General features: G+C 42.0%; 1 protein-coding gene across 1 annotated transcript; it reads right to left on the bottom strand.

Annotated features, from left to right (window-relative positions):
• Positions 1 to 24,114: 24,114 nt before the first annotated feature.
• OLFM4 (olfactomedin 4) lies at positions 24,115 to 48,187 on the bottom strand. The gene is made up of 6 exons (XM_075081918.1): positions 48,042 to 48,187; positions 45,788 to 45,865; positions 42,062 to 42,214; positions 35,780 to 35,992; positions 34,693 to 34,846; positions 24,115 to 26,268 (listed from the first exon to the last, which is right to left on the bottom strand). The coding sequence occupies exons 1-6, from the start codon at positions 48,120 to 48,122 to the stop codon at positions 25,475 to 25,477; spliced, it is 1,473 nt and encodes a 490-aa protein (XP_074938019.1). The 5' UTR covers positions 48,123 to 48,187; the 3' UTR covers positions 24,115 to 25,474.
• Positions 48,188 to 72,089: the final 23,902 nt, after the last annotated feature.

Raw genomic sequence — 72,089 nt, 5'->3', positions numbered from 1 at the left:
CATTTGGAAAATTTTTTAAAGAAACAGCCTGGCCCACTTTTTATCTGAAGATCCATTTTTGCTCCTGAACAGGGAGACAGCAGGATTTCTACTGAGTGCTGGAGCTTAACTGCAGGCCATGCAATTGCTCCCAGTGGTGTAACCTTCTTCTTGCAGAATGTTTTCTTCCCAGTCCTCCTCCAAAATGTGCCAGTAGACTAATGAATGATAAAGTCTGATTTTTGCAGATGCTAAGTGTTTCTGCCTTATGCAAGCTACTGGACCACTAAAACACAAGAGTGTACCTTCCTTGGGCAGGGAGTTGGCTCTACAAAATAAATAGATCCACACAACTGCCAGCACAGTCCAGTCAATTCAGGCTTGAATTCAGAGATTAAATGCAATGGTGTCTTTGTGATAATGTTTTTAAATAAAACTACACTTCCTCTTCAAGTCTTGACCAAAAAAAGAAAAAAAAAAAGAAGGCAAACTATTTAACTCAAGCATCTGTTTTGACTGCACAGGAATACATGACCAGATCTCCTGGGAACTTTACTTACTACACAGCAAAAAATAAATAAATGAACACAGTAATTCTCCCTTGAATTATTGAACAATTGAATTGGTTAATACCCTCAATGCCAGCTGCACAAAGAAAATAAATAAGGAAGAATGTTTAATGAAAAAAACTCCTGTCCCAACTGTGTGCCCTTCTCTTGAACAATGTAGATGCTGAACTGGAATATTGATTGATAGCTAATTAACAAAACATATCTAATTTATCTGATGATTAAAGATCTAAGTATCTCTTCCAAGTGGATTAAAAGGAATTCAAATATAAGTATTTCATTTGTATTGCTTAAGTAATTCTGTATTAATTACTTGCAAATGAGGTATTTTTGTTTCATATGTCTTAAACCTCAACAAATACCCTTAATGAATTAACTGATAATGAGTGTCTTTTTAAAGCACATCAGATACTAATTTGAAGCAGCTTAATAGGTTCTTACTGCTGATATTGTCATTATGTATTGCAAGCATCAGCAAAATAAAATGTTTTCCTTCTTTTTTGCTCTCTACTTTCTTTTACTCCTTTCTAGCAATGCAATAATGTGTAAAGAAGAGCATTTCCTTAGTCCATGTCTTCTGTAGGAAATTTTACAGGACAGCAGCAGAAGGTCTTTATGCGCTCAATAGCAATGAAAAGAAATTTTGCCATCCATTGATAAACAAACTAAAGAAAAATACTATGTTTCAGTGATTGAAGGTTGGAAAAGAGGCACTATATGATAGAGCAGCTGAGGTTGGAAGCCATCTCTGGAATCATCTCATCTGACACCCTGCTAAAAGCAGGGTCAGCTTAGTTCAGGTTGCTCAGGGCTTTATCTACTCGAGGCCTGAACATCTCTAAAGACAGACAGTCCTCAAGTTCCTATGGAGCATTGCAAGAAACTCATTGTCTCCATCTTTCTCCATGAATTCTCTCTGTCTTCTTTTGATGGCTTTCACTAGCTATACTTTACCTTCTGAAGGAGACCCAGCGCTCTTGTATTCAGTATCCAAACTTCACTGTTTGTCTCTTGATTTCTGCATCACTAATAAGTAGATACTAACTGCAATTTATTTAACTAGAAGTAATGGTTTTCTGACATCTTTCACAGCATTTAGATCAAGGTCAGAATGCATTTACTTTAACTTTCTAATGCCTCATTCAGATTTTTCATTAGAGTGCTCTTCTCGTGTTAAACTACCACGTATCTATATTAACCTCTCTTTTTCTCAAATTTGCATCATAATTTGCATTAGATCTTGCCTTAAAATGCCTGAAATGCTATGGAAAGTAAACAACCGAACCTTCTATCTAAAAAATCAAAATATTATTTTTTTTCTATCCAGAAAAGCAAATATTTTGATGAAACACAGAGATGCTGGCACACAGAAGTTAAAAATCAGATGTTTCATCCTCCAGTTCATGACCATAATCTACTTCCCATTAGCTAGGTATCTACTCTAAGGCAGTCATTTAGTCAACCTTGATAGTTAGTAGAAAGGTATAATTGCCTCAGAGATAGATTCAGCCAACTTACCATGATGCTTACCCCAAGATAGGATGAACTACCTACCTCATATGCTTCTGTCTCCCTGTCTCCAGACATGGGAATCTCCATCCTCTTTATGGCCCTACTGTCTGCCTCTGCACTTTGGATTTTATAGCCAATGACTTACAAAGAGCTTTGGAGGACACAAAATATCTTGTAACATCAAGTCCTTAGGACCATGCTATTGTTCCTAGACACAGCAAATGCAATCTGTGACACAGGTGTGGCAGAACAAATATGTGTGAATGAAGGCTGAAAATTCATGATGTGCAGTCAGTGAAACATAGAAAAGACAGAAGCAAGGCCAAGACAGGAGGGAAAGGAAAGGTGAAAATGCTGAAGGAGAAAAAGTATGCCCGATGCAAAGAAGAAGCATATTCTGAGCAAAGAAGGACGTGACAGCAAACAAGCCTGAGGTGTGCAGAACAGTTTTAGATATAGAGAATAAAACAAAATCATCCATCAATGGATGACATGAAAACTGCACATGGAGAGAAGGATGGGTAGTCAGAACAATGAAACATTTAAGCTGAATATGTCTATCAATTATTGCTAATTATCAGTATGTCACTCTTAAGGGCATCACTGTGATTACACACAAAGATGTAATAAAATGTTTAGCACAAAAAGAAAGAGACGAGGCAAAATGGTTCATAACTGATCCTATAAATATAAATTCAGCATATCTCAATCTGTGTCTGCCAACAGATTCAGCCAAAACGTGCATTCAGAGCAGATGATCTCTGAATGCAGCCAGCCAGGCAAGATGCACTGTTTGGATGTAAAAATGGGACCACCTGCCCAAGACCACTTCCTGGTATGATGTGCATCCATCCTCTTTCCACAAGAAAGTGAATATAAATCTGCTGACAATAGACTGCTTCTCTTACTCATCTTTCATAAATTCCTTTATATGCACAATATACTTTAGGGATCTGTGACTCAAAGCTACTGATAAGAGAGAACACTTCCATTAAGTGGTTCACAGGCACCCCATGGAAAGCAGTATCTAATTGCATGGTGCAAGAGAAAGAGGACAAGACGGACTACCGATTAATTTTGGAGTGTCTCTTTGCCCCCTCATTCACTCCAGCGTGATTGACAAGGACATCTCCCCACTGCCATGGGGTTCACACTCTGAAGGAGAGGACAGTACACTGCGTCCTTATACAACTCACTGAAAGCTGGTCTCCGTTGAAAGAACAGGGTAGAAGGGAAAGAGAGTATTCAGTTTTCCCCTCATTTAATAAAATCAGTTTAATGTGCATGCTCTCTCTGTTAAATGTTTACTATCTGTGACCTTCTCCTAGAGGAGAAGATTCACTTCCAGAAAACTGTCAAGATAAAAATGTGATACTTTTAAAGTGGAGATTTTAACCGCACTTCTGATAAGAACATATATAAGAATCCCTTTGAGATTGATCTTCCTATGATTTCATTGATGCCTTGAGTGTTTCATTTGAAAAGTTAGACATTCTGTAGACAGAACTATGAGGTTTGGCTTTCAGCAAGACAATCAAGTTTCATGCTTTTAATCACCATATGTTGTTCAATAAATGTCAAATTCTTCCTAATGCTATATTCTAGCATACAGGTTTCTAGTTTGATTTTGTGTTTTGTGTTCATTACTGGCAATTGAGAGCTTGTTGTATAAGATTTTCATTTCAAGGATTTTCATTTCCTATACTGTCTTGATGTCAGTCAGAAATAAATATACATTTGCAATCTTTGAGAGGTTGTGGAGGACAGGACAGGTGCCCAAGGACTGGAGGAAAGCAAATGTCAGTCTAATCTTCAAGAAGGGCAAGAAGGAGGACCTGGGAAACTATAGGCCAGTCAGCTTCATCTCTGTCCCTAGAAAGGTGATGGAAGTTATCTCCAGGCATGTAAAAGACAGGTAGGTTATCAGAAATAGTCAACATAGATTCACCAAGGGAATATCATGCTTGACCAACCTGATAGCCTTCTATGGTGGCGTGACTGGCTGGGTCGATGAAGGGAGAGCAGTGAATGTTGTCTATCTTGACTTCAGTAAGGCATTCGACACTGTCTCCCATAGCCTCCTCACAGGCAAGCTAAGGAGGTGTGGGTTGGATGAGTGGACAGTGGGGCAGACAGAGAACTGGCTCAACAACAGAACTCAGAGGGTTGTGTTCAATGGAGCAGAGTCTGGATGGAGGCCTGTCACTATTGGTGTTCCCCAGGGGTCTGTACTGGGTCCAGTTCTGTTCAATGTATTCATCAATGACCTGGATGAAGGGATAGAGTGTAACCTCAGCAAGTTTGCTGATGATACCAAGCTGGGAGGAGTGGCTGATACACCAGAAGGATGTGCTGCCATCCAGCGAGACCTGGACAGGCTGGAGAGCTGGGCCGAGGGGAACCTCATGAAATTCAAGAAAAGCAAGTGCAAGGTCCTGCCCCTGGGGAGGAACAACCCCATGAACTGGTATATGTTGGGGGATCACCTACTGGAAAGCAGCTTTGTTGAGAAGGACCTGACAGTGCTGGTGGACAGCAAGCTGACCATGAGCCAGCAATGTGCCCTTGTGGACAAGAAGGCCAACAATATCCTGGGCTGCATTCAAAGGAGTGTGGCCAGCAGGTAGAGGGAGGTTATCCTCCACCTCTACTCTGCCCTAGTGAGACCACATCTGGAGTACTGCGTCCAGTTTTGGACCCCCAGTTTAAGAAGCATGTGGAACTGCTTGAGCAAGTCCAGCAGAGAGCTGCCAAGATGATCAGGGGACTGGATCATCTCCCTTATGAGGAAAGGCTGAGAGACCTGGGTTTGTCAGCCTGAGGAAGAGAAGACTGAGGGGGGATCTCATCAGTGCTTATAAATATCTAAAGCGCAGGTGTCAGGATGATGGGACCAGACTCTTTTCAGTGGTGCCCAATGACAGGACAAGGGGCAATGGGCACAAGTTGGAACACAGGAAGTTCCACCTCAATATGAGAAAAGACTTCTTTCCTGTGAGGGTGGCAGAGCAGTGGCACAGGCTGCCCAGGGAGGTTATGGAGTTTCCTTCCCTGGAGACATTCAAAACCTGCCTGGACGCATTCCTGTGCCCCCTGCTCTGGGTGTGCTTGCTGAAGCAGGGTGGTTGGACAAGATGATCTCCAGAGGTCCCTTCCATCTCCTACCATTCTGTGGTCCTGTGTGATTCTGTAATCATACACAGACACATGAATACAAGAGATGTGCACACTTCTCAAAGCTGTAAAGGAATACAGAAAGCGGATGAAATTGTTCTTCAGTGGTCACAGTAACTGTAATCCCCACAAAGCATATAAAAAGGACCAAATAACAGATCTCAGGAAAACTGGATTGCCATACCACATCTTTCAGTCAGAAAGATCAAAAGATATTGTAATTGAAAATATCCTGTATGTAACTGTGAGTTTCAGAGTTCAAATAGGAGGACTCTGCCTGAGCCACTAAAAGAAAATAATTCAGCTGTTGACTCAGAAGGTGGTCTGGATGTCACAGCAAAGAGTCAGTACACCCTTAAACACCATGTGAATCCAGAGTGGCTGGACTGAGAGATTACATATGGGAAGGTTTTCTTCTAATCACAGCAGACAAACAGATGCAAAAATGAACTACTTTTGATGAGCTTCTGCAAATGTCAGCAGAGGAAGCAGAAATTCTATCCTGCCCTCTGATCCAGCACAACAGGTCATCTGCCAGTGATGGGTTAAATAACAGCAACATACTGCTTTCCTAAAGCATCTTACAAATACTTCAGGACTCCTTTTCTGAAGAATTTCTTTGCATCAAGGAGAGATGAAATACTTTTCAACTGTCAATGTTCTGTTAACAATCTGAGCTCGGTGTGACACATCTGATTGATTGGGTCAATTCTGAAATATTCTCCATAGCCTTAGGAAACCATATGTAAAGCTAATTGGGACAGATTAAAGATTCAAGGTTAGAAATATAGAAAACCAAGGTAGGTCACTGTAAAAAGCATCCTAACTAGTCAGGCTGACACTGTTTAGACTCTTGAGAGGTATAAACTGATGAAAACAAAACAAAACAAAATGCCTCATGAACACGCATAACAAGAGGCTAAGTGGCCACAAGCAAAATTCAGGAGTGAAGCTGGAAATCAGTATAAAGTTTAATTCCAGAATTTGAAGTCATGGGTGTAGGTCAGAATAGGAAAAACTTATTGCTGATCTACGAGGCCTGAACAGGATCTTTGGCATCACAAGTGCTGTTCAGACCAGTTCCAGCACCACAGCATGATCAACCAACCCTGTGTTATTCTTCACAGATATTTGTCCAGCCTTAAAAACCTTCAAGACACTTTAACATCCCCAGTCAGTCTCTTCCATGCTTGATTGTCCTTCCAGCTGGAAAACTTTTCCAAATCTTGATCATAGTTCTCTCTTGATGTAACTTAAGCCTGTCACCCCTTGTCCTATGTCTTGCAGACATGTAAAACTGTTCATTCCTTTCCCAACTGACACAGCCCTTTGCCTATTTACTTCTTCCCTTAGTTTTCTCAGTACCATCCATCACCAGAAAGGGAAAACCACTGATAGAATTGGAGGTTTTTCACCCACTTTCACAGTTAAGTCATGTTGAAATTGGCCAGGTGGGCCATGGTAAGTAACAGTTATGCATGGTAAAGTGGAAAGAAGCACCCAGCATAGAGCTAAGAAAATAATAACAGAGAAGTTTCTCAAAGGCAGCCGAACACCCCAGCTATTTGTTCCTTGCCAAGCATACAGCAGGTCACCAGATCAAAAGAAAAGGCAGGTCACATGTCACAAACAGTAGCTGGGTGACAATAGCTTTTGTACATGGCAAATAACATCAATAAGGTGGCAAATACATCGTACCTACAGAGCACCACAGAAACAGATACTACCAGACAAGACTTCATTCTTTTCCCTGGCTTTTTAGCTAAGCCACAGCCACGAACTAGACCAAGCTCCATTTGTATTGCTGCAAGAGACTGCCCCAAGGACCTTGTTGGTATATTCAGGACATAGCAACATCCATGTTGCCTCCCCTCTCTACAGCCACAAGCTGTTGGTGGTTCCAGTTAAAGTTGGTTGGTGGGCAGAAGCCAAGTCCCACAACGTTCCAGTAATGCTGCTGTTTGACCTGCACAGCTGCAAACTGGAAAAGTGCTTAAGGTTTTCACGAAAATTTGGTCCCAGGTTCCAACCCAGAACATCTTTTCACTGAATTTTCAGAAATCTTCCTGAGGTGGCTGAACACAATGGTGGTTTGTGAAATGATGGGAAAATAAGGGTCTAGATGGGAAATAACTGGGAGCGAGGGGTGGGGGGAAGGACCAATGTTATTATATTGTATAGGAAAAAACAGAGAGATTTTAACATGACCTGTATATTGGGATTTGAAGAGAGGATTCAGGCGAGTTAAAAAATGTTATACAATGCCCAGTGGCAGAGGAAAGGAAGAGGGTTTCAGGGGGATACTAAGAGCTCCATTTTGCCTGTGTTAAGCTTATGCTGATAGTTTCAAAAGTGAAATTGCTTCCAAAATAGTCAAATGGTGCATTATGAACACATCATCTCATGCATTTAACCTTCTTTTTCTGCTGACAAATAACTCACAAAACAATCCTGATTTCTACAAATGTATCCACTTGAAGCTCAGAAATTGGTCTAAAAACAGATCTTTACAGCACTGAGAGAAACACCTCAGCTAGTTCAGCTACATTAGTAGGTCAGATAGATTTTCCATTAGACAGCCTTTCACACACACATATATGCACACAAGTCGGTACATACTATCCAGTGTCTATATTATGGCAGCCTCCTGAACGTTTCTCAGCTTACAAGAGCAATTGCCATGGAAATGTTGTGACAATCCCTCAAGGCAAATAAGTGGTCTACACAACAGCATTTCTGAGCTCAAGAGGTCCCTTTTCAAGGCTATATTGAATTGGGTAAGTCACACCATTACTGAGGCAGTCTCAAGACTGGCAGTGCAAAACTATACAGTGATTTGCCAGCCTTAATTGCTTTTCAGCTCTATGCAGCAGCCCTCTGGAAGTCCTGAGACATGCTTTCCAACACTTGCACAGTATAACTGAAGCATCCATTGTTAAGGGGCTGTTTTCAATTTTTCTTAGCAGTCCCTTTTGTAGCAGGGTCAGCTTTTTAAGGAGGGTTAACACTCCTTCAGTGTCAAAAGGACCCCAGTTTCCAAGAAAAAGATCCCACAAAGTAAAAAGAATTAAACAGAATATTTAAATAAAGTAATACTGTATTATCACAGCTCAGATTTTTCCTGTGCTCATTCTTCAGGACAGTTAACCTCCTCTCCCATTTCATATAGCTTTCAGGTATGAGCCTTTCAGAGTTTTAGGATTCCTTTTATCCTTTCCATTCTTTACCTCTTCACGTCTTTTCTCCTCCCAGGGCTTTTATCTCTCCTATCATTTGTGTGATACATAGCTATTAAAAATTAGTGCATATCATGACCTGCTGTGTACTATCATCCTTCCACTGTACTAGAAATGGTATAACCTACCCCAATTCAAAATATTGTCCTATATGGAAGCATTTTATATAGGAGAGACTTAAGCTTTCAGTTATTGCTTCTAACCAATATTCCTAGCAGATCCAAGTTCAGGAGCATTTGAACTGAGGAAGTGGTGCTTGCTGTTTATATAGACCCAGCTGCAGCCTCTAAGTCATGTTCACTTACACGTCTGTCGACCTCCCAGAATGGGGGGTAGTCTGCATCTTGGATTTGGTTCAATGTCAGTTCTCTGTAAGAGAATTTACTGCTTGTTAGAAGTGTGAGAATGAGAATCCAGGAATTTAGGAGACTTGCTGAGGGACAGACATGACATAGCATAAGCAGGAACATGACAAGGACTTCAGTTCATGGTATGCATCAGTGCTGAATTTGAGGGAACATGCCCATAGGAATGATACACATTCATTCTGCCCTGATACCTTTGCTGATGTGACCAACAGTGCAGAGCATTATGGTAGGAACACTGATATGAGAATAACTGTTCCTCTAAGAGTCAGGATAAAAAAAAATTAATTTCCCATAAGCTGCCAAATGGCCATTTCCACAATCACAGACCATGGCAAGTACATGAAGAACTTCATATTTAAAATGTATTTACACCCTGCTCATCCCTGTTAGGAAATTACAAATAATGTCCCATTTTAAGGAGAGGAATAACAATGACAATCAATGTGAATAACTTGCCCACAAGGAATTAGTTCTCTTAATTCACTCTCAGGACATGCCTCCTACATTGTCTCTGGGGCAGTCCCTCCTCACCAAGTGGCAAATAATTCTTAAATCATGGGCCAAGAAAAAGCTGTCTTCCCTTTCCCACTCAGTACAGCTATGCTCACCCCTCCAGTGTGTACAAAGCCCATGCTTAGCCCCCTCAGATGAACAGACCTGAGACAGTCACGACAAGCCCCACAGTCCATATGCCCTCTCCACACACTCATAGAGGTGGTCTCAGCTCAGGGTGCCCACCCTGTGCTTAGCCAGCACCAAACTCCAACCATCCCCTGTTGCTCTGAGTTGTCAAATGCCTGGTCCCACTGTAGGCAGGTCCGTGAGGAAAGCAAGGGTCCATCTTAAAGCCATGACCCTGCTCAGCTGTCCCTCCCTAGAGGAACGTGTAGCTCCACTTCACGACTACAAACAACTTATAGTCAGGGGGAAGTGGAAAGCAGTTTGGACTTCTATGACCAAGCTTGGACCTGTAGTTTTATGATGTTTCAAATTTGCCTTGCCTGCCCAAATTCAATATTGTTCTTTTTTGAGAGACTTATTGCTAATATTATAATCCACACTGGCAAATAAATGTACACATCTCATTGATTTCTAGAATGACTGCAATGAAATTGCTTCCTCGCGTCTTTCCGTCGTCTTTTTTAGCTCTGCACATGTAATTTTCCACTCTATTGTACTTGCTCTGAACTCCACTTTGAAGAGCTTTTCCATTTATTGAAATACTAAAGAGTCACAACAATTTATTTTCACTTCTATTGTGCCTGCCTCCCCTCAGAGAATATCAACACAAATTACAAACATCAGTGATTTTAGCCTCTATTCATTCCAGCAATATAATCCCCAGCCTGCAGATGAGGAAACTAAAGCGTGACTTGTCCAAAGTCATATAGGAAACCCACTCCAGAAACCAGTGGTGTCTTAAGGATGCTGCAGGCCATAGGTACTGTGAGCATGTGCAGCAGAGACACTCTCTGCTGCAGTAAGACCAGATCCTGAGCAAGTTGTGTGGATTCACTCCATCTGAGTCTCCAGACTTGCAGACCCACTGCCCAGAAAGTCTGACCTATTTGGCTGCAGGGCTGCTTTTGAAGGAAGGGCCCAGAACCTGAGCCTTATGGTGCCATAATTTAAGCTGTCACTGCCAAAAATAAGAACCTAATTCCTGTGCAGGTCCCTGCCTGCAGAAGTTTTAGGCCACAGTTAAGAAAACAATGTACACGTCAACAGAAGCTTTGCACTTTGGTCTGTTTTCCTCCTGATCTCAGCCATATTATATGATGCAAACAAATCACCTGCACCCTGCAAAGCTACCAATGCTTCCCTAAAAAAGATCCCATAAATGAATGATGCACTTCTACTTGCTTTTGGGTTTTTTTAGAGCAAGGAGAAAAAGGGATTATAGGAATCATGGAAGACTCAGCTACCATTATAGAAACATGCATGTACAGACATCTGTAGTCCTTCTACCCTTAATGCTCACCAATTGGCTGGAAACAATGCCATTAGGCTATTAGAATAAAATCCAGCTTGCTGATCTTGGCCCCTAATATTTAAGCTTTAAATATTAAGCTTGTGATGAGGCAGTCCTCCTAAATTAAGTGTTTCAGTCTCTACACAGCAAATATGCAAAAGTGAAGGCTTTGGCAGGGAGATGATGTGTCCAGCTCAATGACCAAATGTAGACGGACTATATAACTTTTCAGAGTTTTTTCAGAAACACTTATCATTCCCAAATACCTACCCAGAGGGCACCCATATGAAAACTTAGGTAATTACTATAGAAGGATCATTTAACAAGCAGCTTAAAATTTAAGCTAAAGTTAAATACATAAAGTAGGAGGACTGGACCTTGTCTTATATGCCCAGTTCAGTTTATTTTTGTTTTCAATCCAAGCAAAACCATGGTCCAAATTTATTTCTTTAGAAGTCAAAATTAGTTTCCATTCATTGTCTACTCAGTAAAAATCATGATGTAGCCAAACTTTTTAACACAAATATTGTGGGAGCTGAATTTTCAGTCATTCTTTTACGATGTTGAAAGTCACAGAGAATGAATTGTCATCTTCTTCTTTTAAACGAATTCACAATGTGCTAGTTTTATATGTAAGTTGTCTGCTCACACATCAGAAGTAGAGCTATCCTGAAAGTATAGGTGAATAATAGATTTAATAAGATATGTTTTTTTCACATGATAGAAACTATATAAATTTGATTTGCCTTTATTTGACATTTCATCTGAAAAAAACAGGAGTGAAACTTTCAAAATGGCACAACATTTCAACATTTTCAAAGGGAATCTTCTGCATTTTTTATTTCGAAATGGCTTTTTCATATCAAAATTGACCTTGTTTAAAAATAAGGAGATTCAACCATAAATGGAACTTGTGGTTTTAGTTGACTACACTTTTAAGTTGGGAGCAAATCATAGTATTTTGGGGTCCCTGCATCTCCCCCATAAAAAGGAGAGATGTTCCAGTTTGACGTGAGTTGAGCTAGGTTTCTTCTTCACCAGTTTCTGTCCCAGCCTTCAAATTGTAAAATCTATTACTTGTTATTTTCTCACTAGACTCAAAGCCCTTGGGTCACATTCATCTCATCCAACTTAATTCCCCCAAAATGCAACAGTGGAATTCAGGTACTTGTATGTAGATGTCCAGGATGCAGGTCTTTACACGTGAGGTTGGCTTCCTCCAAGAGGCAAAGTGAATACAGCCAACAGAATCTAGAAAGGTACTGAGCACAACCTAGAGTAAACACGTACATCTGATCAGATAAAGAAACCTCTAGTTTCACTGACCATGGGATTCAGTTGCACACACTGCAAGCAAGTGGCCCTAGGAGGGCTATTTGAGATGACCTAGAAGAGATACATATAAACCAGGGGCTACAGGAAATGTGCCTCACTACACCAAATAGAGGCAAGGCAGTATACTCTAAGGCACTTCAAAAGGCCCTAAAAATATCAGGGTGGGCCACAGTATTAAACCCCACATGTTTAATCTAATTCACTTAACATGTGACAATACTCCAGAGTGTTATCCAGCCTACCTATTTTTATTATTTCATGGTTTTCCTTAAGGAGCAGGTGAATCACAGTTGGACAATGTCTAACTCTTTCTATAGATAGTGCCTACACAACTAGCTTAGAGTAAATACATCTTGTAGATCAATAAAGATGCATAAAATAAAGTCCATTCCATCTGATTCATGTGGTTTTGCAGTATAATAGCAAGAGTGAACTTTGAATATTCACAGCAAACTTATTGGACTGAGAGGACCAGGAATGAAACACAGCCTGTTACAACAAGTACTTCATGATCTATTCACTAACATTTTGCAAAAAGGAAAAGTGGGTTTGGTTCTATAATTAAAGCACCCATGCCAAATCATTTGCTTTGGTAAAATAAAACTTCTCGTTACAGCGTCATAGATAACACCTAGTTTCACTCGTGGAAGCCCAGGCAGTGTTCTAACCAGCACTTGGGGGATTCACATTGCCAGCTTTAGGCTTCCCAATGAAATGCCTAAATGAGGTGGCCAAATCCCCTAGGCTTCCTGCATAATCCACAGAGAAAGAACAAAAGGAACCAATCTCCCTATATGCTACCTAAATCTCAAACAGCAATCCATGCTGCAGACTTTAGAACTGTCACAGCCCTATAGATGCTTAAAATCATTAATAAATTGGTTTTGGTTGCTCTCACACAGATATTTAGGACCACACGAGGTACCCTGGGCTATCATGACTATCAGATAGGAAGCACACACCCCACTGGAATGGCTGCAGGGGCCATGCATGGCACCTCAGACGGCTCTAGACCTAAACGACATTACAGTCTAAGTGACTTCCTACTGTACCTCAAAATTCCCAGAAGTTTATCTTGAATTACCCATGTACACTGAAAAGGACCTCTGTTTTGAGGCTAAGCATTTATTGACTGCCTAAAGCTCTGTTACAATCCAGGATTAGGCGGACAGGTGACGTTCAGGAGGCTAAGTGTCTTGGAAAAGGTTAGTGTGTTCTGGTCTGGCAGAAATTCCATGGGAAGCCAAACATCCCTCTTGCTGAAAAGGCTTTTTGGTGGCAGCCGAAAAAAGGTAATGTAACAATCTAACTGTAATATTTGAAATTCACTTCACTTCACTGTGTTTGGACTTGTTCCCCCACAATTGCCTGCCCCTTGTCTGGAATGAACAATCCCCCCAATGTGACTACGGAGGTCCTTGAGATGTGCACCATATTTTGGACAAAATAATGCTATTATCATACAAATGATGCTGAAGAGCTGCCTCTGTTGTGCAGGCTACACTAAAAAATGAATGAAAAAAAGATTAGATTCTGTGAGATCCTTCCTTGCAGGAACAATGTATTGTAAAGGAGATTTGCTTCATTTCCTTCAAAATCCCTCAGATAATGCAGGACAACGCTTTTCAATGGTTCCCACTATAAGCGCTGCGTGTCTAAGTAAATGGGAACATGGTACACTTCAGAAATCATTGTAAAGAATTACTGTTTATCTGGATAAGGAAGGGTAGTCTTGAGAACTGATTATGCCTACTGATCCGAATGCATTGAAAACTCTGTTCTCATTTTCACATTCCTCAAGTAGCAAAACTTGACATCTGTGCAAAAACTGTCCCGCTGAACAAAAAATATGGGTGCTAGTGCAACTAAAAGGGCTAGAGTTTGTTGCTAATGAAACTTTCACCACATTTTTATCTGTCCTTCAGAGGAGTTTGCGGTTATTGTGTTTTTTTAAAGTTCCCACAGGAAATCTCAGAGGTTTTATATGCACTTTGAGGGTTGGGTAAAAGGTTGGGGCGTGTTTGAACGTTGAAGAAATTATTCAGAATGCAGATTTGTAAACGAGAGCAATGATTTACTCAGAACAATTGAGCCTGTGCATAAAAGCCAGGACGCACATATACAACGAGAGAGCTAGACGCCAGCTCTACGTGCTTGCTGCCTATCTGGGTTTCTGAGAAGCCATGTCTCTCGGCCACTGACACTAATGAGGGATGAGGTTTTTCAGCATCTCACAGGCATGACTGCTGTAGAGCTGATTGCATGGACCTTCATGGGGTTTGCATGCTTGCCATAGTTCAAGGAAGTATGGCAGCGGGGATATATCATCTTGCACCTGGATGTCTGCTTTAGCCTTAAATATGTGGTACTGGTTCTGACTGCTGATATTTGTTCATCGTCTCTTTAATACTAGAACTGACACGGTCGCAGCTATCCTGTGTGACTTGACAGTATCCTGGCAACAATATTCATTAAAGGACGACAACTGTGAATTTTCCTAAATAGCCTTTCCATCCTGCATAACCTCACTCACATGCACAGAACACAACTAATGTCTCCCTGAAAGATTTTTACCTGTTTCATGTAAAAAAATGCTGAAGACAATCATTTGGTCATTTGTGTAGTGAAATCAGTCGTTGACCATAGCAGGGAGCACGCTGGAGACAGTGCCGATTTCATTATACACAAAGAGCGGGTATTGAAATGATGGAGCATTCAGCTCTGCCTCCTAAAATTTCCCCACTACACAAATCAGAGTAATATAATTGTTAAGAATGGAGGGGTACATTTTCAGAGTACATTGCTCAGCAGTTTATTCTCCTGACTCTGATTAAAGTTAATGGGAGTCATGCAGCTGAAACCCCATGGATCACACATGGTTTGATGACACAATACAGCTGCAAACGAAGGCAGGATTCTGAAGAGTCAGGTACAAAATGGCAATTTTTGCTCCATTTCACCATCATCTCTTTTTCAGCTCTCAGCACATTAACCACTTTTCTGCTGATCATGTCTTCAGTGTCTACAACTAAGTGGTGCTCTTTGGAGTAAAACTGAGACCTTGTTCATACAGCCACTAGTACCTATGGTAACAGCTATCTTGTGTTTTCTTCCCAAAAGTAGAAGTTTTTTTACAATGTGGGCTAATGCAGGATGGTTTTCACCCTGTTGCAGACTACTAATAATTCCCCACCAAGATACACGAAGGATTAACTCCTGGGAATGCTCCACAGGTGCTACCGCTAAAATCTTGGTCAGTGCATTGTTCAATTAACATAATTTTTTACTGTATGAAATAAACTGTTGTGATGCAAAATAATTGTGTGATTGTATAAAATAATTGTTGGCCAAAAGTACATTGTGCACGTATTTTTCAAGATGTAAACACACACTATTTATTTAAAGGAAAGTATGCTAAATGCTTGCTTTATTAAGTATTGAAGTGCTAGGAAATTTTGGTCTTGAAGACTCTAAGTCCAGAAACCTTGCAGTCTGTCCTTGTTATTTCTTCACCTCAAAATCCTTTCAAAGCCAAGACATTCAAACCCCTCCTTTCTGTTTTGGTAACATCCCTGTATTTACAGCTTTCACTTTTACCCTGTTAATGTCATCTTCAACCTACCTTGGACACAGTACTTAAGACATCCTGTCCAAAACCCCACCATAGGCTGGCAGTGGAAAAAATTCTAGCTCAAGTTTTCCACATATATTTCATATGGAATTCAGTTTCTAGAGCTGCAAAAAAGTATATCCATGACCTGCCTGTGAGTCATAAAAACACCCGTGCTGGAAGCTGAATCTATGAACTAAAATCACAGAGCATGAGGAACCATGCTGAACTGCTGATCATCCACATGGTGTTTCCTTATTCCCTGGCTCTGCTCTGAACCTCTCTCACTAGATTTCTTCAACACTTAGCTATAAATGAACTAGGAATTCTCACCAGTATGGACTAGTGCCAGTCTGTGCATCTTGGATACCAAGCTGGGAGGAGTGGCTGATACACCAGAAGGATGTGCTGCCATCCAGCGAGACCTGGACAGGCTGGAGAGCTGGGCCAAGGAGAACCTCATGAAATTCAACAAGAGCAAGTGCAAGGTCCTGCCCCTGGGGAGGAACAACCCCATGCACTGGTATATGTTGGGGGCTCACCTACCGGAAAGCAGCTTTGTTGAGAAGGACCTGGCAGTTCCAGTGGACAGCAAGCTGACCATGAGCCAGCAATGTGCCCTTGTGGACAAGAAGGCCAACAATATCCTGGGCTGCATTCAAAGGAGTGTGGCCAGCAGGTGGAGGGAGGTTATCCTCCACCTCACCTCTGCCCTAGTGAGACCACATCTGGAGTACTGCGTCCAGTTTTGGACCCCCAGTTTAAGAAGCATGTGGAACTGCTTGAGCAAGTCCAGCAGAGAGCTGCCAAGATGATCAGGGGACTGGATCATCTCCCTTATGAGGAAAGGCTGAGAGACTTGGGTTTGTTCAGCCTGAAGAAAAGAAGACTGAGGGGGGATCTCATCAGTGCTTATAAATGTGTAAAGAGAGGGTGTCAAGAGGATGGGACCAGACTCTTTTCAGTGGTGCCCAATGACAGGACAAGGGGCAATGGGCACAAGTTGGAACACAGGAAGTTCCACCTCAATATGAGAAAAGACTTCTTTCCTGTGAGGGTGGCAGAGCAGTGGCACAGGCTGCCCAGGGAGGTTATGGAGTCTCCTTCCCTGGAGACATTCAAAACCTGCCTGGACGCGTTCCTGTGCCCCCTGCTCTGGGTGTGCCTGCTCAAGCAGGGTGGTTGGACGAGATGATTTCCAGAGATCCCTTCCAACCCCTACCATTCTGTGATTCTGTGATTCTGTGACTCAGACCTATTTCCCTTACAGCATAGACAGTGACAGTTATTGTTCTGTGGGTTGCAAAGATGTTTTTTTGTGATCTGCTTATGAATCCACAATTCCATTTCCAGGAGGTGAATAGCTGCACTTAAAAAGCCATCGATTTATGGATCTAACTATATTAAAATGCTTTTAGGAAAGCTGCTTTGCAACAGAAAGTAGTTCTTTGTTCATGTTTCTCCATATGGAAACATGAAGAGTTAACATTAATCACTAAAAATCAACAGATAATTCTTGTGTCTTGAGGTTCTTATGCTGTGACCATCACCCCAGATTCTGGACATCACTCCAGAAGATCAGAATAAGAAAAATAATTGCTATCCTCCTTGAGCCCGATTCTGTGCCTGCAGACACACCTCTGAATCTCTCTGGGCCACTCCTCTCACTGCCAATACGAAGGGAAAAGCAGAAATTAATCTGAGCTAGGGAAAAGAGAAAATACTTCCCATCTCCCACAGAGAACAGACACACAGTTAAAGCCCCCAGGCCCTCAATAAGAAGACATCAAAGAATCACTTCCAAAACATAATCCGGTTCCCAAAGATTTGCACTAAGAAATCCCTGCAGGAGCTGACAATGCCAGAAGCAGTACCAGCTCCCTTCCCGGTTCCTGTCCTGCACGGCAGGGCATAGAGTGCAGCTGCACACATTGTACCTCAAAGTGTCTGTGGGAGTCTGGCTGCTCGAAGGGAGAAGACCCCAGTAGTCAACACAGAGACGAAAGCCCAGACGTACGCACTTTGTCTGACCTGCAGAAACCTGACTGTCCCCCATTCTGCAAAGCTACACATTCCTCAAGGGGAGGGAAGCTATAAAAGGAATGCTTTGCAGATATAGAGATCTTTCACAACTTCCAGCTGACTTTTTTTTCTTTCCCCATTTATAAAGGCATGGAATTTAGCATAAATATGAAGAGTATTATTATATCTTTCTCTGCTTCACATTGAGGTTTCCATGCTAAATTACTGTTAGTGGAAGACTGTGGTCCACAGATAAAAGACACTATGCAAAGAGCTAACCATTATTATTCCCATTTATAAAGCCAAGATAATTTCTTTCCCCTTTAAAACACACCAAAAAAGGAGGTGTAGAAAATATTAAAACATGGTGCATTTGATCACTCCAAACTTTCCTGAGTTCCAAAGTCCCAGCATCTTTAACGTCACTGTTTCTTGGGGGTATTTTTCATCACAATAAAATGATTCAGCAGAGAATGTTTCCATTCAAAATATTTCAAATTGCTTTCCTGTCAAAGGTATAAAATGTCCTGCATTATGCATAAGAAGGATTTGTACCTCAGCTTTGCTAACATAAACAGTATTTCCAGCACAGGCAACTAATAGAACAGGTTAATGCTCTGGGGTCTGTTCATAATACAGATGGAAATGATTTGCAAGGCTTATGTATGTGCTTCCCACATAAATATCAAGAATCTTACTTCTCTTATGCCAGTCTTTCAAACACTGATCTTCCATTGCACAAGCAGTGGCAGCAATTCTCCATCATCTCAGTCTTTCCAGAGCCTTCTTTGGCCCACCCTGATTACAGATCAGGAGCTAATTAATTGAGTCACACAGATGCACATAAAATTAGCCAATAACCCAGTAGATTAACAAAGCTATGGCTCCCTAGGTAGAGCCACAAAAAGCATTCTCACACCCAGCTGCAGAGTGCCCACCACTGAGGAAAGTGCCTGTTGACGTCCTGACACCACACTGCACAGAGGGGCTTGTCAGGTATTTCCAAACAAGCTGGATCATTTCTGTGGCACAGTGCTTGTGCTCTGGAAGTAAGTTAGTCACATTAACATAGCCTGCTAGCCAAGTGCTCATGTTAGCATCATGCTAAAACAGCTATCTTGTTTTTCAGCTTAAAGAAGCTGTCTATACTGCCAAATGAAAGACGGCAAAGAAACTTCTGCCCTTGGTCCAAGAGGCACTGGCAGCTTTCTATCACCTAGGCTTAGGGCCAGCACTTAAGTGTCACTGTAAGGAATTTCACCACAGAGCACAGACGTATCCTCGGTTCCGTGTGCAATCTGGTGAGAGACCTGAGCTTCTAAGAGGAGGATGCAGAACAACCAACACACTGAGCCAGCCAGAAGGAAATGCCAAAGACTGAAATCTCCTAGTTAGTTGCCATTGCAACACTAGGAGTCAGAGCCAAACTGCGTACAAAGCCACATAACCCTCAACTCTCATTACAGCACCATACAGGGGCTGGGGTGTCGGGTTTGGGTGCAAATTCTCCATCCTTCTTCTGCAAACTGTTTTATCATGCAAGCATGAACACAATATCCCTGGAGCCTGAGGAATAACGACAGCCCAGTTCTTCTGAGCCTCTCTGATGAAAGAGTTTCAGGGTGGCTCCTACAGTTTAGACAGCTTTTGTACACCCCACGTACACCATTCCTGAATATAGGTTCAGGAGGCAGACCTTGGGACTGTCCATGTTCAGGGAAGTTTCTTGGGCTAGGGTGTTAGCCTCCTTTTTGTTTCTTCTCTTAGTGCTTTCCTTTCAAACCAGACAGGGCCCAAACCCATCAGCAATACAAAAGATGGTGCCAGTTCACAGTATTATACATGAGATTTAGAGGCAACCGTCCATTTTGCTCAATGATGATGAAGAGTTGTAGGTCAAATGAAAGGAGAGATCAACATAAATTTTGCAAGGTTTAGAAAACATGATCTAGGAGGAATGGGTGGGAAACTGGGCTTTCCTTATCTAGGAAAGAGAAGACATCGTAAATATATGAAAAGCATTTTCCACTACATGAATGGTTCTTACACAGATGAGAGCTAACTGCGCATTGAATCTGTTGCAGACAGACCAAGAAAACATTCCCAAATCTGAGGCTAAGTAAGTCCAGTGGTAGGATTATCACTGCATTCTTCCCCTGTTCCTATACACTTTTCTGAAGCCTCTGCTATTGGCTACTGTTACAGGACGCTGGGACAGCTGAGCCTTTGGTCTCAGCAACACAGTTATGCTTATCTTCTTAAATCCACTTAATTTGCAGCAAAGAAGGTTTATGAAAAATTTCCTAGTTTTGAGGGTAGTTAAGTGCCCAAAGAGGCCACCTAGGGAAATCTCTATCATTAGAGGTTTTAAAGAACAGATTACACAAACAGCTGTCAAGGGTAGCTCAGACATATGTGATCCTGCCTTCAAGCAGAGGGGTGGACAAGGAGATCTCCTGGGATCTCTGCCTAGGATTCTGCCACTCTTCTGCACAGCCCCAGCCAAAAGCAGCGGACTCAGATATCTTCTTCCAGTGACACCTTCTGCCATCAGTGGATCCACTAGCTGTACAGCAGTATTGTCCATCTCTTTCCCTCTCCAGCATAATACATGTACTAAAGACAGGGAGGCATATGTGGGATATAGCTGTGCCCCACTACTCCCTAGGAATCACATGTAGCAGGCAGGAAACAAAGAAGTTCGGGAGCTGCTGCGTTGGGGATCAGGCCACCTCAGCCTCATTGCTGAGGAGAAGCAATGGTTTAAAGCCAGATTTTTCCCTCACCCATGGCCCAAGGCCAAGTACAGCCCAACTGGTCTGGACAATGTAGGCCAGTGGCAGGAGCCATTCCCTGAAGACTTGAAAGAATGGCTGCCCATGCAGCTTCCCTCACTTAATTTGCTTCCCTGAATGTGGCTAACAGCTTGCAAACTGGCAGCAACCCAGCAAGCGGAGGGGAAGATAGGATTCCTGCTAGACATACACATTCACCCTCACACGTGCTCTCTTTAACAAACCAAAATGTTGCAACTCCTTACTTCTCATCTCTCCAAACCCAGCTCAGCTACAAAGAGAGCATTTTGTCCTATTAGAAGGAGACCTCCTAGTCCTGCAAAACCACAGGTTGTTTGGCAGTATGAAAAAGATCATGGCTGCAGGCTCTGTGTGTGGTGCACACTTGTGCCATTGGTCTCTGGCTTTCAGAGAGCAACTGTTGTGCAGTTACAAAAACGCAAAGGAAGAAAGGGAAGAAATCAAATATTTACAGGATGAAAAGTGATCCTACCCCACATGGTACAAATTTAGGGATGCATTGTAGCTACATTATATGCACATAGCTACTGAAACAGTTTCCAACAGAATGTTTACACAGTTGTCTGGAAGCATATTGTTTGCTTACTTTTCAAAGCCAATTTATATGCAGCACACGTAGCAGCATGCATGAAAATTCAGACAAAAACACAGATGCATGCAACAGTCCCTGGCCAGCTTTTGCTGCTCTTTATTGTTTGTCGCTTAGAAGTACCTAGGACGGAGAAGGAAGGTAGCAGCCCGTTGTGCTAGATGCTGTACTACCCCAAACTAAAAGACAGGTATTTCCCTTGAGGAACGTACAATCTCCATTTAAGACAAGATACAACAAGTGAATGTAACAGAGAGTCAGGGAGTGACATATGGGAATGAATAAGAGAGTTTATATATGCCAGCTTTATGCTTTCATGTGCCAGCTAATTGAATACATGATGCAAATAAATACCCGTTGCCTACTGAAGGCAACAAGTTAGCTGTAGTCAGTTGGCAATTTATCAGGAGCTTTACAGAGGAATTAATGAGAAATTTGGAGGAGCCCAGGGAAGCCGATAGAGCAGTTTGGAGAAGGCATCCCAGAGAAAAGTGTCAGTGTGGGATAAAGTGAAGGGTGTGTGACAAGGGAACGGGAGGATGGCATCATTAAGCAGCAAAGCAGGGAGGCTCAGGTAACACAGTTGCTGAGAGAGAAGGATGTGAAAGTTCTAGACAAAAGAATAAAGAACTTGTATCTAACTTGTTAAAGAGAGGGTGGGACCAAGGACAACCACAAAAGGCAAGAGAGGATGAATTTGTCACTGCACTTTGAACAGACCTAGGTGAAACAAGGTCAATGAGTGTCAGGAAAATCTGGGTGAAAAGGGTCAAAGTGAAACTTATGTCACTGCAGGCAAAAGCCACATCAAGAAATGGTGTGGATCCACTGAACTAGTAAGAGCCCATGGTGGGAAGCATGGGGGTGAGACCTTATTCATGTCCAAGGAGGAAGAATAGGAGGAAACACCCCCCAAACAAAAGAGAGGTAGCACCAGCTACAGAGGAGGGGACAAGAGGGACAAGTAAAGCCTGCCCAAGTTGTGTGCCATGGCCAGCTCAAGAACACACTTTATTTTCAACAGATAGCACTACTGAACCACCTTCATCCAAGGCTTGAAAGGACAAGTCTAAGGGAAGAAGTAAAAAGATGTATTAGTCCCTCTTCTTGAAGTGCTCCTTTGCAGACGGTCCCTCTCTCCCTGCATGCAATCATTGCAAGGATCAGAGCTGAGTCTCCCACCCCATGTGCCTTGAGTTAGATGGTGTGAACACCACTCATCAGCGAAATTGCATCAAAGTCCCTGTACTGCAGTTCCCTGTGTCACCATGCAGACAGATGTCCTCTCCTCCGGGCTCTGTGCGACAGGTACTATTTATGTTCAATATTGTTTATATACCCCAAAACCTCCACGGGGAGATGCCAAATCAATAGGCCAATAGCTGAAATATAGCCATTTCGTGCCTTTATTTTTCTGGTTTTAAAAGGACAACCGTCTTTCTACAACTCTGCAAAGCCTCTTACAACGTTAACAGAAGCACTGCCATCTGCCAGGGCCCCAGGGGCACTTACGTACCTCATTTTCCCCCCTGCCCACACCTCTGGGTCTCCCCTCAACCCTGCCCAGGACCCCATGTCAGTCCCTCAGGGCCATCAGCCCCTGCCCCAGTGAAGACACAGGCAGCTCCCAACAGCCCGGCCACTGGTCCCACTGAATAAGACCCACCCGTGGGCCCGTGCCCCAGCCTGGCCTCAGCCTGTCCCTGTCCCAATGGGGAGGTGCCCAATGCCCAGAGCCAGGGCTGCCCCGGTGCCCCTCGGCTGCTCTGCTCCTGGCTGGGGTGGTGGGATAGGCCCTGTCTGCCAGGTCCTGCCATGACCTCAGGGAACCCCCTCTGCACCCTGGCACCAGATGCCTGAGAAATATTAGCACAGGACAAAAATTAAAGGACAAGCTCAACCTTGCCAGGACTGAAACATCCTGACCCAGACCCTCCACACAAGATATTTAAAGGCATTATAAGTGCAAGGATGTTTCTGCTTTTCTTCTGGTACTAAGCTACTGGGGTCTAACCCAACTACATTTTATCTTCTCTGCAGCAACATTGTGTGGCACCCTGAGGACATGCTTTATCTTCCCACCTCTGGGCCACCTCAGTGAGGTCCAGCTACAGCGTGGTGGGCAGCCACAGCATCCCCACCTCCACCACCACCGTGGAAGCTCCAGTCCAGGCCAACTGCTGTTTCCAAAGGAGAGAAGGCTAGACCACAAGGACCTGTCCCCAGGAAGGACTTGAGATTCACAGACAGTTTGCCAGAATTCATCACTTACATGCTAACATCAGCTCCCTCTCTAATCAGTGGTGAGCTGAGGGGCTTCAAGGCCCATGCTGATGGTATTTCTTGGTAGTAAGTGGAGAGTCGCTCACCTTCTGTGACACACACACAAACATAGATGAAAAATATATTTTGGGGGGTATTTTCTTCTTCCTTTCTCAGCCAAATCCTTACTTGGACTGTTACAGATTATCCACACAGCAGCCCTGCCTGTGCTGACTGATCAGATTACTGTACCAATGCCTCCATGGCTTTCAAATTCATTTCACAGGTTTGCAAGAAACAGATGCTGATACCTGATAAGTGACAGCACCTGGCTTCAAAATATCATCAGCCTCCGATGTCTCAAGTAACATCTCCGCTTGGTGGAGAAATGTTACCCTAACCAGCTAACATATTTTTGTGTGGAGAAATAACGCTCCTCTTATGTACTTGATGACATACTGATTCACACCTTTGTGTTGTTCCCAGAACTATTTAAGCACACGGAACCCAAGTGAGTGCAATGATCCTGTTTCAAACATTTGGTGCCCTGGTTTCCTGTTGCATCCCAGAAGTTATCTACTTGTCACGAGCAGCTTTACATGGCTCTATGGCACAGCTGAGATTCTTTGAAATATTGTTTTTATTAAAACAAAAGCAATCATTTGCATATGTATTGATTTTGATTATCAGAGGACACAGACATGCTTGCATAAGTAACAGATTAAAATTAACTATATGAACTGCTTTCTTCATCATTGTATAGCTCTGAATTTCAGTATTTCAGCCTGATTTCTGACATGAAGGTAAGACATTGATAGAGTGCATACACTCAGAAACTATTACACAATGCCTGTTAAAAAACCCCGCATATATCCAACTAGTTTGACCACACTTGTTTTCCACAAGACCCTTTACCTTGCTATGAGACAGAATTACCCAGAGAACAAACTGGACCCTACGCTAACAAGGCTCCCAGGAATCAAATTATGGAATGGCAAAAATGTTGAATAGAAGCACATTAAATAACACAGCTGTCATTCTATGGTAATGCATGATATACTGATATTCTCCTAAGAGCTACTTGTGCCCAATAAAGACAATGGGAGAATTTACATCAGCTTACAAGAGCATAAAGGAAAGGAAAAGGGTGTTTCTTGCACTGTACTGCTAGGAAAATGGAGCCATGGTGACCACAAAACATGGCTTGATTACAGTAACACCATTTGTAAGGCAGGTTTAGGAACTGCTAAGGCCAGAAGTGTGATACAGAGGGAAAGTTGATGAAAGCCCTGCTGCCAGTTTTGCTCCCACAGCCAGTCCGAGAAGCCAGCCTGGTGCTATGGCAGCTTGGGAGAGGGCTGAGGAGGTGGCTATAGGTGGGCACCCAGGGGCAGCTGTCCCACTACATCAGTGATGGCAAGGGCAGTGAGCTCTGTCCCTGCACGAATGCCTTCTCTTCCCTCCCTGTGGTAGGTCTTCAAACAACAACGTGCATTTCTAGCTTCTCCTGAAGCCTTGAGCCAGATATTACTGCTTCCACCTAACAAATGGGTTGCTGTCTTCTGACCAAGTCTACTTCCTATACTATTTTAATACTTCAATTAATTTCGCCGAGGCCACAGTTCACACTGATGAAGATCAGTGGAAATGCCTTCTCAGTTTCTGGGTGCTTTGCCTTTGTTACACTGACAAATGCATATGAGTGGGTAATTAGCTTCTTGGTCAGTAGATAGGCTGTGCCCATCAATTTCTGTAAGTAAAAAGCATAGAGGCAGGACAGTTGTAAAGCACCGAGCACCAATAAACACCAATCAAAACCTAAAGAACCCAGTACTGCCAAACACTGCTGCCAGCAATTCTACTGACCAGAGTGGGCAATTCCTTTAAAGAGTATAAATAATACATATAACACCCACAGATACAGTACATCAGACTAAATGAACTCTAAACTGGCAACAGCATTGTCTAAAGGCTATCAGATCTCGTTTTAGTTGCTGCCAGTTTTATAGTATGCTGATGTCACTGGGATGCTAAAGCTGAAAGGTCACATCATATCTTAGAAGGTAACCATCATTGTAAATGTACAGTTTCTGATCTGTGGGGTTATAATTTATACTCTGGATTGTGTCTAACTTTTTATCCAGAACGACACTAACACGAGCTTCTTGGCCAGTACTGGTGTCATACATGTAGAAGATTTCCTCTTTTCTAGTATTCATTGGCCTTGTGGCATACAGAACACCACATAACATGAAAGCATTGGAAACAGATGGCTTGTACTGTCTTGTCTGCCAAGTATTTAGCACATCAAGTGTGGTCTCATTGATTTTGCTAATCACAATGTTGCCCATGCTCTGTTCTGTTGAATATATTACCCATAACCCACTTTCATCCACAGCAAAATCCATGTCTTGCCATGATACACCAGCATAAGAGAAACGGTTATTGATAGCAGCACCTGGAAGCTCCTTCCTCAAAACCATGGTGTTTGTTTTCAAATCATGCTTCACCATATTTCTTGAACTATAAGCATGATAGTACATATAATTTTTATAAAGGGCAACACCACTTCCTTGCCCATATGATATTCTACTTTCATACATGGGTTTAAACAGCAACAAATTATCAAAGGAACTATAAATTCTGTAGTATTCCAAGTATCTCCCATCTGTGTTCAATGGTGCAACCCAATAGACTTCCTTCTCTGGGTCAGAGGGAGAGTAATCTCTACCCCAGGAACCGTATTGGTAGGAAAATCCTCTCCAGTTCAGCTTTACAATGTAGGGCTGGCTAACATTCAGCAGTCCACGGTGAGTGCAGCTACCTGCAAATAAAGAGAAAAAAACAGGTTTTTCCAAATGTCATTATTAGGAGAGAAGATCTGCATACTGTAGCCTCTAGAGTGTGCTTACTAGGGATCAGCTTTGTGGCAAAGCACAGACATAAATTTATAGCTTCATGTGTGAAAGGCACATTTTGGGCCAAGGTCAGCAACTGGATGGCACTAAGTGTTCCTAGTTGACTCAGAAAGTTAGTAAAAATAATAATAATTAAAAAGTACCTATTATTACAGCTATCTGGGGGGCCAGGGGGGTGGAGAAAAGTTAGGGACATCTGTCCTTAGTCAGGATTGATTCACAGAAACTGTAAGTGCTCACTGTGCTGTTCCAGACAAGGGACACATTTCTCTTTCTATCCATTTGAAGCACGCCAGCCTGATGCACTAGGAAATCCCTTGGAAAATACAGTTTCAGAAGCATTTTAGGTTATTTTCTCCCTCAGTGGAACTGAGAGCATGGAAGATGGGGAAAAAAGGAAGCTGAACATCTGATTTCTGTGTATTTCACTGTGGAGGGTAAGGAAGAGCAGCAGCAGCAGTCATTCCAGAATCACATTTCAGATTAGCATTCTGCTGTCAGAACCACAGCTTTACAAAAGACCGTCACAGCCGCATGGTGCCTTCCACCTCAGGCCCTCAAAGAAATCTGCAGACAGTAACAATCACAGCCTAGGAAATGTAGGCAGATATTACTCTGAGTTTTCCTGTGAGGCAACTCTAAAGGGAATATGACTTCAGGCTGAACCAGAACAGCTCTATTTTCCACATATCAGCTACGAAGCCATTTTCAGGATCATGGAAAAATGAATTTAGATACTAGAAATACTTTCCTTTTACTCATGGTAAATGGCAGTACATCCCTGTTTCCTGATAAATTCTCAATATTGTAAGTCACTGGTAGAAAAAATCCTCCACTCAGAAACGTCCGTGGGCCTCTGATGAGCCTGAAGCTGCCATTGGCAAAAACCTGCATGCTTTTCTCCAAGTGTTAACATTAGGTTTTTTTATTACTGCCACAAAAGTGTCCCAGATTTTTTATTGTAAGTGTATGTCCACCTCAGGTGATGGAGACAGAGATGTCAAGTGACTGGCACCAGCTCACAAGCTTAGTGGTACTCCAATGTTTCCCAATTCAGTGGGGTGCTTTAGCTACTAGACAGCCTTCCTTATTAAAGATGGAGTACAATATGAATAGACCCAAGTCTCACATGTCAATTAATCGATAAATTAATGGCCACAACTCTTTGATGTTAATAATACCTCCCTTAGCACAGGACCTCCGTGCACCACCAGCTATGGCATCAAAGGTGAAAGTCAAACTTATCTTTTGAGGTTTTAATACTTTGCATGGGTACCATGTCACGATTGCTTATAGGCTGTATGAAAAGAATGGCTGTTCATAAGCTCAGTCATATGAAGGGTTGTCTAGCATATAAATAACCTATGTCTTAGCACAAAGAAGAAAGAGAAATGACAGAGAAAGAATTTACCTTTTGCCCTCAAAACCGGCCATCCCTAAGCAAGGCTAGACAATTCTTACAGAGCTGAATTGAAAACTCCTGAAGCCACTGACAGAAAAAGCCTAGGAGGTGTCATGTTCTCAAAGGCCTCCTACTCTATCCCACAGATAGAGGGAGACAGACCAATGTGAAGTACTCTACTTGGAAATAGACAGGGAAACAAGATATTTGGTGAAAATGGACTGTTGCAAATGAAAAGAAATGTTTTTCTGATCTGCTTTGCCCGGGGGGAAGGTGCTCTGCCTCTGGGACAAGGAAACCTGTGGCCTGAACGTCCAAGCAAAAGGGTAACACCTGTGCAAATGTGTATTTGGGCTGTGAAGCTCTCCTTGTCTACTCCTTTCTGAAAATGTAGTATTTCCCTCCTTCCACTATGTCATATCTTCACCCCTCACAGTTTTGTGCTGTCTTGCGCTAGTGACTTGAAGGACATGTGATTCACCTGCAGCCTCCTCTCAACATCTATGAGGAAAGGGAGAAACAGCTTTATTTTAAATATGAATCATTATGCTGTGCTAAATCCCTGTGTCGCCAGGCGCCGTTAGCAACTTCCTTAGGGTGAGTATTGCCCATGGGAGCAGCTCTGCATCACCGAGTGCCCAGCTCATGGCAGAGAGAGTGACACGAGTTGTGAACAAGCCCGTCTCCTCCCCCAGCCCATTTTGTGTCCTGGGATTCTTGTGGCTGAAACGTGGGATGACCCTGGTTGAATCCTACTTCCCTCCGTGCCACCAAGAATCAATGCGAGTCAGCATTCCTGACTCAGAGCAGATGAGCATTTAAGCATGCACTTAAGTGCTTTACCAAGGACGAGGCCCTGGAGCAGAAACCTCATTTCCAAATATAGCACACAAGAAAGGCACTGCTATATGGCTGGCCAGGCTGTATCTCTGGAAATGGCACGTAGCATGGCTAGTAACATGGCCTCAGCACTTGGCACAGATACTAACGTTTGGAGGTGTTTATACCTCAGCTCATGCAAAGGAAGAAAGCTAAGGCAGACAGTGCAAAACGGCTTGCAGCCTGCCAACTCCATAAATCAATCTGAACTGTTTTTTTCTTATATCTCTATTATGTATTGTTACCTCTGGCATAAGGGCTTCTTTCAAGCTGGTGACATATTGAATATATTACTGTGCTTAAATCACAATAAACTTATCTCAGAATTAAATGGTTATTAAATGCTCTAAAACTTTTGATTTGTTTAGAAAAATATAGCACCGAAGCTTGCAGGTAGTGAAGCACTGCTAAGCTCATCTATATGCGACCTCAAATAATTTTTCATGTCATTAAGCAGAACACAATTCCAGATTTATTTTAATAATTCATACATAGTTTCATAAATAAAAAACAAACGTGTGTGCAGCAAAGAGACCTTTTTTTACAAAAGAAATAATAAATTATTATTTCTTCCCTTAAAGAGATCTCTCTGCTGAACACTTGTTTGGTTTTTATTTATGAAACAATGAATTATTAAAATAAAGTTAGAAGCATGTTCCGTTTTAATGACATCAAAAATTGTCCGAGGTTTCTATAGAGAATGTTCGTGATTTTGATTGCCTTGAAAACTCTCCCAGAATTTTTTTTTCCCAAAAAAAGACTCTGTGGTAGTCAGGAGGTGATCTGTCTTCTGCACAGGTTCAGAAGAATTCATTGTTGTTTATTTAATCTAAACTTGCCTCCCTGTCTGGATCTTGTGGGAAAAAAAATGCACAAAGGAAACAAAGTGTCATGTAATTTTGTAAACATTAGAAGGTACTTGAAATAAATCCATATGCATTATTCAGACTTTCAAGTTTTAACTCCTTTCTCCACTGTTTTGGGCCACTGTTAAATGACGTCCTGGTATTTTTGCCTGCCTTTGTTTCATGCTTATGTAGTGAATAGGCAAAAGAAGGACTAACATAGGTACGTACACAGATACTTCTCCTTCTCCCTACATAAAGAACCAATATCTCAGCTCAGTTGTTTACTAATCCTGATTCATCAGAAAAGAAGCTGGCGCTTAGTTGTCAGGACTGGAGGGAACCTGACTTGCTTGGCTAACGGGCTGCAGAACTGAGCATGAGACACATCGTGTTGGGTCTCGCTTCACCCACTTCGCACTGAAGCACTTGCAGAGCACATCAGCTTCTCACTCCAACAATACAGGTGCCAAAAATACTCCAGCAGCCTCCCCCCACCAAGCAGCTGCATCTAATCACAGAGGAGAAGGGACTGCAGTTCGCCTATGCAGCCAAAGATCATGAGACAAGGTGGGACCCATATTTAAAGGAACTCCCATGGGGAGCACAGAGACCAGGAGCAGGCTGGTGCTACACTGTCACACATAATCCCAAGCACCAGATGTGCATCCGCCTCTCTCATCAGATGAAACGCTGCATCCAGATGTGTGAGCTGTTACCAGCCTTACTATGGCTTGAGACACAGGAGACAGAGCTGCTCAGGGAAAGGCTTATATTGGCTCCTCTTTTCCACATGGAAAGCTGCCCGGCAGAGAAGGACCTGGGGGTATTGGCTGACAGCCACCTGAACATGAGCCAGCAGTGTGCACAGGTGGCCAAGAAGGCCAACGGCATCCTGGCTTGTATCAGGAATAGTGTGGCCAGCAGGAGCAGGGAGGTGATCGTGCCCCTGTACTCGGCACTGGTGAGGCCGCACCTCGAGCACTGTGTTGTTTTGGGCCCCTCACTGCAAGAAGGACATTTTGGTGCTGGAGCGTATCCAGAGAAGGAGAACAAAGCTGGTGAAGGGTCTGGAGAACAAGTCTTATGAGGAGCGGCTGAGGGAACAGGGGTTGTTTAGTCTGGAGAAGAGGAGGCTGCGGGGAGACCTTATTGCTTTCTACAACTACCTGAAAGGAGGTTGTAGTGCGGTGGGTGTTGGTCTCTTCTCCCAGGTAACAAGCTATAAGACAAGAGGAAATGGATTCAAGTTGCACCAGGGGAGGTTTAGATTGGATATTAGGAAAAATTTCTTTACTGAAAGAGCGGTCAGGCATTGGAACAGGCTGCCCAGAGAGGTGACGGAGTCACCGTCCCTGGAGGTATTTAAAAGATGTGTAGATGTGGCACTTCAGCACATGGTTTAGGAGGCATGGTGGTGTTGGGTTGACTGTTGGACTTGATGATCCTAGAGGTCTTTTGCAACCTCAATGATTCTATGATTCCTCCTGTCTCACTGACAGAAGAAGACCCACACAGACACCTCGTCTTCATCAGTATCACAGGGCACAGACACAGGCTGACAGCTGCATCAGAGAAGACTTACATTGTCAGCATCTAACAGGGGATGAAGCAGAGGGCTGGAGTTCATCTGACCGACCTTCAGGCAACTAAAAATTCAGGTGCCTCGGCTAAGCTCCCTCCACTGTCAATGGAGATATACAGGTCTCTCCAGGGGCAGTTCAGGCAGTCCTGGAAAGGAGGCACTGGCCAGCTCTTTTCAGGTGCCTGTAAGCATGTCTCTGTCTTTGTGTATGGACATACTAATTTCAAAACACAACTCAAAACACTCAAAAAACACAGACATCTTGGGTACCTAGGAGGTAAAATATAAGGTAAAAGTGAAATCGCTATAAGACTCCAATAGGACTGCCTGAGTTTCAGCATTAGGCTACACCAGGTCTTCTTCCTGCTCAGACCTATTCACTAGTAACTTGAAATCCTTAATTTTTAAATTTATAAAAGCCAGAAAAAAACAGCTTTCCTCTTTTTTTCCTTCCTTTCTTTTTTGCCTTTGAGAGTTTCATCTGACTCACTTCTCCCTGCTGCCTCTCAGATCATTTCAGTGAGATGTGACAAAGAATCTGCTGCAGAGTCCTCAAAGAACCATCCTGGGGTCTTTTCTTTCTATACTTGCCCTGATGCAACCAGATGAGATCAGTGCCAAAGAAAAAAGAATGTATAAATATTTCTTCCCACAGAAGTGGTGAGGAGAGAGATGCCAGTAACTGCTGCAGATAGGAAACCCAGTGATGATGAGGAGGATGATTATGTATTTACTGAGCCCCATCTCAGACCCTCAGACACCCACCTCTCCTGTCAGAAAGAAAGGCAAATGGAGACCAGATATTTCTTTATGTAGTTTGAGAACAGGCCTGCTCACTCTGAGAAATATAGCAGCAAAAGCCTTAGGGGACATAGTCAGAGGGGCTGTATACTACAGCACTGAGAAGCAAGAATCTTTAATTAAACTTGCCTTTAGACTCATGGTCTTAGACAGCTTGGGGATTAGCCAAACTCTCTCTAGTTCATGTTGTCTACCCAAAATATGCAGGAGAAAGTATGAAGGGGGAAAGAAAATGCAGTCTGAAAACAGGACAAAGAGTCAGTTTAATGCAAACATTATAAATATAATATGAACTAAAAGCAGGGCAAGGCCAAATGGTTTGGCAGGAATTCAAGGCATTCATGCTTGCAGGGAAAACGTATGGAAATTGTGTTCAAATGTGTAAATGAGTGCTAGAGAGCTTCAGCAGCCTAGGTGTGAGCATCCACACAAAGCCTCCAAAATGGCCATCTAGAAAATGCATCTCTCCCACACCTCCCCAACCAATAACATCTTCCTCCTACTATTTGTTTTCAGATACCATCTACAAGGTATGTAACTGCTCTACAGAATTCTCTGCCCAGAGAACATTTGCTCCCCACCAGGCACACAAAGTCAGGATATGCCAGTCCAGAGTGGATTAGCAGGGATCCACATACATAATACCTGGATTATCTGTATATCTGGCACTACTCAACAGGCAGGAAACTTGCCAGCCCTCTGCAGTTGCTCTGCCATCCATTTGTGCCAGCCTCAGAGACCACCCTCACCCTAGAGGTAGCCATGACAATACATCCACTCACATCCTCCAACCCTTCCAGCATTCCTATTGCTGTGGGCAGGCAATAAAGTCACCGATAATACCAGAGGATGTCCTCAGCTGATGTCAGTGGTGGTAATTCTCTGGAAGTCAATGGAGTTATCATTGTTCATACCAGCTGGGGTTTTGGCCTCCTAGGCTATTTTCTGCTCTGTGGTTCCCACACAATGCAGCGACACGCAAAAGTGCCTGAGCTAGCTGGCACACCAGTCAGGAATAAGGCAACACTAAAGCAATACCATTTTGGTCCCAAATAAATGCTATCCATCTCCCCATTGTGCCCTAAGAAGAAATGCTAAATAATTCTATTACTGACACGACCCTATGCAGTTGCACTTACCCATCCCAGTGCTATCATCCTGCTCTAGGCTTGACTTGCCTAACCCTTTCCCACTCTGTGAAAGCTCCTACCTCCCACAGATGCTCATGCCAACCACCCAGGCGTAAAAGCAGCACCTTCCTCCATCACTCATGGAAGGACACAGTATTCTTGTTCCAGAGCTCAGTACTTTCTCACCAAAAACAAAGGCTTGCTGTAGGCTTGAAGAGAAAGAGGCTGTTTCTTTCCACACACCGTCACCCTCAATAAATCAATGAGATGCCCTTCAAATACTTTTCAAACATTCCCTTTTTTTTTTCACTGAAACGTTTTAAGCCCTTCCTTAAGGAGCAGAGAAGAGCCTTGAGATTTTGCAATGCAGGTTTTTGTTTCAGCTTTCTCTCCTGCCTGATCCCCAGACAAGGTGTTACTCGCGCATCCTGTCAGAGAAGTGCAGCAGCTGCCTGTACCACCATGAAACCCTAAGGAGATCACAATAGGAAAGGCTGCTGACCATAAGGGAAGCTTGTATTTCTGCCTCTCACCTTTCCAACGAGATGTTTGAATGTTTGAGCTAGCTGACTCCAAGGTGAAGAGAGGTAAATCCTGGTAGGTGCAAATCCATGCTCATTGTAAGCAGGACATCACTCCTCCTTTTTTATGGGGTCCTCTAGCTGATTGTAACCAGCTTACGTGAAAAAGGAGGATTCTTCCCCTGGGTGTTGTATACAATGGAGCACTTTCTCTCATACTATACTCCATCAAAAGGAGCCCCCTGTGTATAAAACACTCAGGGGATCAACACAGTTTGATAAATCCTCCTGTCTGTTAGCAAGTGGGATGCTTGACCTGGCATACGTAAACCCGTGTTTCCTAAACAGTTTGCTCCAGTGAATCATATCTAACTTTCAAAATTTCTTAGACTAAGATTCACTCACAAATGTCATGTTTCAAACTGAACACACTGACAAGACAAAAATTATTCCAGTTGTAAACTGCTTACCACATGCCCTGGGACTGTTGATACTTCTATATGAACAGCACTCTGGGAACCACTGGTCTAAGCCCCAAAACATAACCTTTCCTAGTTAAGAAAATGATAAAATCCTAGTTCTGCTGGAATCAGGGAAAAAGCTCCCACTTATTTGCCTGAGACCAGAATTTCCCCCCAAGGTTCTTGACCTTCTGATTTAGAAGGATCTTTTTCCTGTGAAGCAAAGGTAATCTTCATGCAAAGCTACCTTCAGGAGCTTGCATACCAACAGCTTTAGTACATCAACGGTTGCTCAAACATTTCCCAAGCAGCTTTAGAGCAAAATTGCCATGACACAGGTCACTTTTACAGGAACTATTAAAAATCAAAGCTGATCAGAAAAGAAAAAAAAAGCACAGTTTCCCACAAAAAAAGGTAATTGTTTTGAAAAAGAGAAGGGGGGTAGGGATTCATTTTTGCACTGCAGGTGAGGGGAAGATTACAACTTTTTCCGTTTGAAAACAGCTCCTGTGTCTGGGTTTGCTTCCTGCCCTCATTTTTCTTTTGAACCTGTTGATGAAACATTAGGAGCTGTCTCCTCAATTTTTCAAGAGCTAAGTAGTATCATTACAATTGTATTTAATATTAACAAAGCGAAATCTCTGCATTTACTGTTCTACCCATGTACTATGTTGTTTCTTATCTGATATACAAGAGAAATGTTTACCTGCTGGGAAATAAGGGGGTACTGTAGTTTGGTTTTTGCTCTCTTCACACTCTTTCAATCGATTCTGCAGAGACACAATTTGTCGACGAATTGCCAGGATATTGTTTTTGTCCAGTGATTCTAGTTCATTTACCAGTATAGTCAGATTTGTGATCTAGAAAAAGAAAAAGAGGGAGCAAGTTTAAATTTCTGTCAACTTTATTTTGCAGGCAGGGTTGATCATACTATAGAAGATGCTACATAAACAGTTTTAAGAAATATCCCTAAGTCTTCCCCTTATCCTGCTACCCTGACCTTTACATTTCTAGCAGAGGTATGTGGCCACAAGGAAATGTTTTAACACTCAGTTGTATACCATAATGCAAAAGTATAGCACTATATTAGACATGGTATAAAATATCCAGTAGGTCTTAGGCAAGTATTAGCTATTCTATATAAAAAAAAACTTATTCCACTCTTACAAAAGTATCTCGATATTTTATTTGCAAAGATAAATAAAGTTCTCAGTCACCTACTTGATGATCTAGAGGACAATGGAGAAAATGATATTTCATTTTCCATCTGAAGTAATTATACTTTCTAGGTGAGTGATTAATTACAATTTTGAAAATGTGATTTATAGTCTGCTGGGAAGGTGATAGTCTTTCCCACTTTTTGATTTCATATTGATTGGGCCACTGCCCTAGCAACCAGAAGCTAATTTTTTAATTATCTAAGTTAAAGCACAGAGGCTTTCAAGCATGGGGGGTCTATAAATTAACATTTATTATAATAATTTAATCAGCTTGTGCGCTTAACACTATGCCAAACTGTTAAATTTCAGGCAGATGGTTAGGAAAAATAAAGAGGTCCCCATTTTTTTTTCGAGGTTTCTTTCTTTTCTGTGCTCTATATCAAGGAAAAAGACATTAATACATATAAGATCAAGCTTTCTTTTGATCTATGCTTATGAAATGTTAAAATAATTCCATTGGCTGCAGTAGAGACAGGCTGTATTTCCTCAACATAAACACTAAAGAGGAAACAGACTATCTGTATATTTCTGTATATTTGAACCTTCCGTGGCTAACTAAGAGTCTGGCAATACCTCCAAATATATTTGCTCAATGATGACATTGCTTCCACCGAGGCTGGATTTCAGCTGAGTGACCAGTCTCTCTAGGTCACTGATTTCCACTTTCAGTAACTGGAAGTCCAGTTCTGTGAAAGATACACCGCTTATCTCCATATGCTCCACTCTGATGGTTAGATTAAGGATTTGCTGCTGATAGAATTCAATCATTTTTGAGTACTCTCGAACCTTGAAGAAAAAAAAAAAAGGTACATATTCAAGTCCAGGTTAGCAAATAAAACAAGCCTGTTTGACTTCTTTATTATATTTCTGAGTACCCCATGCATAACTTCCACGTACCTGATACATATATTCTTCACATAAACTACATAAATGAAATTCTCATCACATACATAAAAAATGTAAAATTTAACCCTCATTTATTGTTGGCAGCTCCACAAAGTCCCCTCAGGAATGCCTGGGGATAACTGAAGGCAGGATTTTACTCTGAGTCTTCCATTTTTTTTAGTTCTTTGCCAATATTGTCTCTGAGAGCTAATTTTATCCTCAGTATGCCAAGAACTTACATTGGTGAAAATTTTATTCAGAAATCTGCAGTGTGTTATCTCACAAAAGCAACCCAAGGAGGCTGAAAAATGCAATAAAGGATTCCCAAATTTTTAACTTCATTTCCTATTAACTCTGAATCCAAATAGGATTTTACCCTTTGTACATTTGAATTGTGTCAAAAATCAGCAGAACTGGTTAGGGGTTTGTCTTTGGGCAGAGGGAGAATGTTCAAACAGAGTGTTAAAAATCAAATCTAGTTCAAATGAAAGTGTAAAATTTATTTCAGGCTTTAGCTACAGAAATTTACATAGCAGCCTTTTCAGCCTTTGAACCATTAAACAGTTGTCCAGATAAATATATTTTCACACATGTATCTGCTGAGGTAAAGGTCACAAGCATTGTGATGCAGAATGTTAAGAATATTATACAGATTTGGGACATTCCTTGGAAAATATTAGTTTCTTGAAATCTAATACTTTGGGAAAGATACATAATTTCTCTCCTATATGCTTCATAAAAGTCATGTCTGGTTTCCCTTAAATCAATATAATTGTATCACAAAAGGTAAGAAGTAGGGATAAATATAATTAGTTTCTTGCAGCAGAAACTCCATATTTATACTCTCAGATGGTGTTTGCAGTAGAAGTCCGGCTCTCTACAGCACTATGATTTCCCTATCTATTATTTCTTTGACTGAAAAATTTTTAGCCCACATCATCTCAAACATTCTTGCATTATTTTAAGATAAAAGGAAAGTCAGTATCTTTCCCCATTGGCTTTGGAATGGCCTCTAAAATCCTGTCATGGTGTGAAGACCATGGACTCCCTTTTCTCCTTTTCTGGCAGCAGCCCCTGGGATGGGGATCCCAACAAACACACATTAAATTATTCATTTCAATTTCAATTTAATACCTTGTGTACCAAAGAGGAGGTATGGGAGCTCAAGGCACAGAAATTCATGATGGGCAGAAAGGATCCTTTCAGATCATAAGATATTCAGTGGTGAGTTTTAAGAAGGAGAAACATAAATGAGAAGACCTTCCTTTCAAAAGTATAATTTCCAGTAGTGGCACAACTACACTATAAATTTGAATGAACCCCTCTGCCTGTACATACATAAAATACACCAAAACCAGGCTGCTCAATCCTGTGCATTTAAATCAGGGTTTGAAACAGATTCTCTGTTCTAAATGTGTGCAGCCAGACTTTGAGCTGCTCTGTTATAAAGTGACGTGTCTCCACAAGCTGCAACAGAAGCACCCTGACTCATAACACTGGATGTTCTAGATTTCCCAGGTCAAGCCTGGGTAAGAACAAAGACAGATGGGGTCCCTTGTCCTGGCTGTCACCATCATCTGTTCAGGAAGAAAGAGTGGGAAGAACTGGGCAATGTTCTTGGAAAAGCCAGATGTAGTTGACCTCACACTTTCACTGATCACCAAAATCTGTTCGGGGTTGGAAGATACCCTCAAAAAGTCTTCTGGAAAAATTCTTCAAAGGTCAATGTTTGAACTGTGTGCCTAGAGTTTGCACAACAAAGAGGAAAGTATGTGCAATTACAGTCTGAGAAATACAAAGCAAGCCCATGGCTGAACAAATTGCACTGCTGTGTGAAGCTACATACATCATAGAGGTATTTGGAAATCTATCTAGGTATTAATAACCTCTCTCACAGTAATACTAATAATTGTAGTAGTAGTAGTAATAACAATAACGATAACAATAACGGTAACAACAACAACAACAACAACAAAAATTGTTATTATAATTATAATTATCATTATAATGCAATACAGACCAAATCTACAAAACACTGAAATAAACAGGCTGCTGGAATTAGTGATGGATACTCATTAGTGAGAAACTTGTGAATTTGGAGTTTTCTCCAGGGTCCTGAGAGCCTGGACAAAATGCCAAGGGCTGGAACAAGGCATACATAGTTATTTCAGCCCTGATTGCAGAGTGCTGCAGGACACAGACCTGAAGCTCTTCTCCCACATTAGAGGGTTTTCACTCAGTGAACCATCTAGGTCATTTAAGGACATGTCAACACCATCCAGTGGAGTATAGCTGAGAGATATCCATACAAGTTGAGCCTGAACTAGCCCCAGCACTCTGCAGTGCTCTATACAGCCCCACCAGCATCACAACGAACCTAAGCTAATAGCTCCCTTGGCAAATTATTGGACAAATACCATTTTCTCAGTAGTGCTGCTCTAACAGGTCTATGATGCTTTTGCAGACAAATCCAGCACATATGTCAAACATTGCAATGCCCTGTGTGGACATTCCTGCCTGCTCAGATCTGGCTTAGGAGTTTCTGTAGTTTAGAGTTATCAGCTGAAAAAGGAACATGATGTTGCTCTGCTGCTTGGCAGATAGATTTAAGCAGCTTGTAATCCCTGCCTTTCTACTGCGTCTACCTGCTAGGGACTGGCTGTTGTCTCTTGACAGGCTGGCACCGAAATTCTGTGCATATCCCATATTTAGGGATACAGACCAATAATTAGTGCTGATTGCTGCCTCATTTTGCATAAAAGCCTAAAGCAGGCTATGATGAGTGTATAGGTCCTGTATTAGCCCTTTATAGGAAAAGAATGGAGCCATGTGAGGCATATGTAGGAAAAAATTCCTATGATTCTGTTTTTCCTCCTTTCCAAGCATTGTCACCCTTGTGGAATGAAAAGGGCAGGAAAAATCTGCAATGCTCATTTACTGTGTCGTTTACCTGAAATTGGTATTTATCAACACAGGTTTTGCAGCATGCAAAAAGACACTTCTGCAGCATGCATTTGGAGAGTACCAAAGGGGGAACAAAGGTGCACAATGAAGATGTGAAAGAAAACAAGCGGGAGGATGGAGTGAAGATAAGAAAAAAGTGACAAAACCAGTAATTCTATCAAGTCACTCGACCCAGGACGCTTACTTCAGGCAGGCCTGACCTCTACAGACCCATAAGGAGCAAGGTTGGCAAGCAGTCTACAAGCTGACACTGAGAAGAATTCCACTGCAGGTTAACCTATTTTGAAAACAGCTGTTCCTGGCAGAGGGCAGGCATGCTTTTTTCTCCTGTTTTTGTTCTGTGAGGATGTTGTGGCTGTTGTGAGCCAAGTTCTGAAAACCACTTTCTCTCCTTGGGATCACATGCTGTTCCATCCCTGTTACGGAGGTGTCCTCTCCCTTTTCCTATTGAGAGGAGCAGCCAATTCCCGCTTTGCTTTGAAAGGTTAATTTTCTTCTGTAATCATAATTATGCTGGCAAAGGTTGATGTGACAGAGGAAAAATTAGTCTGGTATTTTCAGCCTACGGTTTGTACTCATTTGTCACATGAGAGCATCTCTTTATCTGCAAGCTTCCTTGCCTGCTGATTCTATAAAAGGACCCCCTTGCTTTTTGAATTAGCCTACAATCAGGCAAAAGGTTAACGATTCAATCAGGTTGTTTATCTGGGACTTCTAACACATGGAAAGCATCCTTAAGAGGGTCCAATCCTGCAGCTCTTACCCAGGAAAAGCTCCCATGAGCTTCAAAGGATGTTTTAGAAGAGCGACAAAAGCTTGGATTCTCAGAGTCAGAAAAGGAAGCACTCAGTAGAAATTTCCACCCTTGTGGTGAGATGAGGTTCTGTTTGAGTGTGATTCCCTAGGAATTTGCTCAGGATCATTTCTAATAATGATCAATAATGAGAGCTTGGCTTTCCTCCAATTCATTATTTCCTTCTTTCTATGAGTACTACCATGACTAAAGTCATATCCAGGATTGTATAAGGAGGATTTTTTTCCACAACTGGAAAGGTGAAGAGTTTTTAAGCATGGAAACTCATGCATCAAAAGATGTCAGATTACTTAAGTTCAGATATCAACAGGCCAATGCTCAACAGCTTTCTTCTTTCTACAGAAAAACATCATAACTGAGAAATCTTACACACTTAGAGTTACACCAAAATGCAGTCTGTTCATTTTCATTTCTGACCCAAAGTGTCTCTCTGCCTATATCACGTCAAAGTATATGTCACACTTTATCTAACTAGATGCATTGTAACACTGCTTGGCTGATTGGTCTCGACAGGATGAAATTCAGTCAAGCGTGAGTTAGGTCAAGAATTTTCACTGTCTGCAGTGAGAATTGAAAGCCAAGGTCAGTGTCCACATGGCTGTACACTGCTGGGCACCTAAGGATAACCACACAGTTACACACATTGATACCAGCTGGCAACCTAGACATTAAAGTCCACAAGGGGATTCTGCTTGCCCTGAATTTAGAGGTGAGTTTCAGATACAAATCTGGACAACTAATTTTAGGTATCTGTAGTAACTTGTGTCTTATATAAGCAAGATGTCTCAACTCAATAGAGGTCTGAGATTGTCCACACAGAGAGGTCAAGCAGCACTGGAGATGCGCTGCAGATCTGCATGGGACTAGCAGATAAATCACACATCCTAAAGAAAACATGCGCCATTCTGAGGAAAGTGCGGGTAAGAGACTTGTTACACCAGGGCAAGTGACTGGGAAAGGTGGTACACAAGCACCTTGAAGAATCACACCAATTTTCTGGCTGGGAATCATGCCCCTGGCCATGTCCCAGTGCAATTAGCTTAAAATGCTGGCACTGACCACAGTGGGAACAGTATGGGGACCTGAAATCTCAATGATTTTCATGGATCATTAACTCTGAGCTACACCTCCATGCTGCAAAGAATCAGGTAACTCCTGTGCTTGGAGGCCGTGGGACTGCTGTCAGCTTGCCCTTCATATCCCTGCTGACAGCTGAATGTGTTTCATTGTTAGCTCCAGTTCTTTCAAAACAAATGATTTGAACTGAAATGTTCCTCTGCCTGTTGTTGTGTTTTTTATGCACAACTTCTTATCTGTTCCTGATTATACCAGAGAAGGGTTATGAATATTTATGGTTAGAATTTATAATTTAATGCTGTGCCTTTTCTGCTGATTAATTCAAGGACACTTCATTTCTTAAGATGCTTGGTTCCTGAAGAAAACACTTTCTGCTGGACATCTAATTTGAATCCTGAATATTTATTCGCTATCAAAAGTCAAAGACAGATTTCTGTCTTCACAGGCAGCTTCACCCAGTGCACTGCAGCATGTGTAGGTTTGCCCAAGTTCCTCAAAAAATAGATCTGAATTTATACAACAAGCAGCCAAAGTAGTGTAAGGTGTGTTTGTCTTCAACAACAATGCATACTTCAGCAGTCTCATTGTCACAGCTTTGTATGTTGACAATGAAGATATCTCATTTTTTAATTTTTTTTTTTTTTTTAATCTGTGAGAGCAGAAGAAGTGAAGGGGCAAATATTCACCTACATCTTCACTCTGGACTGTGGTGACCTTTCTCCTCTTTCCCTTCATTTCCCTCTTACAATCTGGCTGGCTTGATATAAATAATAACACATGAACGAGCAGGAGGCTTGGCTTCCCACAGCTCTGTGTAGCAATCACAAACCAATAAAACTGAGCCAAAAGGGGAAAAACATAATGATTCTTCCAGAAATACTGTGTGCCTCTAGCTGCAAAGGCTTAGAAAAGGGACCTAAGGATATTCCAATGTATGACATGCTACAGTGTCAAGGATTTGAGATTTAATCACCCTTCTCCTGCTCTTACAGAGCCCTCTTTCCCGGTGTTTGAAAGGCAAGTCATAGAAAACCACTGACTGCGGTACTTTTTCACAGGCAACCATTTTTCAGCAAAGATACAATTGTTATATTTATGAGAAAAGAACACCTTACTTTAGAAAGCTCTTTCTCAAACTTCTCCGAGAGCATTGTGGCTGTAATTTCCAATTGCTCAACCTTCTGCACTGGAAAGGTAGTGTCTGGCAAGTACACAGAGCACTGGCAAGTTCCCTTGTCATCCACAGAGCCGGAGACATTGGTGAAGAGCTGCAATGACAAATCAGTAAGGAAAAAAGTGTTAATATTCTTCTCTGGAATCAGTAGCTAATGCCTGACAATGATACAAGCTGTGACAATCATGAGATCAACAACTTCATTACTAGACATCTTTTACCTTTTTCTTCCAAGAAACTTAAAATATCTAGCAATTTTTATGACTCAGCCTTATAAATATTTCTGAAAATAGCTAAATATTGCTGTAAAGATTTTACCATTGAAAAAACAGAGGCATATAATAGTTCTTACTTTCACAATCTTGTGGACAGTGTTCCTAAGATAATGAAATAACTTTTCCAGCAGATGGAAAAACACACAACAGCAGGAAAATAAGAACTTAGTAAGTTACATCTTATACTCACTGTTCTGTGAATCTGAATTGAATTGATCAGATCATTTAGTCATTTCCATTCATAGAGATGAAAGCACCGAAATAGAACTAGTAACAGGGGAAGTTTTGAAAAGAAAAATGCTTCATTTGAAGTTTCTCAGCCAGCCCCAGCAAACAGACATAAGTGTTTAATTACACACCCACTGAAAGGTGACAAATTAAATATGCAGCTCAGCCTAAGGTAGAGATACTTATTTTGCTACGAAATATTGCACGTAACACCCACACATCACAGCTCGCTCATCCACGTTTGTGGACAGTTTGCAAAGCTATCTCCTTGTCCTGGCTGGCTGCATGTTTAAAGCATCACCATTGGAGAAATGTGTATGGCGTATGGAAAGGTCAGGGCCGGCAATTCATGATCTTGCTATAATTTACAGCCAAAGCACATCATCTCTTATAAACACTGGGCTGAATACTGAGTGTGTTTGAAGCAGTTCTTTTTTGTTTGTACACAAAATGTTTCCCAGTTCATAAACCTATCACGAATTTATTAATAAAAGTATTTGATGTTACTTTAAAATATTCTTGCACACGCTTCAATGTGGCTGCGTATTTTAAAACTACGGGCTTGCTCTTTAAATATACTTCTTTCTATAATCTCTCCTCTTGCCTTGCAGAAATCCCAGTTATTCCTCTGTTTTCTTTCTCTCTCCCTCTTAAAAATAAACAAGCAAACAACAAAACTATCTACTGAAAGCTGACATCTCAGCACTTCTTCTGTCGCTTTTTCACAGTGATTTTGACTAAATTCCTCACTGCCAAAGCAGCCCAGAACATGCAGGGATGGCCAGCAGCAAAGCTGTCTTGATCAGGGAGCGCAAGAAGAGAACAGCAGCAAGCAGGAATGATCCCAGTTCACACTTCTGGCAACCTCTTTACCGCAGCCGTAACAAACACCACACATCTCATTTTGAAAGAAAGCATGAAAAGAGGTTTTATCTGTGTTACTCAAGCACCATGGGCCTTAAAACTTCACTCATGGCCAGACTGCTGAAGACATTTAACATAAAAGGAAGCAGAGGAGTATCTAATGGTGTTCCAGAATGCCCCAGCACATAACTTTCATTGATTTCACTGCCAGGTAGGTTACCAAAGCACATCTGAATAGAAGAAATAAATGTGACTTAGTGAGTACATGGGACTTTCTATAAGACTGTTGCACACTGGCATGCTAATTTTTGTGTAGAAGGTATTGTATTCTATCCCTTCTGCGTATAACACAAATATAATGTATATACGTATATGTATACCAAAAGAGAGTATACCATACGTAGTATATCATAGTATATACTATACTTATATATGTTTTCATATACAGTATAGTGCAAATCACACATTGTGTAGTCTGCTGTAAACTACAGTCCTGACTATACACAGCCATCAGTTTACCTAGGGTTACCATGCTTACTCCACGTGCTAAATAAACCATTCCTAAATGCATTCAGATCATCTCCCAAAAAAACTCCAACCTGTGCATTTGAACTCCCTGTGAAAAACAATCATTATATTTTAACATTTGTGTTACAAGAGAGCCTTGCATTTCAGGCAGAGCTTCATTGCAGTAAGCGCAGCTTATATCCAAGCCAAGAGACAGTTTCCCCAAAGGAACAAACAGCCTGGGCAGACAGAGTTGCTTCCATGCTTCCATTGACGTTCGAAACGCCCGGATCATGATGTTAATGAGACCAAGAAGCATTGTTTAGTTAAAAGCCCCTTGGGTCAGTAAGAACTTCAATCAAAATATAATATTAGTCAAATAATAACCATATAACAAAAATGTCTTCCCTCATCCTGTAAAAAATGCACAAGATAGGCCGTTGCTTTTGATGGAGTTGTATGTTTTTTAAAGTTTAATAATTTACATTGAATGCTTAAAAGAGAGCAAACTCTCCAGGCCTACAGCAAGGACTTGACAGCAACATTTCACTCTGTGAAATTAATCTGTTACATATACATATTTGAAGCTGTAAGAAGTGCTCCTTTTCCACATCCCTTCAGTTTAAGAAAGGGAGTAGGAGCCAGCAGGTACTTGATTTTCTGAAAACCGGGAAATTTATTCAGCTGCCTAAATGTGGACATAGGGTTACATCCTCAAAACAGTCCAGCCAATTCAGTGCTTAATTTCCAGCTACACTGTAGCCCAGTGGCATTCACAGCTCTGAATTAGCTGCTTGCTTTTCCTGAGGCAAGGAATGGAATCCACAGAAACCACACGGCAGAAACAGAGGCCACCTCAGCTGGGCAAGGAGATGGATGATGTTCGGGTCCTGCTACTGAGACTCAGAGAGAGACTCCTAACTCCATTTAACTTTGTAAACCCACTGCTGGAGCCAGAGACAGATCTCCTCTCAGAAGAAGACCTTCCACACATCCCAGGTGCCACACTGGGCCTGCCTGGACACCAAAGACTTGCCATCGAGCTGTCTGCCATCTCTGACCTGATCTGGAGCTGTGCTTTGGACAAACCCTGTTCTTGACACTAGGTTGCTGGACCATGCAGAGCAAATGTGCCTCATTGAATCTGCTGCAAAACAAACGTGTTATTAAGTAGCCACTGGCAGAGAGAGGGAAAGAAACCAGACCCTGAAATCTGCACACCGTGGACTTGAGCAGTGTACCAGAAGGCACAGAAGTCAGATTCAAGTCCCTCCAACACCAAATAGTCGAATAAAATTTGAGCTGAGTAGAACAGGAAGAATCAAGATTTTCTCACCCCCAGCAACCACAAGTGGGCACTTGTCAAAAGGTTGTTTCAAGGTCTTGCTCTGGTTTACATGGCGAGATGGAGTTGAAAAGGTGTTGCCCTTTCTCCAGGGAGGCTGGAGCCACCAAATTGTTGGTTGGTACCTTGGTACATTGCCTTCAAACCTCCATGGCCCCAGTTGTTTCATGTCTGGGGTCCGGTTCAGTAGCCACAAGGGCAATGCCAGAGCTTTGGATGTGACTTAAGGCGTTGAATGACATTGCAGCAGCACTGATGATTTTGGGAACTCACTACTACCTAAAATCCTGGATACATAACACCTAAACAACTTTTCTTGGTCAGTCTGACTGATGAACGTGTATCAAGGTTAAATCTCTGAGTGACTGTGTAGCACCTAAAAAATGGGACACAAGTTTCTAATTTTGTTTTTTTTCTGGACTTCATTGAAGAACTGTAATGCTCATACCTTTGGGGGAGTGTGCAGATCATCAGTCATCTTGCTGGGCTGAGCCAGATACTGAAGCGTCGTACTGAGCTGAGGAGTCTAAAAAGTAAAGGAAAGCCTTTCTCAGTGTGAATTCCTGCATACGTAACCATCCCCTCCCCACCAGCTAGTCTGTCTTTCTGCAGCTCCAAAGCACTTTAATTTTATTATGGGAGCCATCCACAGTATCTGTAAAATTAATTGGCTTTTCTGATCTGCTGCTGAGGCAACTAACATTTCCCCAGGCCCATTGTCACTTCATAGACACCTCTTCTTGAAGAAAGGCTCTGTGTGAGCAGTGCAAGGCAGGGGACACTCATCCTGCCTGGGAGGTGTGAGCTGGGTCTCTGACAGGCAGCCCTGGCAGACTGCATGGCAGTCTAAAATGACAGTACCGTGCCCCCCTGCCCTAAATCTGGAAACTACTGTCCTCCCAGCAGGGACATCCACTTCTTGCTGCCTCGCTCACACTCCAGCCTCTCAATGCAGGACTCTCTGCCCCTTCCACACCAAGCTGTCAGGCTGTGAGCTGTGATGGCTGGGGCACACATCCCGCTCTGCCACAGAGGCAGCAGCATCCCACCGTGGGGAGGGAGCACCAGGGAAGCTACCACACTGCCAAGGATACAGCCAGGTCCACCTTGGAAGTCTTATGTAGTAAGACAATATACAACCCCTTTAACTTTCACCTGTGGCTGGCACCTGCCTTCCCATCACAGCAAGGAGAGCAGTTGTCACCCTGGCACTGTACTGTGTGTCCCTAAAGGTTTACTGCGTCCCCACATAGTGTGTAGAGCGTGGTGCATCACCATGATTCAGCACGCTGTTACCTATAGTGGGGTCTCACCAAAATCCATGGCAAACTGGGAACTGCAGCGAGACACTCTCAATGTCAAATGGTGTGACAGATTGAGCATCAAATGGTCTTCCCCTGCAGCAGGACACCTACCCCTCGGTCTTTCTGCATTTCCCAAATCCCAGCCGGAGCCCCATTCCTGAGCGAAGGAATGGTGGGGAACTCCAAATGGCTGGCAAAGGGCAGGTCTATTAAAGACCACAGCGTAAACAAGCTTTTGTGGGACAGTTTGTCAAATAAACCCATTTGAATAAGTATTTGTGGCTCATATGATTACACTGAACATGGGAGAGGGGCGCAGCTAGTAGCAATTAACAGTGGTAGGGCAGAGAGCCTCACAAATTGTGTAAATTACACAAACTGGGGACTAGCTTAAAGCTAAGCAGACTGAGGAGGAACATCCCCCATATTAAGCTTTCTACCCTCAGCTTATCAACATATATTTACAGCTCTGTCCTGACTTTTGCAACTCTGTTCCTTTAGCAGACAAACACACCTTCCCAGGAGATGCTGACTTCACTGCCTGCATCCACAGCGCTCCCAGACTTCAAAAAACGTAACTAAGGGCACACAGGGCTTTTCTGGTTGGTCACTAAGCCAAAATAGTTTTTTTTTTTCCAAATTTTAGCTAAAAAATACCAAAAGGTAGTCCCTTTGGATCAAACAAAACCAAAAGGGTTTTTTTCATTTGGAAGAGCTTTTAAGCTATTAGCAGAATTTTCTTCTGATAATTTAAGTCCAGTTTAAATTTAAAAAGGATGAGGCAGTACAATATAATTTTTACTTTTTACATTTATTTTTTCAAAGTTTTCTCCCTTTCTCCCTGGATTTGTTGGTGGGTTTTTGTTTTGGTGATTTTTTTTTCTGATAAATAGCTTTGAGTTGAAATTCTCTTGTGTGAACAGATACCATTTTATGGGGAAGAGGGAGAGCACCCCACAGAAATCACCCAGCATGCCTTTTATATACCTGGTCACAGAGTATGACAGCAGTCAATGAACTGGGAAAGCCCCCACCTCCCAACTCCATTCACATCAAAGATGTGGATCCTTTCCTGCTATAAGCCCTTGCTAATTAATTAGAAGCTACACAGAACATTTAATATCCACTCAGATCCTCACTGGGAGTTGTACTCATCTAACCAAAGGCAGAATTTGACTCTGATTTTAAACTTGTGCCTCATTTTTACATTTATTAGCCATTCCCTATACATTAGTTGCAGGGAGGATGGAGGAATACTTCAAACTTTCTCCACACAGGGATCTCAACGTTTGCCTAATAATTTTCCAGTAGCTTTTTTTTAGATTTGTCAGCAATCTAAATTACATGAGAAGACAAGAAGGCAGCAAAGCTCAGATTACGAGACCCCCCCCATCTTACCACTTCTGTTGTTGCCGTTGTTCCAGCCACAGCAATCATGCTTTGCATGAGGAGCAACACAGCCACCTGTGTGGGCTTCATCTTCTCAGCCAGCAGTAGTGACAGCAAAGGGACAAAGGAGACCTTATATAGTAGAGTCTGGGAATTTCCCCAACCAAAACTTACGGAACTTGCATGATATTTTTTAAGTTTCTGGAGAGGTGACATCATGAAGTCATGTAACAATAGGTGCCAAATAATAACCTACAAAGAACATACGAGTGACTCGCCTTCAGAAATTAACTATATCTAATTTCCTAATAGGGACGCTTTCCCATATGCTGCCGTTATCTAATCTTAATCTTGGTTATGTAGAACATAGGTTGCTTTTTACTAGGATCCTGTTACTGTGACTCAGCCACATAAATTCTTATAGATTCCTTATAAGTTATGCAGACGATACAGGTCTGGATAGTATTTATTGCTTCTTATAGGTACAGAGAAGAGTAGGTCAGGTTAGACTTTTCACATACCAGAAACATCCTCCCCGTATTTCAAAGGCCGACAGACCTTTCACAATAAGTAAAATGCACAGGGGTCTCTACAGCTTTACAGTTCCCTCAACTCTCACACTACACAGGCGGGACACAAACATTTCCTCCCGTTTCCTTCCCAGTAGGCTTATGTCTCATATGTTAACACTGTTTACCCATTAATATTTAGTCGTGCGTTAATACTGTGTACCCATTAATGCTTACTCACTTGCTCTCTTTTCACAGGGCTGCATGCCACCTAACCACATCAATCCACTGTCCTGTCTCTAGATCACTGATCCAGAAAGAGATAAAAAAAGTCTGCAGGCAACATCTAGTGTGGCCTCCACACTCCCCAGCTGTACCACACTATGGTACGACAGGCAGTGATTTGCCAACAGTTCCCAAGGCATCCAGCCCACCATGGGATCTCCCCACTTCCAACAAGCTGCTGCCTTGGTGGAGTCAGCTGCAAGCCTCCACCCAGTGCAACAGAAATTAAAATTTCTCTCTAGACTTCTGTGGATCACTGGGAAAACGAGTTTGGTGTCTGGGAGGAAGGTTCCAGTCAGGGCTAAGGGCATGACCATGTCTGTGCACTTGTAAAAGAAGTCAAGAAGTCCCTAGACCAAAAAATGTCATCTCTTGTCCTTTCCTGTGCCTGTATCTTCAATGCAGCATTTGCCCTTTCCTTCTTCATTTTATCATACTTAGCTCTTCTACTAGGTCAGCAGCAAATGGCTGCAGTTTTTTCTAAGTGGAGAAGGTGGTTAAGAGACCCTTATTCCCTTCCAACATTGGAGGGCAGTGGTACGGGCAGGAGCAGCAGTACTGCCTCATACAAAACCCATCTCCCAGCTGAGGACTCAGGCAGCTTTCTTGTGTTACCATAGCACTATCAGCTCCAGGTGGCAAATGGGAAAGCTGAGGCTTAGGGCAGATCCATACTAGAAAACTCTTCAGAGCAGTCGAGTCCATTGGGGTAACATGTTTTTACCACAACTTTGCATAAGCATAAGCCTCCTGACAGATTCACAAGGCTGGCAGCAGCATCTTTGTTGAGGAGTAGCTCATTTTGTAGGGAATGGATATAATATGTTCTTGCAAAAACTTTTTCACAGCAGAAGCTGCATCTCCACTGGAGGATTTCATGGCTAATAATTCAATATAAGATAGACAAGACCTGGAAGGCATGTGATAATTCCTAAGCAAAAAGAACCAGAGGCATGGTGGCAGAGCAAGAAAATTAATCCAGGCTTCTTCCTCCCAGGTTATAGTGATCTGCTTTCCTGGGGTAAATCACAGTACTTTCAAGGGAATGGAGAGACTGAAGCTGTAATTACAGTGTCTTTGTAAGGGCTCAGGCTGTGAGCTCCAATCCAAGAAAAGCAGACTGGCCAACATTAGAGCAGCTGATGAACTACCCTTGGCACCGTAAGAAAACCACTTTGGCCACTCCAGAGCAAAGTTTGGTGCAAACCAGCACATACGTATTGCAGGTAACAGGTAAGCCTATGCTGCCCACCAAGTTAACTCCCAGTTTATTCTCAGGTTGTGATAACTTGATGTTGCATAATTACCTCTTTCTTCCCAGCCTCTATTTTGGATTGAATTAACTGATCTCTCCATACAAATCTGAAGGAAGTCCTGGAAACAGATAACTCACAAAGGTGGCGTTGATGATGGTCTGTTCTTTATTAGCCATCCCTGGCCCTAACAAGCCCTCCAGGCTCACCAGGTTTCATACCGACAAACACCTGCCATAAGCCCTGCCGGCACATCCCTTGTTATGGAAATACCACTCTGGTGGGCCGCAACCCATTGCTCAGATTTCGGATGCTCCAAGCAAAAAGAAGAAGGAAAAAAAAAACAAACTAAACCAAACCAAAACCACACAACAGCAACAAAAAAAAAAAAGCCCACACAGACACACAGAAAAGCAATGATCGCATTTCAGAGCCAAAGGGCCCAGAAGAGACCCAACAGGACAAGTGCTTCATCACATGGTTACAAGGGAAACCAGCAGGCTGCCATAAAGGAGTCAGCTCTGAGCAGGGTGCAAACAGGCCACTTTTCCTGGCATCATTCCTGGGGTGGATGCATTTAGCAGGATAGATTCAGCCTCAAGGGAAAGCCTAACACAGAGAAGTAGGTAAATCAACCTGACAGAACAGATGCATCTGTATGTATGCAGACCCCAAATGAACAGCATGCTCCATGTCCCATCCATGCAGCCACACCATGGCAGCCCGCAAACTGCCTGAAGGCAGCTGGCTACGGCACATACAAGCCCACTGGCCTTGCTAGGGCACCTAGAGCCCTGCTGGCTACAGAGGGGGCAACCTTGCCGCACACGTGGTCACAATCGCAGGCTCCAGTGCATAGCAAGCAAGTGCAGCTTTGAAGACAACTTTGTGCAATCAGAAAAGGCAGCCTATGAGTTTGGAGCATGGATCTCTAATCGCGATACAAACCTGTTTTCTGAGCCTAACAATGAGCCTCTGTTCCTTCCAGAGGCTGGTACTGCAAATCGCCCACAAAGCACAGGATTTTCTTACCAGTTTTTCTCTAACACTTAAAAGCAAGTTCCAAGATAGGAAGCAAATATTAGCTAAGTAATGATAGTTAATCAGTTGCTTTGGCAATTTCTCCTGCATTTCTGTTTGCACATTACCTCACAGAGACAGGGGGGACTTATATTTTTATTCCTAGTCAATGCATAATTATTACTAAATAAAAATATTTTCTTTAGATCTATGTAGAGCACTTCATCTGAAATATAAGTCAGACTCATTGTCTGCCTTTCAGAGGAGAGAAACTTTACTTATATGTCATACAGGGAAGTTGCACTTATTTAGGAATTTCCACTTAGGAAAACAGCAAAATACAAGGGTTCTCTCTTTGTAGAACTGCACACACCAGTATTTCCTTGTTCTGCAACAGACCTAGCGGGCAATCCAGGGCAAAGTCCCTGGGGCACCGACCTCTTTGATTTTAGTGGGAGTTATATACCAAAATGTCTTTGCAAAAAAAACCCTTTTGTCGCGCAGAGGTCTGTTCAGCAGAGCCCTTCTCAAAACCAGCGCAACTTAACCATTGTGTTTATTACAGCAGAGATTATTGTGGTTATTATTCAAAAGAGAGGTAGGTGATTCAGATCATCTGCTCTCTAAGGCTGCTGACTCTGTCTAAAGCCATTGGAGTCAAATATTATTTGATCATGCTTGGTGGTGTGAACATAACCCTCTGTGTCTCAGTTTCCCTGCCTCAGAGTCACATTTGAGATTAGCTGCATTAAGAAGAATAAGAGGCACTAATCTATTACAGGAACAGGGACCATATTAAACATGCAAAAATAAAGGCAAAAGAAAGTATATGTCAGCTTAGTAGGCCAATGACAGGATGAATAATTGAATGCAGATTATGTATCTTTGTTCTATCTGTGAAATAATTATCAACTAATATATTTATTCTAGCTGATGTGACAATTTCAAAATCTCTCTGAACTGTTCAGGACATCCCCAGGACAGGTGTGTATGGCTTACACTTTCTTAAAACAAAAACAAAATAAAACAAAAAAGCAGATTCAAAACAGGGTGTAGTACCTAATCATGCTAACCTGACAGAATGGTTCAGGCAGGAACTACTGCGCTGCACATTGCGTTTCTACTCTTTGCCTGCAGACACGATAAGACTCCGAGCCTCATGGAATCAGCAATCCAGTGCATGTCGTCCAGTATCCTGTATGCTGTGGATTTAGCAAAGCTTGCCTAAAGCTTGTCAAATCCCCCTCCCACCAAACTATGTATTTCTGAAGTAAAGCCAAAAAGAGGGAGAAAATATTAATTCAAATTCATCCTGCGATACAAGAACATAAAGCCAATATCCCTTTTTTTTCTGAAGGTGACTGCAAAATGGTCCTTTCTGAAGCTAACCAGTCTGGGCTTTTTTGGTTATAGGAACATCCTGTAGTGAAACAAGGAAGTCAGGGAAGGCAGGTCTCTTTGGTAAGATGCTGTGTAACAACTGACATCACGAAATCCTATTTCACAATATCAACGTCCAACATATCCCTGTTCTACTCTGCTAATCTCTTTACAAATCACTTGTACTTCTTCCCCCTCTAAACAATGCACTTTCTTATGCAATGTATTTTGGTTTCACCTATCACAAAGCCCATCTTTTTGGGAGATATTATGCAAATACTTTCATTTAATCCCTTTATCAGTAGGTTAGTGTTTTAAAAACAAATCCTTCCGGGCTATGTCCGAAAAAAGAAAGCGTATGAGAAATGTTAACATCTAGTTTAAAAAATGGTGTTAGTAAGGGTGAGTCTCAGCTTTCTGAGGCTGTAGGAAAGGGATGTCTTTCTGCAGCAGAATGAAAAACTGAGTACAATTTGCAGAGAGGGCAACATTTCCTTTACAGCTTTAAAAATGCCACTGACACAAACTGAGCTGACTGAGCTGCCAAAACTGAAAGAAAAAAAATTATCTGTAATGTCAAAAAAGAAAGACCTTCAGTAAGAAAGACATAAGAGGAAGAAGACAGCAGGTGAGGTACACGCCAGACAGAAGGATGAGAAATGATTAGCCACATATTCTGTGACTTGGCAGAAGCGCTTGTTACCCTGAAACAAAGCAACCTAGAGACTCTTGGATAAATTAACTGTGTCTAGCCATAACCTGCCTGTGAGTCAAAGCCAAAAGAAATCAGGGAAGTACAGTCCTGTTCTCTAAGAGTGGGAAGACAGCAGGCAGAAGAGAGAGAGGATAGCAAAGAGGAAAGAGCATAGATGAAAACTGGCACACTTTGTTAGAGGACGTCAAAATGCATGAAAAGCAAAACCTAGAGAAGGCTAAGTGTGTATATATGAAACACAGACAGCAGTGTAGAAATATGCTGGGGTGGTGAGTAAGAATGAAATCCCATTGCAAGGACACTTAAAGAAAAGCAATAGCTACTTCATTAAAAGAAACAAGAACAAAACCAGGGAGTAAGGTATACTCATACAGCATAGCAAAGAAAGGTAGAAGAAAACATCTGGGAGAAGGAAGGTCATAGGACAGCCTGGCTAGGAAAGAGGTGCACCATTGCATTGGGATTATGATAGATTTGCAGGGATGGCTAGCCCCATGTATAAAGGCAGGGGAAGCCTGCATGCAAATGCTTTTGAAGAAGAAAGAAAAATTGCTCAACGATTACCTGGGGCAATGACAAGGCAGGGGGCATATTATTGCTGACAACAGATAACTGCTCCTTCAAAAGGCATCTCCGAAACAGAGCCAGCATGACATTGAAGGGAGATTTACTTTGGTATTTTGTTGCAGATAAATCAATTTCCAAAAACAAAAGTTGACACACAATTAGGAAATACCCCAACTTAATAAGGGTTGTCTTCTCATTTGAGCAGCTATTTGTTTAGCACTTCAGTACACTGCAGCTGAAACTCTGAGCCTTGCATTTATTTCCTGTCCCTTCCCCTAAATGTGCATCCAATGATGAGAATACCTACTCCTTCAGAAAGTCTTGTCCTTCATACTGTCCCCAGTCTCAGGGAACAGAGGAACATGGTCTGGACATGGTCTGAGTCATTAACATCAATCCGAACACCTTTAGGCATCTATATAATAAAGACTTGATATATAAAGGTGCTTGAAACATCTGCTCCACATACCACCATATTACAGGTCCCAACAACAATAAGACCTTTATAAAAAAAAAAAAAGCCATTTCTCTAATGCCTGCACATGCCTCTGGTTGGTGAATACAAATACAGCCACTTGGCCAGAGGGAAAAGGCTCCCAGCTGCTTTTATGGCTCTGCATGTTCCAGGCAAACTGCTGCTTCTGTTAACTCGCAGAGCAGCACCAGGCTCATGCATCGACAGCCCCAGCTGCTCCATGGAAGAGAAATGGAGCGAGCCCAGCCAGGAGGCAGCAAGCATTTAGTGACCACTTGACTAAATGTGCACATACCACATTGCGCAGAGTTAAGGGACGGGAAAGAAAAAAATCTTCTCCCCACAATAAACCCACATCTGAATGATGTGGTCCTCTGCTGCTTATTCTTTCTACCTGTTTTGAATCTTGCTTTGACCAGCCTAAGTAGGTGATGAGAGAAATGGGTTTTCATGGCAGTTCTGCTAATACTTTCCTTCTCACAGATACAAAGAGGATCTCTAAAGGGCAATATTAATAATATTAATGGCCACTTGTTCTTCAAAAGACAAAATCTTCTGAGTTTGGCATGGTAGCAAAAAGGCCCTTCTTCAGGTCTTCATCCAGATATCACAATGAAGAGGATATGGAAAATACCTGAGCTGGAGTAAGAGATGAGGAAACCTATAGACTATCAGCTGGATACAGCTGCAGCTTTATTTAGCCATTAACACTGTATTTTTACACTAATATTAAATATCTCCAAGGAGGCCCATAACAGGTATTTCAAAGGCCTCATTGCTCCTAGGCAAGGAGAATATTCTCATGTCTTCCCTGTGGCATGCACACAGAGTTAAACCAACCCTACACCTACTCAGCATCCTTGGAACACTGCATCATCATAGCATTAATATATCTGGGTTCAAGTTGTGGCCATTGTATCCTCAAACAGCCCAACATTGTGCAGCATAGACATGCCATATTTGTATGCCAGATAGGTTATATAGGGACTTGTCTATGATCAAACAGACTAGATGACCAGCTATTCATATGAGTCCCTTCTCTTCAGCTACATTCATCACTTAGAGATTAGAGAAAAGAAAGTTTACACCCAGATAACGCCTGACCCTAGAAAAGAAAGTCATCATTGAGTTTTATAAACTATTCAGATGTTCCATTTTGCTGTACCTGTAAACATGGACATGTGTTACAACGGACACAATAATCCACTCTGACCAGATACACACTTTGCATAATGGTAACTGCAGGCAACGCCAAAGCAGCCGTACTCTCCTAGAAATAAATAGATGGACCACAGGAGAACGTGCATATTGGACAGCACAGAGGAGAGTCATGCTCAGAGATGTTCTCTGCAGATGATTGACCTGAACTGTATAGTGGCAAGCCAGATTTCTGCAAATCTCAGGATGGGATAGGCTCTGCGTTACCTCCAGTTGCTATTATGCAACTCAGCCTGCTTTTCAGAACAAATTAACATACCTGCTTTCAACTTTTGAGACAACTGAAGCAAGAGAGCCTGAATAAAATAGAGTGACCCAAGCAGCTCACCCTCTCCCTGCCCCAGGGACCCTTGAGCAAGGAAAGCTTTCCTACGATAATGCTCACACTATAACATGCACACTGATTGCTTTCCCTGCTGTTAACTACTGCAGGCTGTCTATAGGCTCCACAGTTTATTAGTCCAATCCATCCTCAGCTGCAGTGCGTTTGATCCAGTCATAGAGAAAGCACAGGTAATGACCCCTCTATTAAGGCATTTACCAGGGCAAATGCCTCATTTTCGGTCCTTTGTAATACAGCCAAATTTCAAGTGTCGGAACTCAGTGCTTGTCCTAATGGTTTTTTAAGACTCAGGAGGACCAGAACAATTTTTTGTTGCTGTTGCTTTGAGAGCAAGATTAAAGGAGAACAGACAGCTCTCCTGAATGTTATTTTTTGGCAGAATTCTGAACTGCCTCACTGGCTTTCGGAGGAACATAACATTCAAATGAACCTAGTACAGGGGCTGAAAAATATTCCTTGTTGATCTCAGAAAAAACTGATCCAATTTGTCCAAGTTATAAATTCACCTTTTATAGAAAAATATCAAAGACACTGTGCAAGGTCACTCATACAATGATGGGGGAAAGAACATGAGTCTATAATACCCAGACCCCAGGGTGAACTACTGAGTCACACCACCTCTCAGATACCTTCTGACAAATCTCTGTGCCGAGTTAATCTCACTGCAGCAGCAGAAGGTGGTGCTGCATCCAGCTGCCTCCCTGCAACTGTCTAGCACCCCCAAAACAGGGGTAAAAGAACAGAACGTGCATCCTCAACCACATTCCAGTTCACAGCCTCATGAGTCCAGGTTTGTGCTAAGACGGTACCCTTTGAACTGGAGCGGTAAGACTTGAATGAGCCGGTGCTCCAGTCTGCCATCTGCCACCCTGGCAGGAACTTCTGACGGAGCGGCTGTGATAAATAGCAGAGAAGGTGGGGAAGTGATAACATCTTGAATTGCTGTAGGTTGAATTGCACATGAGCATGAGTTGGAGTACTCACGCAAGCTTGCAAATGTAATTCAGAACACATGGCATGCTCTGGAGGGCTTGTTTACACGACAAAGTGTATTTAGACTGAGATAGTGTCAACTTTAAAGAAAAATAAGCCTTTCCTCAATCAATTTTTGGATAGTCTCTCTTATATCAAAATAGGAGTGACTTAATCTGATTTAGTTTAAAACTACTCTGACTTGAGCTAAGCTAATTCAAAAGAAGACACTCTATTGATGGAATTAGAGCACCTGCCTAGAGAATGAATAACTATTAATAGATCTCTGTGTAGACAAGTCTAGAGCAATTTCTCAAAACACATATCAAAAACAAGTAAGAACATACCACCAGAGGAAATGATGGTAAAAAGGAATGAGAAGCAGAGAGAAAATCCAGGTGTAAAAATCCCCAGACTTAAAATGTTCACTTACTAGCCATTAATTGTTGTAAATGCACTTCTTCACAATGCCTTTTTGAATAGTCAAGAGCAATATCTGCAAAAAAAATTTTTTTTTCACAGATCCTGCCTATGGAAACTGTTTTTTCTTTACAGTTTGGATTTCAGCTTCTCCCTGAAGGTAAATGAGTGTCACACCATAAACTTGACGAGGACCCATCTGCACATATACCTATTAAAAACTCAGTCCTCTTCCCATAAGACCTACCACCAATCACTGTTTTAGTGGAACAGCAGCTAATTTCCAATAGCCTGTGAAAGTTTGCTACTGGGCCTGAAACTTCCTGCCAGGCTGGTTTCTGCCAGTTTGTGACAGTATTTGTGCTGCTTTATCATTATGATCTCACTAGGACTCTGAAGCAATGGTAAAATGTGTTCACACAGAAACAGACTTTGTTTCCACACACTTACACGCTATGACATCCGAATACTTCATTTTGCCCACAAGAGAATTAAGTCCACCTTCATGAATGATCCTCTGCATTTCTCTTAAATAGTCATAAATTAATCCTCTAGATTTTCTGTTTCAGTGGCAGTTTTTTAAAGAACAGCGTTAGCTCCCTAGTCAAGTAGGATCTCAGCTCTGGTCTCTTCAGCTGTTTAATTAAAAAGTATAACTTCACCTTTCTCACGCATTAAGTTATAAACTCAAAATGAAAGTAGAAACTCTGCCCCTCCTTTAAAATGCAATGAAAATTTCTCAACTCCTTAGTTTTGATTTTGACTTTAATTCAAGTAATGCTGCTCCCTGGTTTGCTTAAAAACAGGGGTTGAAACATCCATCTTCTTACACACCTTGTTCAGTATCTGCCCACCCAGACTCTGTTCTCATTATCAGAAGTATATCAGAGGGATCTCAACAGAGCTTCAGTGCAGATCTGAGGAGAAAGGAGAATAACCCTCACCATCTGTAGATACCAAGACAACCTGAAGTCTCCGATAGCCAAGTTCTGGCAGTTCTTGGCGTGACATTTTCCGAGGTTTCTGCCTCAACTGTCCACTGCATCACTCTGCTGGTAGTACCACACAGTCACGTGGCAGAAAGTGTGGGACTCCCCAGGCCACCTCTGCTCACATGTCAGCATGACAGCTTGTATGGCTGGAGGAGGCGATGTCCGCATGCAGTATGTGCTACCCTTTTCTTGCTGCCCCTTTCCTGCAGGGGGTGAAGCAGAACATGAGGTAGGTCCATCAGTGGAGAAGTGGCAAGGACTGCAACGCCTCCCACATGGGTGACAGCAATGGACCCAAGCCTGCATGAAACAGGGTGTAGGAGAGAGGGAACTGGACGACCTGAGGCAACACAGCTCTGAGAATAATAAAGCACAGTGTGAAATGAGTTTCCAAAGGGGACTTGCTTCCCCATCTGGTTCAGCTGAATTCAGCTGCGCTACTGAAGTCAGGGTGAAGCCACCTTGCTGAGCCCAGTAAGAGTGTTGTCCAACAGCAGAGCACATGGCAGGTGCCAGACCATAAGAGGGGAAAAGCACGGCTGAGAGATGCTTCCCGTTTCCCTGCTACACTCACACCAAATGCTGTATAGATATTATAAAAACATCTTCCCTTCTGTTGGATTCGCTTGCACCTGTTATAATTTAATTAGGAGGAAATTGGACTTCTTTTGCTCACATCATAAACAGAGGCAACATAAACATATAAATCTTTCTCTTAAATTCCTTTTTCTTCTTTCTGAAATACCAGAAGACTGCCCTGTGAACCCAATGTGCAATTCTCTTTTGCATAGCTTGATGAATAATGGATCAAGCTTATATCTAACACAGATGAAAATCATGCCTTTCTGAAATTCATTCAGTGCTTCACGGACCCCAGATCCTCTAGGTGCTATACATTTCAGCTGTCATAAATCCATGTAATGTTCCTGTGCATGGCACTATTCATTTAGACCACCAATTCAGTTAAAATGACAGATGTGAAAAAAACCACATGTAACCAAACAACTCCCTAGTGATCACACAGCTGCTGATGGTGAAGGGACTGTGTACTTTATTCAGCGATAGTCAGGCACTTCCATCCCCATTTACCACCTGCTGTCAAGATAATGTTGGGTGGAGCTGTGCAGTTCTCACTCAGCTTACTTTTATTCAAGCCGTTCTCCTCAAGGTTTTTGCAAGCAAGTTAAGTGCAGTAGGTGGGATCCTGCACCCACTAACCCTGTAACTAGCAGGAATCTCTCCACTGTTGGATCAGGGCCCAGAGATCAACTCTTCAAGATGAGGAAACCTAGCAACTGATCTTCATTTCAACTCTTTCTTTGCAAAAGCCCTCGAGCATATCAAGAATAATTCAATGTAAAACCAGAGAATAGGACAACACACTAAACAAAGGGTATTTATTACACTTATCTTTAAAGTCTATGTCCTGCCATTCACACTACAGTTCAACAGTCTCTATCCTCTGAGTAGTCCTGGGCATCCTCAAAGTAGTCTAGGGACCTTCTTAAAGGCAACTAGACAAGATATAGCAAATCAGGCTATTAGGCCTCTATTCAGTAATGCCCTTAAGCAAATGCTTATGACTCATTAATGTAAGTAGCAAAGAGCTTTGATGAATTGGGTCTTTAAACAACAAGGAAGCCTCATTTCAAAGTGACACCGTATATCTCTAAAATGAACATATGGCTTTTAATGTTTTCTGAAAGGCTTTTGTTTTACAATATGCATTAATTTTTTTGTGCAGGATCCAGTTTTTCTCAATTTTTAACATAATGAAAGTCATGGGGAAAACTGAGTTTGGTTTTTTGATAGAATGACCAAAATGTCCTCAGATTATATTTCTCTTTGGTATACGACAAAGAACAACCAAAGGATGTGCTTTCTTCACCCAGAATTCAACATTGTCTTGATATGAAATGGGGGAACTATATGTTTCTCTGTTCAAATCACCATAAATCAGCTTTCATCGTGGACTTTGTGCATAAAATTAGCCTGGCCGACCATGTAAGCAAATAAATGAATCAATGTAACATTGTTTTTATATGGCATATTTTCATCACTCATTAGTAATTTAATTCTGCATGTGTTCTGCAGTTTGATAGACAAGTTGTGCACAGGGGAAAAAAAAAACCATTCTTAAGACTTTGGCACCTACAGCTAAGCTGTTAAATTCATATTAATGCGTCAAAATAAGTAATCAGCAACTCTGAAAATCAGGTCATTCATTTTTGTGCCTAAATATAGATCTAGATGACTAACTTTAGGCATTCACAGTTGAAAAATGTTCATCCAAATGTGTCATCAGGGAGGGTTGAATAGATTTCTAGAAGAAACACTTGAGAGAAAAATTTTAAACGATAACAATTTAGATGATAAACAGTATTATAATTTATTATTCATATAGTTCTATTGGTATGCCTGGCATTCTAAAGGCAACAGAAGAAATACGGCTAAATATGCTATTCTAAATATACTTTAAACACTTGAAACTGAGGCTATAAAGATTTAGAACACAGTTACTAGTGCTCAGTTGATTGTAGTATTTTTCTGAGGAAAGAATTTACACAGAGATTTTTCTCCCCTGCCCTGTGAAAATAAAAGGTAAGATGATACTTGTGAACTTAGAAGCAGACAGAAATATCATCAAACATAAGTTTCCAACTTAGCCCTAGATCCATAAAGATATTTAGATGTTTAATTTCTGTGTCAACTTCCAACTTCCCACTGACATCAAGGGAAAAACAATGGAAAGCAGGCATGGGGTTTATCTCTAAAAGCAGCAGAGAGAATGGTAATTCCAAAGAGCGACTTACATGACACTAAGGTAGGTGTCCTAGAAAGATTTGTGATATGACTCTCTGTTAATTAGAGAGGAAGAATTCTTTTGGATTGCAACACTTAAAAATTCCAACATCAGAAGATGTTGGAATATAGGAATATTCAGCACTCAAAGATCCCATGGCATTGTATAAAAATGCATGACCCCTCGTGGTCAGGAATCAGGTATTTGAGCAGACACCTTAAAAGGGCCAACAAAATTTCCAAAGGGAGTAGTCACGCTCTTGACAAAGTGAAAAGCAAGTGTTCACTTGAACAGAGGGGAGCAGGTATGAACACCCAGGAAAGATGTGCTCCTTTTTAAAGATACGTTAAACAATTCATATATTCCCAGTGAATCCTGCCTCTGGCGGGCTGTGTAGTAAACAGATAGTGACCATCTGAGTTTCATTCTGTGACAGCTTCTGTATCTGGCATCCCAGACAGTTAGTACGGTGGATTGTTCTTCCTAAGGATCTAACAACATTAATGAAGAGCTACTGGTCAAGTTTAAATGCAAAAGAAAATACATTATTGCAGGGATATTCACTGAACTAACTTAATAATAGCTGCCCATTTTGCAAAGAGGAAGATGGATGCTCTTTAACAGGATCTTTTTTCAGTAAAATACTCATTTCTATCCCTCTAGGTAAATGTCATCATACGTTACAGAGAACCTGTTCCCTTTATGTCTAGGGAGAAAACAATTGCCGTGTAAAAATTTCCCATGAAGACAACAATAAGGTCAGAATCTGGAAAGCACTTTAAATGTGCATGCCTGGACTACACTTAAGAAAAAACTTTTACATATTAAATTCTATCTGTGTTACCACTCCCTGACATGGGAATGGCAGTGAACCACCTCTGAGTCCATCTTCATCAGCAACACTTGAGACTTTGTGGAGTGTTTCAATGTAGGTATACACAGTGATCAGTACAACTGTTTTTATGGCAGTACATCTTTTTAGTCTGGTCAGCACAGACGACAAAGCTAGAGTCCAGGCTCTGGTAACTATAAACACTGCAGCCACCAAACCCTTTCATAAAGAACAGAAGCATGAGGTGGTTCAGAGTGGGTCAAGTCTATCTATATAACACAGGCTAGATGGATCACCTCTCCCTCCCTCCCCACTTGCAGTAGAGTCTAGAGGCAAGCTGCCTGACTAGCTTAGGCTAGACACGTTTTAGACGGTTAACAATTCTAGACGGTTACGTAGGGTAAGAACAATGCAGGGAATAGCCTACGGCAGGGAATAGCCCTGAAGCACCAAGGTGTAAAAGGTGTGCTGAAAGGTTAAAGGAAGCTGGCTATGTGGAGGTAACTTAGCTCCTTACTACCTCACTGGCAGAGTCCCCTTCTTGGTCCTGCTGTGGTAAGCCCTTCACCTTTAGTCAACCAGAGAAGAGCAAGTACAAAAGGTAGTCAGCCAGGAACACATGTGATTTTCACCCGCATCCGATGGCCAGCCAGAGCAAAAATGGCATCTTTCAGTTTAAGAGAGGTGTGTTAAGGTTGGACTAGATGATCCCTGAGGTCCCTTCCAACCTGTGATTCTGTGATTCTGTGTTTTGCTGAAACAGAAGTAATTCTTACAATCTGTTTTCTGAAAAAAAAAAAGTATCAAAATCACATGCAAACTTCAGCAGTAGCGAGGCAAACCAATATATGAGAAGCATATATTTAACTAGCTTCACCACCACAAAACAGTATGTAAAGTTCTGCTACCCTCACAGCACAGCTAAACAAGCCATGCTTCAGCTGGTTACCAAATCTGAAAAGCACAGGCTGTCAGTGCTTTCCTGACATCTCTAAACTTCTGCGGGACTCCTACCATGCCAGCAGTACCTCTGTCTTTGTGCAGTGTGTTTCCCACCAGCAGGTCATGCAGCAGTGCAGTTGGGGGGGGGTGATGGATATAATGCCAGCTCCTGATCACACCCGTCACCCACAAAATTGACTACCTTTCCACTGCTCCCAAGCAGTCCCTGATGAGGAACTCCTACTGGGAGTTGTCATTTTGATAGAAGGCATCAATGAGCCACTTTCTCTCCCTGACACCTCTGGCAGAGGTCCCACTCTTCCTTCTATTGTCTCTGCACATCTTTAACGAGAAATATTAAACTCTCACATTCTCAGAGTCCTCCCCACTCAGGCCCTCCTTGTAGTAGGGTGAGATAGCAATAATGAGACTGAATAAATCTCTGATGCAGTGAATATCACTCTGCTTAAGACTGGTCAAGAGCAAGCACAAAAATAGCTTTGCATCCTGCAGCCACCATCATCCTCATGATTTGGGTCCAGCTAATCCAGGCCCAGAACAAATATCATGTGTCAAAATTGGAAAACCACTCCCTCCCCATGATAAAATCAACCTGATGAACAACTGATCTCACAAAGAGAAAACACTGTTCGAAAACTATAAAGATATTTTTACATTAAGCCTATTATGGGAGAGCATAGAGAAATTGTATTTCATTATATTACATGTTTTATACCATTTTTACTAACTTCTCTCATTTTATGGACTGGACAATTTTTGACCACTTACAAAGGCAAATATTCTTCCTTAACCTGCTCAGTGTTGATGGGGAAACAGAATAAAGAGGGTGTTTGCAGTTTATGGGTACATCTGGTGATGCTGCAGCTCATGAGCCAAACCGATATCATTTAGAGTGCCATCTACCACCAGTTAAATACAAACCCCACAGTTCCCATGCTAAAAAGCTTGAAACTGGGCGTATTAGAATCAGGGTTTTAAATATAGCCCCTCTTGTCTTTCCAGCCATTTCAAAAGAAAATTGTAATTTATAACCATAATGGGTTATTCTGCTACCAAGCAGCTAGATGAAAAGGAAGAAGTCTTCATAGTCATAGGGCCTTCACATAGCTATAGCGTGTAACCTCGGTGACCTGCAACATCAAATGAGAAACGACAATGCTCGGTCTTTCAGCTTTTAGCTTTAAGAACTTTGAATCCACAATTAACTCAATTCTAAGCATCTGGTCTTTTTAACCCCTTAAATTCAAAGGTCATTTGATCTTTCAGCAGAGTCAGGATTTATCAATATGACAAATATAATTTTATACTTATTAAAAATGGAGGCCAGCTCATGACATGGGAAATTGGCTATAGCGAGGTTATATGTTTTTCCTATCTTTCCTGTTATTTACAATTTCATTCAAATGCTAAAAATTTAAAAAATTAAATTAATTCTGAACATTTGTATTACACCTCTTCTAGCAGACATGCAGGGTCGTGCATGACAGAGTTAACACATGCTATGCTGATGAGAGTTACCGATTTACAAGTAGCTCAAGCTGTCTTTTGTCTTTCCCTCAGGCATTTATCATGGAGTTTAGTTTGGTGTGCCTGGTTTGGTTTGAGCCACAGGTACTTTTCTAACTCATCTAGGTTCTGGTGCTGATGAAAACAGGTCCCTGCTGCCACTGAAGTCAATAGCAGAGTCCTGAGATCTTCAGCCTGTACAGATAATTGGCTGAGAAACAGTTGTGGCTTACTATATTTTTACACTAATATTCTGTGCAGAGATGAATCCACCTCTCAGAATCCCAATGTGAAATTTAGATCCAAACTTCCCACCTATTTCACCAGTATCAGGTGTAATGCGTGTGCTTGGATTTCTGCTCAAGATGAGTGACAAAGTCTGGGTTTTTGTCCCAGTTTCTTCAAATATGGAGCTTTCCAAAACAAAGACTGGGGGTCTTAGTGTCTGAGATTCATTTTAGGCATATCTTTAATTCTCCAATATTCTGAGAGTATATTTGTAACTCTGTTTGAAGCACTAAATGAGTCAACTTGAACATCCACCCAGCTTGCTCAGAAATGAACTCTTCAATTTATACTGTAAAGCTGGTAACTATAAAAGATTCACTACTCTTACAAACACTTAGGCTTTGTTTAACTAACCCACTGAAGTCAATCGGACTGTTAGGTGCACGACTCGAAGCAATTGAGTTCAGCACCTTATTTAGAGGCTGGGAAAGAGGTGAGAAAGAAAGAATGAATTTCACCTAATTTTAGACAACTCACTCAGGTAATAAATAGGGAATTTAGTAATCTTAAATTATTTTATACAATAAATAAAGCAAAGACGGTATCTCCAGGGAGCAACTCATATTAAATCACCCTTAACTGGCATTGTCACACACTGCAGTCCAATACTTCAGTGTAGGAATTATAAATAATACCAGAATCAAGTCATCTTTTTCAGCTCCTTCTTGATTACCGTTCACACCAGAATTAGCATATCAAGGTAGGAAGAAATACATGAATATTTATTACCTCCTTTCCTACATGGAAGCTTAAACGAAGAATTTGCAAGAACGTGAGGGGCAGACCTACAAACATTATTTATATGTTTAAGCAAAACCTTTGAGTTAAAATTCTGTTGGCCCAGTGATGACTATGAAGGAGTGAGAAAGCCGTGTCTACTGAGTGTGTTACTTCTGTGAGATATCACTGAAATAAGGGCAACAGTTACCCTAATTGGCTGTACTGACAATGAGTGCAATCCATGAAGCCCTTGAAAGCAGGCAACTAGGAAACAAGGGGAAGAGCACAGCTGAAGTCGACTGAACAATAGCAGTGCACAGGAGCCAGCCAGGCAAGCATTGCTTGGGTGATGTTGTGGCACTATAGGGACACATGAACTCCCGGGACCTTCTTCCTTTCACCCTGACAACTTTCAGAATGGCAAAACTCCCCTTCTCTGCCCAACAGCTCCTCCCCATTGCCAAGCCCTCCTTCCCCCCAGTCACTCACCCAGGAGACTTCAGGGAAGACTCTACCAGCGGGTATCCTGCTATCCATGGGCATTGGGCTTTCCCAGAGAGAGGATTAAGATGGAAACCAGTCTCTGTCCATCATTCCTCCCCTAGGTCTCAGACAGCCATGCAAAAACATACACACTGTCTCAGCATAGAATCATAGAACCATAGAATCATAGAGGTTGGAAAAGACCTCTAAGATCATCAAGTCCAACCATCAGCCCAACACTATAGTGTCTCCTAAACCATGTCCTGAAGTGCCACATCTACACATCTTTTAAATACCTCCAGGGATGGCGACTCCGCCACCTCTCTGGGCAGCCCGTTCCAATGTCTGACCACTCTTTCAGGAAAGAAATTTTTCCTAATATCCAATCTAAACCTCCCCTGATGCAGCTTGAAGACATTTCCTCTTGTTCTATTGCTATAGAAAAGGGCACCCTGTGGCCCTTCTCAGTCGTTCCTGTATCTTAGAAAAGTCTGGGAAATCTGGCATACCACTGTGAGACTCCATTCACTTTCTTGAATGAAGAGAGTAACACCTATAACCCAGGAGTTTTTCAGAGGTGTCCGCCTTTCTCAGGTGTCCACCTTTATCCATTGACTAGACAGAAGGTGTTCCCTGCGGGAGGACAGGATTATCCCTCCTCCCAGGCACAGGTAATAAAAACATAGACATCTGCACTCAGGTTAGGTAAATACCATAATTGTACTGGATGCGCCTCTGAATATTTCACAGGGGTACTATAAAGTTTTATTATATCATTTATGATTGTCTCATCATGGAGAATCCCTAGCTGATTCCTGCATTTTACCAGGTAACCTGCGAATGGTCTAAAAATAATGGCACATATTCATCACATCGGAGCCACCAGTCCACCTCAGACCAAGCAGCATCTGTTTTGGTTCCAACAGTGGCAAGTAAAGGGAGTAGGAGAAAAGGGAGTTTTCTGGAAAGGAGAAAGAAAGGGAGGGTAGGGAACATAGAGAGGAAAAACAGGACAAGGAGGGGGAGATGAGAAAGAACATCACTGAAAGCAACTTTTACTGCAGCTTAAGATTAATGATTGCTCATCCACAAGCACTCTACAACCTGAGGTAAGTGGAAAAAACTGGAGATGCTACTCAATAGCCAGTGTAGCCCTTTGCAGACATAAAAAGCAGTACGCTGATGTTCCCACTCAGACATATAAAACCAATGTGATGTATGTAGCTTTTAAGTGTTGGTGCGGTATAAAAGTTTTATTGCTGCTTTGGCTTCAAGAAAGCTACAAACCTCAGTTTAGGAGTTGCAAGCCCCTGTGAAAATGGTTATGAAAGGCATTTTTTCTAATCACGTTAGCAAACCCTTCTCTCCATTTTCCCTCTCATTAAAGAGCTTAAATATTTTACAGCTATAGTGTGCGGGCTTATGTCCAGATTACCCTTCATTAAATGACTTTTACAGTAGCTGGATACAAGCCTTGTCTATTATTACACACCAGCTAATTATGTCTCCTTTGTTTTCATTTCATCATTTTAAACAAAGCTTTTAGGGACCCAGCCACTCTGTGAGAGGTGTTGCCAAGCTGAACACATTTCCAGCAAATCCCAGCTGGGCTGCATTCATTTCATCTGATGATCTTTGCAACATGAAGTAGCTTTCTGGAAAAAAAAAAAAAAAAGAGGCAGAGGGGGGACAGGACAGGGAGGAAGGAGAAGAAAAATAAAAACAATGTCCAACCTATAGTGCTCTTACAGTGGTTTAATGCAAAGATGACTTCTCACGAGGGAAAGATCCAGCAGGATGTCAGTGAAGAGTGAAATACGATGTACAGTGTTTCTAAACATCATAGCCAAGCTATGTGAACGACCGGTTCTATCAGGCATTTTCTGATTTCTGACAGTGTGCTGTTTTCAGATTACCCCAGTAATGTTTCCAAAGTGTATTATTATATTCATGGCAAGAAGAAGGGGAGGAGGCCTGAAAATTACTTCCCTCCTGGCAACGAATTGTCATTTAGGTCCCATGTTAAGCCAGCACTTTGCATTGCCTGGGAAGCCAAGGGAGCTAACAAAAAGACACGATTTCCCCAGAGCTGGGGGGCCAAGGGAAATGATCACACATCTGAAGTCTCCCCAGGGTGCAAAAAGCAATAGCAAAAGGCTTTGCTAAAGATACTTTTCAGTATCTGTGCAAATAAAATTGACATTTAAATACTATTTTAATTACTTATTCTCATCTACGATACACTGAATAATCAAAATAATCATATCAGGAATGATAGTAAGATTTGCTATGGGTGTTTGTGTGTACAAGGCAGTATATCATTCCTTGTGGACAGTATGTAAGATGGCTGGCCCTTGCTCCACAGGGACTGAAATGCCATGTGTGACATGGTGCAGAAGCCAAATGAGAAAGAAAGCTGTGCAGCACTTCATAGGAGTCTCAGTTCTCCTCCTTTCCTCATGGGCATTTTGTAACTCTCTTTTAACTTTTTTTTTAATTGGTCTTCAATCCTTTTAAGCCTTCCTTGACCATGTAGCTTTCTAGCTTTCCTTGAGCAGATGGTATTCAACTAGCCAACTGAGGGAATTTTTGCATGTTTCTGCTATCTACATTCTTTGGGCTTATGAGTCCCACACTTTACTTTCTATATGTCTGCAGTTTTGGCCATGTGTAAAGCCTTCTAGGATTTAGTGGGTATAAAGACCCAAAAGGCAGTAAATTTGAAGATCTTCTGTTGTCATTAGCCTAGAAGTTTATAGGATTTTTAAGGGACTGAGCTAACTTTTCTAAAAGTTTTTAGAAAAACATGTCACTGCTAAGGAATTCAGTAGAAAACTCAAAATACTGAAAACATGGCGTTATCTGTACAGTCTATCGTAACATGGTTCATCTTCTATTAAAATCTGTGAAGTTTTCCTGTGACTTACACTGCCATCACATATTCTTATTATGTATTGAGCATCACATATTTTTACTGTGTCAAGGGTGACAGAGTATTTTACCTCCTAACTGCTTTCCCATGTAGACAGGGGAAGAAATGAGCTGGCAAAGGCAGTAGATATAACAGCCTTTCTTCAATCTTCATATCTTGTACAGAAGCTACACATGGGTGGTTGTCTTCATGCTTTCCCATTCCAATTGCAGGTCATTCTTCAGCTAAATAGAATCCAGGCTAACCACACTTCCCAAAAATCAGCTCCAGCTGCCTAAATAGTCCATCATTGCTCTTCGTCCCAAATACTGCCAGATCAATATGACCAATACGCTTATAAGATCAATAGTAACTATAATGTAAGCACTGTGCTCCAGAAACTATCTTCTCTCCCCCCACTTCACCATCTCTTTTTTCTAATACCTAACTTGGCAGACTGTTTCAAAAAGACCTGTGAGGTGAGAAGGCACATTTATCTGCCACCAACAGAAGGCCAGGAGCCACCACCCATCATCCTATTAATCCACAAAGCTTCAACCCTGTCTGCCTTACACAACAGCAAAAAGTAAGCACAAGCTCCCTCCCCATGTTTCAGATGCATGAAATGTAATAGCAAAATGAAAAACAGTTTGGCAGAAATGTAGCTCTGCAAGCTCCCCAGCCAGGTAACCTTTCCAAATTGTGCTTGTTTCTCAGAGATATCTGTTTATGGAATAGAAAAATGGGGAAAACGCACCCACTTCTTCCCATGTAGGCGTTGCCTTCACTTTCCTCTAAAATTAAAAAAAAAAAGATTCCTCTCCCTTTCCACCCCGAAGGGAGAGGGCTAATCCCCCAAAGCCGTGTCCTTGTCGCTGCCTCTTTGCACCAGCTTTGGCAGCAGTACAGCAGGGGTCGCAGCAGCTGTTGGAGAGCCCGCCCTGCCTGCCTGGCTTTGCCTCTCCTCCTCCTATTTTGCTGCTCTAAATGCAGTATAAATTCCAAAAAGAAAAACCTGTCAAGCAGACCATTTTCTATTATTTGGAAATTAGCAACCTTGATACTGTTTCTAAAACAAATTGTTTCCATTATCAGAACATTGCAATGCTATATGCATCCACAAGAAATCACCACACAAATACATTTCTGGCCTTAATATAGTGGGTTTTTTTTCTGTGGACAATTTGCCTCCTTTTTTCCTGAGATTCCATTAAAGAGAAGTATAATAAAAACTCAGGTACAAACAAACTGTTTGCAATTATTTTCTTGTGCCCTTCAGTACCAGGAGAACAATTTGTTCTCCTTAATTTCAAAAGAGAGCAACAATTAATTAAGCTAATGAGAATTACAGGGGGGAAAACATGAAAATACTTCAAAGGATTTCTGACCTATGAAAAAAAATCTTATTTTGGTCCTGATGCTAAAAAAAAAACCCTTTTGCTTTGCATAAATAATCTCACTGAAGCTTTATCCTTAAAACGTATTTCCAGGATTGTGGATTTGGCAAATGCAGGCTTCAAACCGCGGTTGCATTGATGAACTGACTTTGATATGTGCATTTGTTTGTAAAATCCTTTGTTAAGGGAGGATATTATCACCAAGCTGGAAGCTAAGACATAAGCCCAGGATGCTACCCAGTAGCAAACTGGGCAAACATTTGTATGTTTGACAATAGCACACGGACTTAGACTTTCTGACTGTTGCTGTACTAAGAAGAAGGAAAAATAGAAGTGCATTCACTGGTCCAGATATCCTCCTTAACAGAAAAAGGCCTGCAGGGAAAAGAAAACACATAAAAATGCACTGAAGCAAAGTAATGCTCCTTGAAGCTGGCTGTGCCCCTAAACTATGCTCCTGAGATTATATCCCGAGGCAGCAGGGGGCATGGTTAGGAGCAATTCTCCCCGGCTCCAAAAGAATGAAGGCAAGTGTCAGCACTGCTATAAAATCAATTCATGGATGATTGCTCCCAGGATGGCTCGAAGCAGCAGTGACATGAGTCTAGGACATTGTGCTGGTGAGGAATCACCCCTAATGACTTTCCATCTGATCCCTGGCTGCAGGGGTCAGTTCAGCCGCTACACGAGTGCAGGGCTGAAACGCGAGGTCACAGATCCTGTGTGTCAGCATGATGCCAGCTTGTGACAGTGACACTTGTTGCACTATAAAAAGGAGGTTGCCAAACAGGATGGTGGAGCTTAGGATACCACACAAATCTGGCAGGCCTCCTTGTACCCTCTTAATACACTGTTCATGTACCTTATAGAGCACTATTGTATGGGTTTTTCCTGATCTTGAAGTCTGAATTACATCTTGATCATCAGTCAGATCAACACAACAGATTAATACTTACCATCATAATATAAAGGGACTTTTTACCTTTATATTATGGCAATTACCTTGTCTCTGATACTCTTTTCAGTATGTTCTAGCCTCGTCTAGAGAGCATGGACCAGTCTTACACATGGCTGATGGCACCTCTCTCCTTACCACCAAGGCGATAGTGCGCTTGCTCACAAAATTTGCACTAGTATAATTAAAATTGGTTTTCAGATTGATTCAGCCTTTATCTAGCACAACTTCTCTGCACAGGGACAGTTCCATCAGCTCAATCAGGTTATAGTAGCCAGCACAGGATTCAGTCCCATGGAGCATTTAAGATACCACTTCTCACCAGTTGTCATCTGTCAGCTGAACCATAACAACAGATTATAAATCCATTCCTGGCCTGCCCCTAGTGTGCAACAAAATGCTCTTAAAAACCCCGCTCTCACTCATCTGACCAGCTTTTCAAGACCACACAGCACCCTGGGGCATGCAACGCATAGCTGGGACTTCTTGAGCCTGCTCTCAGAGTCAGCACAGCAGCCTCACCTGTTCTACTTCTGCCAACAGGCTTAGCACCTTCAGCTCTTTTCTTCACTGTGCTACACAACAGACCTGGAAATCAAGCCTTTAATGGATACCAGTGGCTATTAAGAGTGAATGAGAATTCTAATTACAAGCAGTCACATTGTGAATGGGGTTACTTTCCCTGCGCTCCCTGAAGGACATCAGGAGGTGAAAGAAGGGAGACATATGCCCTGAAATCCCAAAATGGCAAAACAATTTCCTTTCTGCATTGTATTCTGCCACTCATCATGAAAGAGATGACAAGAACACGATGACCACTGGTGCAAATGCACTTCTGTGCTCAGTGGCATAGCAAGGACAGCAAGGGATAGATACTTACACTGGATGTGTAAGTGGGATGTGTGCTGTGGGTGGATGACAAGCCTTCTAGTCTTCTGCTTCTGCCATCTTTCTGTATTCTCCACTCCCCAGCTTCTTGCATGTTCCTCGGGCCACTCAGAGTAACCATTGGTGGCAGTTCAATCTCAGGCAGCAGCAGAAGCAACAGGA

Source organism: Phalacrocorax aristotelis, chromosome 1 (assembly GCF_949628215.1).
Source record: "Phalacrocorax aristotelis chromosome 1, bGulAri2.1, whole genome shotgun sequence".
Lineage (NCBI taxonomy): Eukaryota > Metazoa > Chordata > Aves > Suliformes > Phalacrocoracidae > Phalacrocorax > Phalacrocorax aristotelis.
Note: the sequence above shows the minus strand (reverse complement) of the source record. Positions and strands in the feature narration are given on the sequence as shown.

What these genes read in the sequence shown, in the direction of transcription:
- OLFM4 (XM_075081918.1), bottom strand. Translation starts at nt 48,122, where the DNA reads ATGAAGCCCACACAGGTGGCTGTGTTGCTCCTCATGCAAAGCATGATT. An exon ending in ATCTGCACACTCCCCCAAAG is followed by an intron (nt 42,215 to 45,787) that starts GTATGAGCATTA and finishes TTGTCATTGCAG; the next exon opens with CTCTTCACCAATGTCTCCGG. An exon ending in ACCCCCTTATTTCCCAGCAG is followed by an intron (nt 26,269 to 34,692) that starts GTAAACATTTCT and finishes CTTTATTTGCAG; the next exon opens with GTAGCTGCACTCACCGTGGA.